Source organism: Phaseolus vulgaris, chromosome 11, assembly GCF_000499845.2.
Source record: "Phaseolus vulgaris cultivar G19833 chromosome 11, P. vulgaris v2.0, whole genome shotgun sequence".
NCBI lineage: Eukaryota > Viridiplantae > Streptophyta > Magnoliopsida > Fabales > Fabaceae > Phaseolus > Phaseolus vulgaris.
The window spans coordinates 19,716,204-19,787,711 of record NC_023749.2 but is presented as its reverse complement, the minus strand read 5'-3'; the positions used below and the strand labels follow the sequence as shown (position 1 = coordinate 19,787,711).

The 71,508-nt window shown below is 43.8% G+C and overlaps 3 protein-coding genes across 4 annotated transcripts; 1 reads left to right on the top strand and 2 right to left on the bottom strand.

Moving 5' to 3' along the window:
- Positions 1-31,561: 31,561 nt before the first annotated feature.
- On the bottom strand, positions 31,562-33,451 carry LOC137836449 (uncharacterized). Its single transcript, XM_068645162.1, has 2 exons — positions 33,152-33,451; positions 31,562-32,974 (listed from the first exon to the last, which is right to left on the bottom strand). The coding sequence occupies exons 1-2, from the start codon at positions 33,449-33,451 to the stop codon at positions 31,562-31,564; spliced, it is 1,713 nt and encodes a 570-aa protein (XP_068501263.1).
- A 2,491-nt stretch (positions 33,452-35,942) lies between these two features.
- On the top strand, positions 35,943-37,192 carry LOC137833405 (uncharacterized). The gene is made up of 2 exons (XM_068641759.1): positions 35,943-36,231; positions 36,311-37,192. The coding sequence occupies exons 1-2, from the start codon at positions 36,057-36,059 to the stop codon at positions 36,892-36,894; spliced, it is 759 nt and encodes a 252-aa protein (XP_068497860.1). The 5' UTR covers positions 35,943-36,056; the 3' UTR covers positions 36,895-37,192.
- Positions 37,193-37,565: 373 nt separating this feature from the next.
- On the bottom strand, positions 37,566-39,630 carry LOC137833399 (uncharacterized). Of its 2 annotated transcripts, XM_068641756.1 has the most exons (6): positions 39,612-39,630; positions 39,446-39,533; positions 39,144-39,358; positions 38,516-38,686; positions 38,193-38,428; positions 37,566-37,986 (listed from the first exon to the last, which is right to left on the bottom strand). In XM_068641756.1, exons 2-6 carry the CDS (start codon positions 39,516-39,518, stop codon positions 37,737-37,739), a joined length of 945 nt encoding a protein of 314 aa, XP_068497857.1. In that variant the 5' UTR covers positions 39,519-39,533; positions 39,612-39,630; the 3' UTR covers positions 37,566-37,736. The 2 variants fall into 2 exon arrangements, with proteins under 2 accessions (XP_068497857.1, XP_068497853.1); XM_068641752.1 differs by having other exon boundaries at positions 39,446-39,624.
- Between the last annotated feature and the right edge of the window lie 31,878 nt (positions 39,631-71,508).

Sequence of the window (71,508 nt, the reverse complement as noted above, 5' to 3'; positions counted from 1 at the left end):
TACTTTGTACATTCTGGTGTTGTAAAGCCAAGAAGGGTTGTGTGCTCTTAAGATTGTCAAGATCAACATTCTTGGTGTGTGTGTTGAGCCAAAGGAAGTGTGTTTCTTGAGGGGATCAAGGTCACTTCTTTGGTGGTGTGTGTATGTAATCTGGTTTTGATTACTTAGTGGATTCCCTAGTGGTTTCTGGGAAACTGGATGTAGCTCTTGGTTTAAGAGTGAACCAGTATAAACTGTTTGTGCACCTCTCCCTTCCTTAAACTCTTTAAATTCAGTTGTTGTTATTTTTACTGGTATAAACAACCGATTGTTTCTACGAAACAACTGATTGTTTTTTTGGTGCTTTACTATTTTGAGCTTTGTTTCTTGGCTAACTGAATTCCTAACCTGGTTTCTTGCAAAGAATTTCATTCTAGCTTAAAAAGTTTACGGAAACCCCCTTTAAACAATTCATTCCCCCTCTCGTTTAAGGCCATACATTCTAACAAACCCAACCTTGCCAAAAACACAGTTTTGAGAAGCAAAAACTGTTTCAAGATTGGATTGGCCTTTGGAAAACTTGTCCACAGTTTTTAAAAGATAATGCACTTTCTTTTGAAGAGATTCATAGTTTTCACAAAGCTAGAATCAACACACTCGCAAGAAGAGTTTTGATAAATTATTTCCAAAGTTTCAAAATCAGTTTTTGAATGGTTCAACGCTTATTCCAAAGTCTTGACTCAATTTTCCAACCAATTATTTAAGCCTTTCAACCGGTTGTTCAAAAGGGCCAACCTACTAGCTTCTTCATGAGTCTCTTTGAAGGCCTCAAGAAGTTGACTATAATTTTCAACATTAATGGATGAGCTTGAACTTACACTGCTTGATTCAAATTCTTCATTTGCCATGAAACAAAGATTGGCTTCCTCATCATCCTTTGATGAAGAAATTGAAGATAAATCATCATTGTATGCTATTCTTGCTTTGCCTTTCTTCTTATACTTCTTGTAACCCCATTTCTCTTTGCTAATATTGCTTGGACATTCAGCCTTGATATGTCCCTATTTTTCACATCCAAAACAGGTGTAATTTGTAGAATTAAATTCATTAAAATTCTTGCTATTACACTTATTTGCTGACCGGTTTTTGTCCTAGTTGTTCTTCACATCAATTATGCCTTCATGGGTAACCTCAAGGATGTCCCATATCTCTTTTGCATATGCACAATTTAAGACCCTGAAAAATTCATTAGAATTCAAAGCATAAGTGATGATGTTCTTGGCAATGCAATCATATTGAGCTCTTTTACTTTCAAACTCAGTCCATTGGGACCAAGGTTTTTCAGAAAAATCTTTATCTTTTTCAAGCATAGTAATAAAAGGACCATTTGTGATAGCATCCGAGATTCCTCTATCAATTGTTTCAACAAAAACTTTCATTCTAACCTTCCAGAATTGATAGTTCAACCCACAAAACAAAGGTGGTATGTATATAGAAGCACCCTCCCCAAAGGGTAATTTTTCAGCCATTTTTTTAAAAAAGATTTAGGATCGAAACTTGAGTAACTTTCAAGAATTCAGCTCTTGATGCCAATTGTTAGAATAATAGGCCTCAAACAAAAGGGGGTGAATTGTTTATGGAAGATTTTCGCAAACTTTGACGGTAGAGTGAAAGACAATGGAGAATTAATCAATTAGAAATTTTTTTAGCCAATTAGAAAACTATTTTTAATATGATTGCAGAAAATCAACCTGTTGTTTTTACGAAACAATCTTTTAATCTTTTTAAGAGGAGGGATTAAATAGCATAAAACTAGGCTTGTTTATGGTCCCTACGAGGAAGAAACCCTAGCATCTAGAAGGTCTCATATGTGTCGCCCCATACTCACACTTCCCACATTAAGCACATTCTTAAATGTGAAAAGCATGACCCTCCTGGATCCTCTTTTAATGGCACCTAATTAGGGACTTAAGCATGCTTATTTTGAATTTCCCTCCACTCACTAATATCACGACACCTTATGCTATAAATAAGTTCGCTTGGTTCTTGTAAATCACAACATATTTTGAGTAAAGAAATTTTGCTTGAGTGAATCTCTGAGTGCTTATTTTTCTTCGAGTCTTATTTTGGCAAGATGATTCAAGTGGTGACTCTCTTCATTACTTATCTTGGACTTCTCCTCTTCCAAGTAGCGTGAGATCCTCCATTCCTCCATCTCTATGAACAACTTCAACCATCGAAGTCTTCTTTTATTCTCCTCTAATTCCATGTCTTTCATTTTCGCTAATTCTACTCTAGATTGAGTTCTTTTCCGCTTGTATATTTTTCCTTTAAGTCTTTTTCCTTTACTCTTTGAAGAGAACTTTCAAAATCACTTAAACACTCAGTTAAGTTCATGTCCAATTGCAATCCTCATTGAGTCATCACCATATTTTGATAATCAAATTCTTAATCCAAGTGAAACCAACAAATTAATGTGTGCGTCTCCTAAATAAACTCATATCACGAGTGGTACTATTTTTTTGAAATCCATTGACACTAGTGATGTGATAAAACATGGAAAAAAATGTTTGAGTTGTTGGATATATAGTGGATGAAAATGGAGAAGAACATGTCCAAGTAGTTACAAACGATGTTTCTAACCTTGTGTCAACTGGAAGAATGTTAATGCAAAAGAGAACCAAATTATTTTGGTCTCTTTATGCAGCTCATTATCTTGATCTAATTCTTGAGGATATTTTTTATATTTTACAATACCATTGGAAATACAAAGAAAATCACCACTTACATATATAGGCACACATGGGTTCTTAATTTGTACAAAAAGCACTTTAATGGAAGGGAATTGGCAAGACAAGTTGTCACACATTTTGCTACTTCTTATCTTACATTAAATTGTATTAAGCAACAAAAAAATTTCTCTCAGATCAATGTTTTCTTCAAAGTAATGGACTAGTAGTCCACATGCTACTAAAAATTAGGCCAATCAAATGATGAATCTAGTTTAAGTGATGGTAGATTTTGGAGATCAATAACATATTGCCTTAAATGTGTGAATCTTCTTGTAAAAGTGTTGATGTTTGTAGATGGTGATGCAAAATCAGCCATGCCATATATTTATGAAGCAATGGATAGAGCTAAAGAGAAAATTGCTGAAAATTTCCAAAACCAAGAAACAAGGTATAAAAAAGTTTGGAAAATTATTGACACTAAGTGGAATTTACAACTACATAGGCTTTTCTATGCAGCAACGTATCATCTCAATTCCTGATAAGCTAAATTACTTCTAAATTTTTCCTACTAAGTAGAATTATATTCTTTGCTTTTATTTTTTATTGTGTTAGATATCACCATGAAAAAAAATTCAATCCAGATAGTGAGGTATTGGTTGGTTTATACGAAACATTTCAAAAAATGGTTTTGGATGCAAGAATAAGAGTTGCAATTGATCAACAACTTGAGAAGTTCAAGGGAGTTAAAGGGCTTTTTCAAATGGACATGACAATAGATACTAGAAATATGAAACAACCCGATAATTAAATTATTCATTACCATTCTTATATGATTTATAAAATTTTAATTACATTATAGTTGAATACATTTTTGTTTTAACAGTTCGTTGGTGGGAGAGTTATGGAGAAGAGTGTAAAGAGCTACAAAAGGTAGCCATGAAAGTTTTGAACCTCACATGTAGTGTAACATGGTGTGAAAAGAATTGGATCACATTTGACCAAGTGCATACTAAGAAAAGAAATAGATTGAAACTACAAAAGATTAAATGCTTTGTGTATGTGAAGTACAATCCTCAACTTTAGATGAGACAAAAGAGTAGAGAAGAAAAGGGAAAAACTTGTGATCCCATATGTTTGTCACGATTGAAGATAGTGGGTGCGAGAGTCATTATAGTCGTCGAAGACGTTGTAGTCATAGGAGGCGTTGGAGTCACCAAAGGCACGGAAGTACTTTTTTTTTTTTGCGGAGAAAGAACAAACAAGGGATATGTTTTTTTGTTGTCTTCATTTGTAAAGATGAGTAAATAAAAAAGAGAGTTTGATATTACTTGGAAGTATTGTGAAAGTCTTACTACAAATAGACTAAAAAGTAAATTGTAAATTTTGTTCTCATACTTGTTGGGTGGAATAGCAAGGATGAAGCATCATCTTGCTGGAACAAAGAAAGATGTTATTTGTAGTAATGTTTAAGATGAGGTGAAGGAAATATTTTTGAAGTTGCTAGAAGATAAAGGAAAAAAAGAAAAAGGAGTTGAACTTGGCTTATGGTGAAGTTATAAAGAGAAGTAGAAAAAGGAAAGAATGATCTCCACAAAATGACAATCAATGTATCTTATAAGAACAAAGATGTAATTCAAGATATTTTCAATTGTATTTGTTGAACAAGATGCTTTGATGTCTCCAAATTTGTGTAGAAAGCTTGAAGACCCTACTGATGTGTGTGTGTTGTCTAGTAGTTTTTAACTTGTTAATTCACTTTTTGAAATAATCCAAGCTCATTCGAATCTTTATCTCTTTCGAAAGAAATGTTTTTTTAAAAACTGAGAATTTTTTATTCAGTTTTTTTTTTCAAATCAATCAATTGAAAAAGCTGCTACTCAAGGGATTGAGGCTAAGGCAAGTTTTTCAACCTGTTGAATTATCGAAACAACCTGTTGTTTGACACTTAGTGGTTTTCAAAATGATTTTGGAAAAACTTTGCTTATTTTTTCTTTGTTGTCAAACAAAAACAATCGGTTATTTCAATAAAACAACTGGTTGTTTTTATGAAAACCTTAACAGAAAAATTATTTCAAGCGATTGTTTTGAAAAACAACTTGTTGTTTTATAACAAATTTTTGTTATGGGTTTTTAAATTGTTTTAAATTCTTCCAATTGTTTTTGGTTTTTGATCTAACAGCTTTGACCACTTGCTTGAGTCTATATAAATGTTGTTTGATATTCTTTTCAAAACTCAAAAGATAGATTATTAAAAAATGTTTTTCAAGAGGATCAAAAGCTTTGGATCATCACTTGTGTGTGGAATAGGATTGGGTGTTTGTGTACTTATGTACTATAGCTTTGTGAAGCCCATGTGTATTCTATTCTCTTCTCTTTGAACATTGTAGTTCTGTGTGTTTTTGTGTAACGCAGTTTCAGAAAAGGGTTTCTGAAAATTGTGGTGTTGCCAAGGAGTGGTGTGTTTTCTTGAGGAATTCAAGATTATCACTCTTGGTGTGTGTTTTGTAATCTAGGTTTGATTACATAGTGAATTCTCAGTGGTTAGTTGAGGACTGGATGTAACTCTTGGTTAAGAGTGAACTAGTATAAACCTTTTTGTGTGAATCTCTCTATCTCTTCTCTTATACACTTTTTTTAACATTGTTTTATATTCTACTAATTTAAACATGTTGTTTCGAGAACACAACTGCTTGATTTTCTATAAAGAACTATGAAATAGAAATTTTATTCAGTTGATTAGAAAATTAATTGGTAGATTTTTTAGAACTTTTCACTCTACTTCCAAACTTTGCAAAAATCTTGTGCAAACAATTCACCCCCTCTTTTTTAGGCCACTAATTTTAACAGTACTTACATTAATGCATTTCCGTTTAATCTTGTAAGGAGCCTTTTTTTCAAACAAATGCTAAAGGTTGTTGGAGAGTATGATATAGGTTTAAGGCCTCCTTCTTATCATGTGGTAAGGGTTTCCTATCTGAAAAAAAACTTGTGGATAAGGTATAAAAATATTTAGAGCTGTTCCCGCCAGTTGACCGGGATCGTCTTTGCGCGTGGCTTGTCCCTGCGAGCTAGGGCACCTTCGTCTTGCTCCGTCTGTGAGTACCTGAAAGAAGTGAACAAAGGGGCGCCCTCGCGGCCGTTTGCACTCCGACGATCAAGTCAGCTAGCGAGAAACATCAATAGGGGACACACCCTTGAGAGGTGGTCGAAGAAACTGTACTGAATGACTGAAACTGTGTAACTAGAACGGTGTTGCCCTAATTGCCTTGTGCTCACTGTAAGTGCGCCACGAAGACAACTAGGGTTTGCTCTGTGTATCTGTGTGTATTAGGTTAAAAATCTGATCCCCTTTCAAATGTCCCAAGGTTCCTTTTTATACACATCCATCATTTCAAGCGCGCTGAAGCGCATTAAAAGAGTATAAAAATGTCCCCTGAAACATTTGATACGTAATCTTAAATTAGCGCGTACCTTAGCAAACTTTCACTGAAACCTTTAATGGGCACGTGTGCATTGCCACCTGGCCTTCTGACTTGACCGTTTATTCTGTGCAGAGGGTCCCTCAGCGTTGCAACCCAACTTAAAGGTTATTCTATTGTGTGAGCTTCCCTTCGAAGTACTCTCTGGCACGTGGGCTGACTTTCCGGGTGCCAACCCACGCTTCCCAATCACTAGTCACTCACCCTGGGGGCGTATCTACCTTGCTCTCGTACCATGCACGTGGTTCTCCCCTGGTCATGGCCCTCTCATGGGTCCTATCTGTCCCAGGGTCTCCCAGCAGTGGCGTGGGTACTTCACGAGTCAGGTTACTCCCTACTGGTACTAGAACTTATGGCCTTGAAGCCACCTTTATCTTCTCCTTACTACTGTTCTGTATGGTCGAGGCTCGAAGCCTCTCTGGCGATGTCTTTACTCGGCGATGCCTCTCTCGGACGATGCCTCTTCTGGGCGATGCCTCTCTTGGACGACGCCTCACTTAGGCGACGCCTCAGCGAGGCGATGACTCGAGCGGTCAACCTGTTGACTTCTCTTCCTTGGGTCCCTTGAGGGGTCCCACCATGATGGAAGAGGGCCAAGCACAAGAGCCAAGTCAAGAGCGTCTAAGATCAAGCTAGGAGCGTCTAAGACCAAGCTAGGAGCATCTAAGACAAGCTAGGAGCGTCTAGGAAAAGCTAGGAGCGTCTAGGACAAAGAAGACTTGGATCAAGCTATGAATGGGAGAGTGGCATACTAGCACATATTCCGTGAAGGCCCATCAAGTGTAGTTTAGCTTTAATTAGGGTGTAAACAGCATAGCCATGTGGACAAATGTTTATTTTTCTGCACATTAGAATTAAGGAGGAGTTAACCTTGATTAGCTAAAGGTTTCTAGAAGCCTTCACTACTCAAGGGACGGTTTTGTGAAGCCATGTGCACCCATGTGCTCCATGTGCCATGTGCCTCCACATTTCCATTTCATTTTGCTTGCATTTCATCTTCACTTAGCTTAGCATTTACGGCCTCCTTAGCCTATAAAAGGAGAAGCCCATCACTTGTATTTTCAAGATTGAATAGAGTATTGTTATGCTGCCAATTTAGTGCCATACATTACTCCTTGCCTAGCTTCTAGGTTTTAATCTTCATTTCACCACCTTCAAAGGGGCTGGCCGAACCTCCCCATTTCCACACTCTTCATGCACCTTCAATGTCACCACACCTCTTAGGAGGACCTTGTTCATCCCTTCCATTAAGCTTCCGCACCATCTTCCACAAACATCCAAGAAGTGCTCATAGGAAATCCATCATTTGGTATCATGAGCATAGGTTCTTCAAGGATGAGTAGTTCTTGGTCATTTTCATTTTGAGTTCTTCTTATTTCCTTGTTGTTCATCTTTACATTCCATATTGTCTTTCTGTTTTTTAATTTTTGCTTTGAATTGGTGTGCAGTTTGGAAATTCCAATCGGTGCATCTTGTTCAATTGTTCTTGAGCAATCTTTGTGCAATTTTTTTGGTAGGATTCCATACACTTTGTGTTGCTGTTTTATTTTAGGTATTTGAGTCCTTATTGCAATTTTATTTGGTTCATTTTATGCTCTTTGAGTCTTTTAATTTCTGAATCTATATGTGTTTTGTCTAGTCATGTTTTTCCAAAATGTCATCAAATCATAGTAGTACTTTGTTTGGCTTATTTGTTTCTTGATTTTGGTCTAAATGTTTGTTTTGAATCTGTTGTGATTTTGATCCTTTGGTGCCTTTTATTTTTTAGCTTGAGTTCATATTTTTGTTTAGATCTACACAAATTCGTTTTTACCAATTCCATTGTGTTTTTCTTTTGGTATCTTGCTGTTTTTTTTCCAGATTTTACAGAATCCCCTGTTTGGCATAACTCTGTGCTGGCTGTTTTGCTTAAGAAAATTATTTTCCCACATAGGAAATTTCTGATTCTCTGGATTATGCAAGATTGAGGTGTTACAGAAAAGACAAAAAAAGAATCAGCTCAAAAGAGTCAATAGAAAAAAAAATGATAAATATTATAAAAACAGTGTGCAAATCTGGCGTACAGTTGGCGTAACTGAACACTGATTTTAGAAAATTTATTAAAACAAAATGGTTCATGCGTTTGGAGTGAAAAACACGCCAGAATGTAGTTAAGATATTGAATTATTGGCATATAAATTTTCAGAAGCAAATCTTTAAAGGACAGCTCAGCATAAATCGGGGAAAATCACGCTCTCTGACCCAAAACAATTTTTCAGTGGTGCTGTTTTTGATTTTGAAATCAATTCTAGTGCTATTCTTAGGATCCATTTTGTGTGCCTACCTTTCTTTGAGTACCTTTATTTGCTTGTCTAATATTTCTTTGGAACTCTTTCTAGTTGTCACATTTTAAATTCCATTTGTGTGGTACTGTTTTTCCAATTAATTTGTTTCTTGCTTTAATTCTTTGGCCTTTAAATTTGGTGCTGGATTGTTTCTCAATTGGTGCTTATTTGAGTGGAAATTTGACTTGAGTGAGGTCTAGTTTGCTTGATAGGTGCTGGATTGGAGAATTAATTCCCTAACTCTAAGAGGAACAAAGGCAAGGGCAGAAAACAAATACCTACCAAAAACACCACAAACATTGGAAGACCCAACCAAGAAAAGACAACCAAGGAAGTGCCAATAGCAAAAAAAAAGAAGAAAAGATCAACAAAGGGAGTTTTCTTTCTTCTTTGCAACTTAACTTTTGTTAACTACTTCTTTAATTATGTGATTAGACGGCGAGTGTGTCTTCAAGGGCTCCAAGTGTCCAAGAAGCCTCACTTAGGGCCGACTAATGTAGAATTATCTAGTTTAGCAATTGTTAATTGTTTTAATTGCATCTGTTTGCTTAATTAGTTACGTTTTTCAATTGTGTTGCTTTGTTTAAGCTTTGTTAATTCTTGCTTGGTTAATTAGCTAGTTTGCATTGTTTTCTTGCATTAAAATCTGATTTCTCCAACCTTAATTGTGTCTTAAGTGGTTTACTAAGAGAAAGCTTTGTGTGAAGACATTGAGGCATAGTTTTTGGCTAAGGCAAAGGCTTGGTATTTAAGTAGTCCACAGTGACTCACCTCCCTTACCTGGAAGACTACCTTCTTTGACTTCCCTAAATTTTCTCAATGTAAAATACTTCTACACACAAAGCTCTAGTCATGTCTTCTTCTTCTCATTCTGCAAAGTCTATTGAAAGTGAAGTAAATTCTTTGAAAACTCTTTTGAAAGAAGTTTCACAAGCTGTGCAATTGATTTCAATTAGACAATTGGAGAATGAGACTAAAATCAATGAGTTGACTAAAGCCAAGGAAGAGAAGTCTCAAAAATCAAAAAAATCTCATACTCATACATCCCATTCTAAAATAAATGAGTCTCTAGGGGAGGGTAGCCTTAGAATCAATGACTATTACCAACCACCCCCTAGAAGAAATAGGCAAAGGGAGGAAGAGAGCCCAAGGGAAGTAAGGGTAGACCTACCCCATTTCTATGGTAAGGAAGATGTAGAGGTATACCTAGATTGGGAGATGAAAGTAGAGCAACTCTTTGCTTGCCATAGGGTGAGTGAAGAAAGGAAGGTACCCTTAGCAACCCTTAGTTTCCAAAGCAATGCCATGTATTGGTGGACCTCTCTAGAGAGAGACCGACATCTTCATAGGGAGCCTCCCATAGAATATTGGAATGACCTTAGGGGAGCCCTAAGACGTCGCCACATACCTTCCTACTATCATAGGGAGTTAATGGACAAGCTCCAAAGACTCCAAGAAAAGAACATGAGTGTGGAAGAGTATAGGCAGAAAATGGAGCTCTACATGATGAGATCATCCATTAGAGAGGAAGAAACCACCACCATATCTAGGTTTGTAAGTGGGCTCAACCTTAAGATAAGAGATAGAGTAGAACTTCTACCCTACCAAGACTTGAATGACTTGGTTCAACTTTGCATTAAAGTTGAACAACAAAATTTGCGCAAAACTTCAAGTCAAAGGGTGGGTTCTTACTCCAACTAGAGAGAGACCGACATCTTCATAGGGAGCCTCCCATAGAATATTGGAATGACCTTAGGGGAGCCCTAAGACGTCGCCACATACCTTCCTACTATCATAGGGAGTTAATGGACAAGCTCCAAAGACTCCAACAAAAGAACATGAGTGTGGAAGAGTATAGGCAGAAAATGGAGCTCTACATGATGAGATCATCCATTAGAGAGGAAGAAACCACCACCATATCTAGGTTTGTAAGTGGGCTCAACCTTGAGATAAGAGATAGAGTAGAACTTCTACCCTACCAAGACTTGAATGACTTGGTTCAACTTTGCATTAAAGTTGAACAACAAAATTTGCGCAAAACTTCAAGTCAAAGGGTGGGTTCTTACTCCAACTTTTATCCCAAGAAAGACTTTAAAAGGGAGGGTAGGACATCTAGAGACGAACCCAAAGAAACTACCAAACCTTTAGTGAAAGATGCCTCCACCCCATCCATCCGTGCTAGGGACACCAAGTGTTTTAAGTGTTTTGGAAGAGGGCATGTGCAAGCGCAATGTCCAAACCAAAGGGTTTTGTTCTTAAAAGGAAAAGATGAGTACACTAGTGGTGAGGATGAACCTAGTACACAAGAAAAGGGGGAAGGAGAGACGATAAATCCTTTGGAGGGGGACTTATTGATGATTCAAAGAATCCTCCACAATCAACCTAGTGCATCCATCGAGACAAAACGAGAGAACATCTTTCATACTAGATGCAATGTTTTAGAAAATATATGCTCTCTTATTGTGGATGGTGGATCATGCTGCAATTGCTGTAGCACTAGATTGATTGAGAAACTAAATCTACAAGTAGTTCCTCGTCCAAAACCTTACAATTTACAATGGATAAATGAGAATGGAGAACTACGTGTAGACAAACAAGTGAAAATCAAGTTTTCTATAGGTAACTACAAAGACAATGTTTTATGTGATGTAGTACCTATGGAAGCTTGCCACATCTTATTAGGTAGACCATGGCAAGTTGATAAGAAAACCTTGCATGATGGTCTAACTAACGAGATTTCCTTCATCCACAAGCACAAAAAGTTTGTACTTAGCCCTTTACCACATTCCCAAGTGGGTAAAAGACCAAATACAAATGAAACATAAGAGGGATGAAGAGAAAATAGAAAAAGAGAAAACTTTTGGGAAACAAAAGGCGTGGGAGAAGAGTGTTCCTTCCCACAAGGTCATTCAACAAGACAAGCACATTGAAAATACCCTTGAAAACATGCTTCTTGTTGAACAACCTAGCCTTACCTCTTGTAAAGGAACACTTGCAAGCATAAGCGAAAAAGAAGAGTCTTTAAAAGAAGCTTGCATAGATAAAGACTATTTCTCAAATGTGCTAGGATATCCCCAAGAGAATGTCAAGTTATCTATAAGCATCTACAAAAACAAAGTTTTGTGTGAAGTAGTGCCTAGAGCAACTTGTCATGTCTTATTGAGACAACCATTGCAAAGTGTACAAATTTTCATAAACAATGGTTGTACCAACGAGACTATCTTTACACATGAGAGAAAAAGTCTATATGAAGGAGAACTCATGGGCCAAATTAGAGTTGATAAAACTCTAGAGCTTTTAAAAGGAAAACTTTTGTCACCCATGAGAAAAGAGGTTCAAAGACATTACTTTAGGTACAATTCTTGTTTTCAAACTACACCTAAGGCAAAGTCTCAAGAACTCTATACTCCTTCACCTTTTGTAAATGATCCTTGGGAAGACACACATTTCATATTAGAGCTTCCTAGGACAACAAAAGGTTTTGATTCCTTCTTCATGGATGTGGATAAACTCTTCCTAAGAAAAGTGACAAGTCTCCATGATTTATCTTCAAAAACAGTGATGGATAAAGCTCCGAAATTTGAAAACATAGCTCTTCCTTCTATGCTTCACGAAATCATGAGGGACACCCACAATTCTTGGGATAAGAATCCTTTTCCTAATGAGCATGCATACAATGGAGTAGTCTACAAGATTACTCATAGTTCTCCATTTGAAGTTGTATGTGAACATAGTCCTCTTGCCATTTTCAAGTTGTTACCACCTCCTAAAGGAATTATGCCTAAGGGAAAAGTAACTACTTTTGGAAGTTTTAGAAACCATAAGAGGATTAGAGGACACATACAACCATCACAAGGGAGATATTGTGAGAAGTTGCCAAAAACAAAAGAAAAAAAAAAATGGCAACTTCACACAATTAAATTTTCTCCAAATGCTCACACTAACTCCTTTGCTTTGTTTCAAGATTCCAATAGATTGACATTTGATCCAGGAGGACACACCTTGACGAAGCAAGAGGCTGCTATCCGAGATCAAGTCTGCAAATCTGAGGATAGATCTTCTCAAGAAGGAGGAGATGATGGACACCATCCAGCCACAACCATCCCCCTAAGAAGCAAAAGCATTGGATTTGAGGACAAATCCTTTTCAAGAGGGAGGGGATGATGGAAGGGGGCCAAGCACAACCTTCCATGAAAGGCAAGAGCCAAGTCAAGAGCGTCTAAGATCAAGCTAGGAGCGTCTAAGACCAAGCTAGGAGCATCTAAGACAAGCTAGGAGCGTCTAGGAAAAGCTAGGAGCGTCTAGGACAAAGAAGACTTGGATCAAGCTATGAATGGGAGAGTGGCATACTAGCACATATTCCGTGAAGGCCCATCAAGTGTAGTTTAGCTTTAATTAGGGTGTAAACAGCATAGCCATGTGGACAAATGTTTATTTTTCTGCACATTAGAATTAAGGAGGAGTTAACCTTGATTAGCTAAAGGTTTCTAGAAGCCTTCACTACTCAAGGGACGGTTTTGTGAAGCCATGTGCACCCATGTGCTCCATGTGCCATGTGCCTCCACATTTCCATTTCATTTTGCTTGCATTTCATCTTCACTTAGCTTAGCATTTACGGCCTCCTTAGCCTATAAAAGGAGAAGCCCATCACTTGTATTTTCAAGATTGAATAGAGTATTGTTATGCTGCCAATTTAGTGCCATACATTACTCCTTGCCTAGCTTCTAGGTTTTAATCTTCATTTCACCACCTTCAAAGGGGCTGGCCGAACCTCCCCATTTCCACACTCTTCATGCACCTTCAAGGTCACCACACTTCTTAGGAGGACCTTGTTCATCTCTTCCATTAAGCTTCCGCACCATCTTCCACAAACATCCAAGAAGAGCTCATAGGAAATCCATCACACCATGCGTTGGCTCTGACCTTTGGTCAACGCCCGGGGACGGGACGGTACACAAGCCCCCCAGTCTTGAGCTGATACTTGTTTCAGCGAAAAGACTAAGGCCTCGCCCCATTATCCACGTGGCATTCTTGCTGACGTGACATTCCTTTGTTCAGTTTGACTTGACACTCTCTGAACATTTGACGCGACGTTCTTTGCGCTTGCGGATGTGACGTTTTAAGTTATGCTCTAATCTCTTGACACGTGGCTTGATCGCACGGCTATCACTTAACGCTTCTCGCGCTCCTCAACTTAACGTTGCATCTTTCAAAAACGCGCGCTCCAAGTCACTGTTTCATTCACTCTTCGCATTCTCTCCACTGTTCATCTTCCCAAGATCTCTCTGCAACCCTTGCTTTCTCTCTCGCACTTTCGATCTTCGAATTCCCAGATACTAAAGAAAAGGTACGATCTTTCTCCTTCAATGGCTCGCCTTTTAACTCTCGTACTGATATAACTTCCTGGGACTACTCATTTCCTCGCATTCTTATATTTCGTTTCTCATTTCTCTGTTCCCCCCCCCCTTTTTGGACTTCTCGTGTGGGTAGGGGTTTTCGTAGGGTTTCTCTCCTCTTTTCTCCTTGTTTGCTGAACTCTCTTTTCTTCTCCGTTCTTCAATTTTCGTCAATGGCACGTACCAAAATGACGGCCAATCCCCCTCCCCTCAACATTAACTATAGAGACCTATACCCATGGGCTCCGGTCGAACTGCTCGACAAGTGCTCGAGCCTAGTGTCCACCAAAGCTTGGAGGGACCACATAGGGGAGCCAATTACTTACGACCATCGTGCCTTCGGGAAAAGGCACGATGATGACATTGCAGTGCTCCCTTGCACTCTAGGGGAGCCCGTATGCGGGGACGAGCAGGCCAACAACGGGGTCCCCTTCTTCTACTTCTACCAAGTCGTCTTCAAGCGTATTAGGATGCGCTTGCCTTTCTCCCGATTTGAGAGGGAGTTGTTGACAGAGATTAATATCGCCCCAGCCCAATTGCACCCCAATGGCTGGGCCTTCATCAAGGCTTTCGGTGTCTTGTACGGGTTCTTTGGATGCACGCCCTCTGTTGATGTCTTCCTGCACTTCTTTGAGGTGAAGAAGCAAGGGAAGAGTCTCTGGGTGAGCCTCAGCAATATCCCTGGAAGGGTCCTCCTATCTCTCTTCCAACAATCATTCAAGGGGTGGAGAGGCAAATTCTTTAAGGTTTGCTGCTCTGACTACGAGCCCTCTGCTCTCGATGGCTTTCCCCTATACTGGGTGAAAGAGGTTAAGACCATGAAGTCTAAATCGCTGGACGAACTGCCCTCGACCGATCGAGAGGCTTGTCAGATCTTGACCAGCGTGGGGGGCTTCGAAACCGCCACTCTGATAAATCTAAAGTTCAATGTCGACGCTCTAGCAAAATATATAAGTATGAATGTCCTTCCTTATAACTTTCTGGCCTTTGTTTTTGTTGGATTCTTGCTTGATGCATGATTGGTCTGCTCCTTTGTGCTTTAACTTTAGCCTGTGCTTAACTTCTGCTATATTTGTCTTCTTGGTGTAGATTCTAAGATGGATAGGCAACAACGGTTGCGACTGGCCCAGGTGCTGAAGTCCAAAGATGGGGCTTTGGCGTCTCCGCACCTCCATCTTCTCCTAACCCCCAACCTCAACCTACAACAACACCAACAACTCTAACAACCCAAGCTTCTCCCCATCCACTTCCAAGTTCACCACCTCCTATCGTAACCGCGCCTCTCGCGCTGGTCGAGGCGGGTGCTTCCTCAGCCCCCCTTGACAAGGGTAAGAGGGTGCTGGAGGTTGTTTCTGATGATGAGGACTCTGCTGAGGGGAAAGTCTTCAAGCGACAGAGAACCCAGCATGCCCCTCAGATGGTTACCTCTGCTACTTCCTCCTCTCATGGGGCTAAGTCCTTAAGGGAGGATCCACTGAGCGCCACTTCCCCTCCTCAATCAGTGCATCAGGAGAGAGGGTTTGAAGCTGAACCCGTAGGCGTTCTTCCACCCGTAGTCTAACATCTGACACTGGGGCCAGCTGTTCATACCTGAGGAGGGGGCGTCCCGAAGGAATCCCTTGGCCCCTGCTCAGGGGGCCAAGGGATTCCTCAGCCCCCCTTGACAAGGGTAAGAGGGTGCTGGAGGTTGTTTCTGATGATGAGGACTCTGCTGAGGGGAAAGTCTTCAAGCGACAGAGAACCCAGCATGCCCCTCAGATGGTTACCTCTGCTACTTCCTCCTCTCATGGGGCTGAGTCCTTAAGGGAGGATCCACTGAGCGCCACTTCCCCTCCTCAATCAGTGCATCAGGAGAGAGGGTTTGAAGCTGAACCCGTAGGCGTTCTTCCACCCTTAGTCTAACATCTGACACTGGGGCCAGCTGTTCATACCTGAGGAGGGGGCGTCCCGAAGGAATCCCTCGGCCCCTGCTCAAGGACTAGGCTTCCGGATTTTAATTCATACTGATATCTGGTAATGGGGCTAGTTGTTCATACTTGAGGAGGGGGTGTCCCGAAGGAATCCCTTAACCCCTGATCAAGGACTAGGCTCCCGGATTTTAACTTATACTAGACATACCTGTTATCTTGCTCTGAACTTGACTTCTGCTTGATTATCTGGTGGCGACGCCTTGTGCTGGCGACGCCCTGTTCTAGTAACACCTTATCTTTGCATTGCTATCTTGGCGACGCCTTGTCTTGGCGATGACTCATCTTGGCGACGACTCGTCTTGGCGACGACTCGTCTTGGCGACGACTCGTCTTGGCGACGACTCGTCTTGGCGACGACTCATCTTGGCGACGCCTTGTCTTGGCGACGACTCACCTTGGCGACGCCTTATCTTGGTGGCGCCTCAAGTTTTCGTCTTTGTTTCTTTAACCTTTGATCTTACATTCGTATGAGAGAAAAACTAGAGCAAAAATATTTTAACTTTTCTTTTCTTTATTTGGGTGACCTTGTTAAAAAACCCCCCGGGAGGGAAAAAGAGTGTCCCCTTTACAAACTTCAACTGGAATAACATCAACTGAAATAAAACTTTAAATTTGTCGCATTCCAGCTACGTGGGATGGGGCTCCCTTCTAAAGTCTGTAGCTTATACGAACCATTCCCTTTGGCTTTGGTTATTCTGAACGGTCCAGTCCACTTAGGAGACAACTTGTTTTCTAATTCGTAGGAGTGAGCCTTCCTCATGACCAGATCACCAATCTGGAATTGTCGCAACTTCACTTTGGAGCTGTACTAACGCTCCACTCTTCTCTTCACGGCCTCGGCCTTAATTTTCGCTTCTTCCCTAGCCTCGTCTATCAGGTCCAAGTTCACCCTCCTTTCTTCGTTGGATTCTTCCGCCACGAAACCAAGGAAACGGGGCGAGCTTTCGTGGATCTCTACTGGGATCATGGCGTCCGATCCATACACTAAGCTGAAGGGTGTCTCCACGATGGAGGTGATGGAAGAGGGCCAAGCACAACCTTCCATGAAAGGCAAGAGCCAAGTCAAGAGCGTCTAAGATCCAACTAGGAGCGTCTAAGACCAAGCTAGGAGCGTCTAAGACAAGCTAGGAGCGTCTAGGACAAGAAGACCAAGCTAGGAGCGTCTAGGACAAGCTAGGAGCGTCTAGGACAAGAAGACTTGGATCAAAGCTATGAATGGGAGAGTGGCATTCTAGCACATATTTCGTGAAGGCCCATTAAGTGTAGTTTAGCTTTAATTGGGGTGTAAATAGCATAGCCATGTGGACAAATGTTATTTTTCTGCACATTAGAATTAAGGAGGAGTTAACCTTGATTAGCTAAAGGTTTCTAGAAGCCTTCACTATTCTAGGGACGGTTTTGTGAAGCCATGTGCACCCATGTGCTCCATGTGGCCCATGTGCCTCCATGTGCCACTTCTTTACATTTCATTTGGCTTACATTTGTGTAGCATTTAGGTCATCAAATCTGGTCCTCTTTAGCCTATAAAAAGAGGAGCCTACACCTTGTATTTTCAAGATTAATGAGAGTAATGTTATGCTGCCCATATTGTGCCATACGTTGCCTTTGCCTAGTTTCTAGGTCCTAATCTTCTCTTCACCATTTACCAAGAGGGTTGGCCGAACCTCCCTGTTTCCATACATTTCATGCACCTTCAAGACCACCACAACTCCTAGGAGGATCTTGCCCACTTTCACCATAGCTTTCGCATCATATTCACATACATCCAAGAAGAGCTCCATGAGAATGCCATCATTTGGTATCAGAGCTAGTATCACTTAGAAACCTAGATATGGTGGTGGTTTCTTCCTCTCTAATGGATGCTCTCATCATGTAGAGCTCCATTTTCTGCCTATACTCTTCCACACTCATGTTCTTTTGTTGGAGTCTTTGGAGCTTGTCCATTAACTCCCTATGATAGTAGGAAGGTATGTGGCGACGTCTTAGGGCTCCCCTAAGGTCATTCCAATATTCTATGGGAGGCTCCCTATGAAGAAGTCGGTCTCTCTCTAGAGAGGTCCACCAATACATGGCATTGCTTTGGAAACTAAGGGTTGCTAAGGGTACCTTCCTTTCTTCACTCACCCTATGGCAAGCAAAGAGTTGCTCTACTTTCATCTCCCAATATAGGTATACCTCTACATCTTCCTTACCATAGAAATGGGGTAGGTCTACCCTTACTTCCCTTGGGCTCTCTTCCTCCCTTTGCCTATTTCTTCTATGGGGTGGTTGGTAATAGTCATTGATTCTAAGGCTACCCTCCCCTAGAGACTCATTTATTTTAGAATGGGATGTATGAGTATGAGATTTTTTTTATTTTTGAGATTTCTCTTCCTTGGCTTTAGTCAACTCATTGATTTTAGTCTCATTCTCCAATTGTCTAATTGAAATCAATTGCACATCTTGTGAAACTTCTTTCAAAAGAGTTTTTAAAGATTTTACTTCACTTTCAATAGACTTTGCAGAATGAGAAGAAGAAGACATGACTAGAGCTTTGTGTGTAGAAGTATTTTACCTTGAGAAAATTTAGGGAAGTCAAAGAAGGTAGTCTTCCAGGTAAGGGAGGTGAGTCACAATGGACTACTTAAATACCAAGAATTGCCTTAGCCAAAGACTATCCCTCAATGTCATCACACAAAGCTTTCTCTTAGTAAACCACTTAAAACACAATTAGGTCGGAGAAATCAGATTTTAATGCAAGAAAACAATGCAACTAGCTAATTAACCAAGCAAGAATTAACAAAGCTTAAACAAAGCAACACAATTGAAAAGCGTAACTAATTAAGCAAAGAGATGCAATTAAACAATTAACAATTGCTAACCTAGATAATTCTACACTATTCGGCCCTAGGTGAGGCTTCTTGGACACTTGGAGCCCTTGAAGACACACTCACCGTCTAATCACATAATTAAAGAAGTAATTAACAAAAGTTAAGTTGCAAAGAATAAAGAAAACTCCCTTGGTTGATTTTTTTTTTTGCTATTGGCACTTCCTTGGTTGTCTTTTCTTTGATGGACCTTCCAATGTTTGTGGTGTTTTTGGTATGTATTTGTTTTCTGCCCTTGCCTTTGTTCCTCTTAGAATTAGGGAATTAATTCTCCAATCCAGCACCTATGAAGCAAGCTAGACCTCACTCAAGTCAAATTTCCACTCAAATAAGCACCAATTGAGAAACAATCCGGCACCAAATTTAGAGGCCAAAGAATTAAAGCAAGAAACAAATTAATTGGAAAAACAGTACCACACAAATGGAATTAAATTGTGACAACTAGAAAGAGTTCCAAAGAAATATTAGACAAGCAAATAAAGGTACTCAAAGAAAGGTAGGCACACAAAATGGATCCTAAGAATAGCACTAGAATTGATTTCAAAATCAAAAACAGCATCACTGAAAAAATTGTTGTGGGCCAGAGAGCGTGATTTTCCCTGATTTATGCTGAGCTGTCCTTTTAAGATTTGCTTCTGAAAAATTATATGCCAATAATTCAAGATCTTAACTAAATTCTAGCGTTGGTTTCACTCCAAACGCATGAACCTTTTTGTTTTAATAAATTTTCTAAAATCAGTGTTCAGTTACGCCAACTGTAGCGCCAGATTTGCACACTGTTTTTTATGTGATTCCACTAGCCATATAGAGAATGATTCTTGACATTCTTAGGAATCCCCTTGAGCTGGACATTATTGAGGCACTTTTCTTAGAGTTGGATCATTGTTCTAAGACAAGAACTCACCAAAAACTAGTACCAAATCCCAAACTCATTTGGATGTTCCACATATTGTCAAATTGAACCAAAAGAGATGGAGGAAAGGCAAAAACACTAATTAACAACACAAAACAACAAGGTACCGAATCAAAATGCTGGAATTGAAGAAGAAAAGATGAAGAACAGCCAGGAACACAAATGAACCATAGTTACACAATAACAAGCTGAAATTGCCGAACCAAGACAACTAGAAAACAAACTAAGACAAGGAAATTAACAAGAGAAGAAAGGAAGGAGAAGAGAACGCTCATGAAGATGGAAGAATGGTTGGATGATCACGCCACTAGAAGTATGGATGCTCCTAGATGAGTGTGCAAGCCGCCACTTGAGGAAACCATGATCCTTCAAGATAAGACTAGAGAAGAAGGCTCAAAAGCTCTCCAATGCTCACTCCAATTTTGAGTATAGTTTCTTTAGATAAATTCAAATCTGAAAAAATACAAAGGGAGAACCTCTATTTATAGCCTAAGGTGCTGAAATGCAAGCTACACAAATTCAAAAACTCCCTCCTAAAAACTTCTAGAATTGGCGCCTAAAACAATGCATGAGGAAGGTGTGATCCCTTCTCTCACTTTGGCACCTCCTTATTTATTCCTACACCTATCTACTAACACACCCCCCCTAAGACTCCTAACTAAAGACTAAAAGATGCTTTAACAATAGAAGTTTCTAATGTTTCCCTCTAAGCACCTTCAACAATATTCTTTATTATTTACTACTTGGCCTTGCCCTTCATAGGATGGACTTGGGCTTGGGCTTGGGCTTTGGGCTTGGGCCTCTCTTTATTTTATGTCTTCTTTTAATTTTGAGAAGACTAGAAGGAAGAACTTCAAGTGTGATGGTGAATTGCCTCTTCCTTCATTAATAAAAACCTCCTTTACTTGACTCTCATCAGTTTTTATAATATTTATCATTTTTTTTCTATTGACTCTTTTGAGCTGATTCTTTTTTTGTCTTTTTTGTAACACCTCAATCTTGCATAATCTAGAGAATCAGAAATTTCCTATGTGGGAAAATAATTTTCTTAAGCAAAACAGCCAGCACAGAGTTATGCAAAACAGGGGATTCTGTAAAATCTGGAAAAAAACAGCAAGATACCAAAAGAAAAACACGATGGAATTGGTGAAAAGGAATTTGTGTAGATCTAAACACAAATATGAACTCAAGCTAAAAATAAAAGGCACCAAAGGATAAAAAACACAGCAGATTCAAAACAAATATTTAGACCAAAATCAAGAAACAAATAAGCCAAACAAAGTACTACTATGATTTGATGACATTTTGGAAAAACATGACTAGACAAAACACATATATATTCAGAAATTAAAAGACTCAAAGAGAATAAAATGAACCAAATAAAATTGCAATAAGGACTCAAATACCTAAAATAAAAAACAGCAACACAAAGTGTATGGAATCCTACCAAAAATTGCACAAGGATTGCTCAAGATCAATTGAACAAGATGCACCGATTGGAATTTCCAAACAGCACACCAATTCAAAGCAAAAATTAAAAAATAGCAAGACAATATGGAATGTAAAGAACAACAAGGAAATAAGAAGAACTCAAAATGAAAATGACCAAGAACTACTCATCTTTGAAGAACATATGCTCATGATACCAAATGATGGATTTCCTATGAGCTCTTCTTGGATGTTTGTTGAAGATGGTGCGGAAGCTTAATGGAAGAGATGAACAAGGTCCTCCTAAGAGGTGTGGTGACCTTGAAGGTGCATGAAGAGTGTGGAAATGGGGAGGTTCGGCCAACCCCTTTGAAGGTGGTGAAAGGTTTGAAGATTAAAAGCCTATTCCTAAGAGAGTTTAGGCAAGGAGTGAGAATGGCACAATTTTGGCAGCATTTCACTATTCAATTAATCTTGCAAATACATGAGCCAAGCCCTCTTATTTGTTGTGTTTAGAGGGCTGGAAATTCAAAAGAAAGTGGAGGGAAATTCAAATGAGAAGCATTTGAATTTGGAGCCAATTCCTAGTCACAAGGGAAGTGTGACTTGGTTTCTATTTTTGGCACCTCCTAAATCTATACCTACACCTTCTTTTTATGTCACATGGAAGGTGTGACTTAGCTTTATACATTTGCACCTCTTATATTTATATCTACACCTCCCTTTATGTTCTACTAAAAATACTCAAAAGTAATTACAAAAGAAATACATCCAATGATGCTTAGTTGGCCCATATCTTCTATTTGTTGGGCTTGAGTTGAAGCTTGAACTTGTATTTGGGCTTGGGCTTGGGCTTTTTCTATCATGGGCTTGGGCCTCTTCCATCATCTCTAGACGCTCTTAGGTTGGCTCTAGACGTTCCTTTGTGGTTGCCTTCATGCAAGGTTGTCCTATACGCTCCTTTGTGGTCCTAGACGCTCTTTTTGGGTTGCCTTCATGCAAGGTTGACCTAGACGCTCTTGTGGGTGCCCTTTATGAAAGGTGGTGTTGGGGCCTCTTCCATCATCCCCTCCCTCTTGAAAAGGATTTGCCCTCAAATCCAATGCTTTTTCTTCAACTAGGGGGATGGATGTGGCTGGATGGTGTCCATCATCTCCTCCTTCTTGAGAAGATCTATCCTCAGATCTACAGATTTGATCTCGGATAGCAGCCTCTTGTTTCGTCAAGGCTTGTCCTCCCAGATCAAACGTCCATCTAGGGGAATTATCAAATAAAGCAAATGAGTTAGATGAAGTAGTTGTATAAAAATCAACTTTATGAAGTTGCCCTTTTTGTTTTTCTTTTGTTTTTGGCAACTTTTGACAATATTTCTGTTTTGGTTGTATGTGAATATGGTGCGGAAGCTATGGTGAAAGTGGGCAAGATCCTCCTAGGAGTTGTGGTGATCTTGAAGGTGCATGAAATGTATGGAAAAAGGGAGGTTCGGCCAGCCCTCTTGGTAAATGGTGAAGATAAGATTAGGACCTAGAAACTAGGCAAAGGCAATGTATGGCACAATATGGGCAGCATAACATTACTCTCATTAATCTTGAAAATACAAGGTGTAGGCTCCTCTTTTTATAGGCTAAAGAGGACCAGATTTGATGACCTAAATGCTACACAAATGTAAGCCAAATGAAATGTAAAGAAGTGGCACATGGAGGCACATGGGTGCACATGGCTTCACAAAACCGTCCCTAGATTAGTGAAGGCTTGTAGAAACCTTTAGCTAATCAAGGTTAACTCCTCCTTAATTCTAATGTGCAGAAAAATAACATTTGTCCACATGGCTATGCTATTTACACCCCAATTAAAGCTAAACTACACTTGATGGGCCTTCACGGAATATGTGCTAGTATGCCACTCTCCCATTCATAGCTTTGAACCAAGTCTTCTTGTCCTAGACGCTCCTAGCTTGTCCTAGACGCTCCTAGCTTGGTCTTCTTGTCCTAGACGCTCTTAGCTTGTCTTGGACGCTCCTAGCTTGGTCTTAGATGCTCCTAGCTGGATCTTAGACGCTCTTGACTTGGCTCTTGCCTTTCATGGAAGGTTGTGCTTGGCCCTCTACCATCATGCCCTCCCTCTTGAAACGGATTTGTCCTCAAATCCAATGCTTTTGCTTCCTAGGGGGATGGTTGTGGCTGGATGGTGTCCATCATCTCCTCCTTCTTGAGAAGATCTATCCTGAGATCTTCAGACTTGATCTCGGATAGCAGCCTCTTGCTTTGAGAACTAGGATTGCCCTCCCGGGTCAAACGTGTACCTACGGAAATCATCAAATAAAGCAGAGGTGTTAGTTTGAAAATTAATTTCACTAAGTTGCGATTTTTGTTTTTCTTTTGTGTTTGGCAACTTTTTACAATATTTATTTTTTGATTGTTGTATTTGTTCTCTAATCATCTTATGCATTTTAAAATTTTCAATTGTGGTTACTTTCTCCTTAGGCACAAATCCTATAGGAGATGGTAACAACTCAAAAGAAGAAAGATGATTTAGCCCACATACAACCTCAAAGGTAGAAATATAAGTAGTTTTGTGAACTACTTTATGGTGTGCATGCTCATCTCTAGAGTTGTGTTTGTCTTTTATGATTACTCTAGGAATAGTAGAAAGAGCTAGATTTTCAAATGTATTTTGACCATGCCTTTGAGGATGATAAGAATTTAAAGTGTACAACTTAGTTGCAAGTTTTCCAAAGAGAATCCTCAAATCATGGTTTGCGAAATTTGGAGCTCTTTCCAACACTATGCTTGAGGATAAACCATGAAGATGTAGCAGTTCTCTAGAGAAGAGTTTATCCATGAAAATTGAATCAAAACCTTTTGTTGTCCTAGGAAGCTCTAAAATGAAATTTATGTCTTCCCAAGGATCATTTACAAAAGGTGAAGGAGTATAGAGTTCTTGAGATGTTGCCTTAGGTGTAGTTTGAAAACAAGAATTGTACCTAAAGTAATGTCTTTGAACTTCTTTTCTCATGGGGGACAAAAGTTTTCCTTTTAAAAGCTCTAGAGTTTTATCAACTCTAATTTGGCCCATGAGTTCTCCTTCATGTAGACTTTTTCTCTTACGTGTAAAGATAGTCTCGTTGTTACAACCATTGTTTATGAAAATTTGTACACTTTGCAATGGTTGTCTCAATAAGACATGACAAGTTTCTTTAGGCACTACTTCACATAAAAAATTGTTTTGGTAGATGCTTATAGATAACTTGACATTCACTTGGTGATATCCTAGCACATATGAGAAATAATCTTTATCTATGCAAGCTTCGTTTAAAAACTCTTCTTTTTTGCTTATTCTTGCAAGTGTTCCTTTACAAGAGGTAAGGCTAGGTTGTTCAACAAGAAGCATGTTTTCAAGGGTATTTTCAATGTGCTTGCCTTGTTGAATGACCTTGTGGGAAGGAACACTCTTCTCCCACGCCTTTTGTTTCACAAGGTTCTCTTGCTTTTCTATTTTTACATTTTCATCACTCTCACTAGCTTCTTTTTCTTGGCTACTATTCTCATCTTTGTCCCTTAAGATCATAGATCTTTCATTGGAACATTGAGATGCTAATTGATCATTGCCAAGGTATTCTAAAGATGGAATTTCACTAGCTTGAGTGTGAAAGATATGCTTGGTTAGGTTTTGGGAAAGTTCTAGAGATGGTTCTTGTATATGTTCTTCCCCTCTATGGAACTCATCCTTGTCATAAGATACATAGTATGAACTTTGTTTTTGACTTGATTGTTTTCTCAAAATTTGTTTTTCAACTTTAATGCTAAGTTGAATCAAGTCATTTAAATCTCTATAAGGTAAAAGTTCAACTTTGTTTCTTATCTCAATTTTAAGACCACTTAGAAACCTAGCTATGGTGGTATGGTTGTCCTCGTTAATCCTTGCCCTCTCAATATATGATATCATCTTTTGCCAATATTCTTCTACACTCATATCTTTTTGATGAAGTCTTTGGAGCTTGTCCATCAACTTCCTATTGTAATGTGAGGGAATATGGCGACATCTCAAGGCTCCCCTAAGGTCATTCCAAGATGTAATGGGAGGGTCCTTGTGGAGATGTCTCTCTCTTTTTAGGGCATTCCACCAATACATAGCATCACATTGAAAGCTTAAGGTAGCTAAGGTTACTTTCTTTTCTTCACTCACATGGTTGTAAGCAAACAAATGCTCTACCCTAATCTCCCAGTATAGATATGTTTCTACATCTTCTTTTCCATAGAAATGAGGTAGCTCTACCTTAACTTCCTTTAGGTTTTCTTGTCTCTCTTTTCTAGCTCTCCTAGGGGATGGTTGATGATATTCATTTGTCCTAAGACTTTCTTCCCCAAGATAGTCATGATGTTTAGAGCTAGATGCATGAGAATGTAATTTTTTTGAAAATATAGACTTCTCATCCTTTGCTTTAGTCAATTTATTAGTTTTGGCCTCATTCTCCAATTGTTTAGATGAAATCAATCGCACAGCTTGTGAAACTTCTTTCAAAAGAGTTTTTAAAGATTTTACTTCACTTTCAATAGACTTTGCAGAATGAGAAGAAGAAGACATGACTAGAGCTTTGTGTGTAGAAGTATTTTACTTTGAGAAAATTTAGGGAAGTCAAAGAAGGTAGTCTTCCAGGTAAGGGAGGTGAGTCACAGTGGACTACTTAAATAACAAAGCCTTTGCCTTAGCCAAAAACTATCCCTCAATGTCTTCATACAAAGCTTTCTCTTAGTAAACCACTTAAAACACAATTAAGTTGGAGAAATCAGATTTTAATGCAAGAAAGCAATGCAAACTACCTAATTCAACCAAACAGATTTAACAAAGCTTAAACAAGACAAAACAATTAAAAACGTAACTATCTAAAGCAAAGAGATGCAATTAAAACAATTAACAATTGCTAAACTAGATAGTTCTACACTAATCGGCCCTAGGTGAGGCTTCTTGGACACTTGGAGCCCTTGAAGACACACTCACCGTCTAATTACGTAATTAAAGAAGTAATTAACAAAAGTTAAGTTGCAAAGAAGAATAAATGAAACTCCCTTTGTTGATCCTTTTTTTTTTTGCTATTGACACTTCCTTGGTTGTCTTTTCTTTGTTGGGCCTTCCAATGTTTGTGGTGTTTTTGGTAGGTGTTTGTTTTCTGCCCTTGCCTTTGTTCCTCTTAGAATTAGGGAATTAATTCTTCAATCCAGCACCTATCAAGCAAACTAGACCTCACTCATGTCAAATTTCCACTCAATTAAGCACCAATTGTGAATCAATCCACCACCAAATTTAGAGGCCAAAGAATTAAAGCAAGAAACAAATTAATTGGAAAAACAGTACCACACAAATGGAATTAAAATTGTGACAACTAGAAAGAGTTCCAAAGAAATATTAGACAAGCAAATAAAGGTACTCAAAGAAAGGTAGGCACACAAAATGGATTCTAAGAATAGCACTAGAATTGATTTCAAAATCAAAAACAGCACGACTGAAAAATTGTTGTGGGCCAGAGAGCGTGATTTTCCCCGATTTATGCTGAGCTTTCCTTTTAAGATTTGCTTCTGAAAATTTATATGCCAATAATTCAAGATCTTAACTAAATTCTGGCGTTGGTTTCACTCCAAACGCCTGAACCATTTTGTTTTAATAAATTTTCTAAAATCAGTGTTCAGTTACGCCAACTATAGTGCCAGATTTGCACACTGTTTTTATAATATTTATCATTTTTTTTCTATTTACTCTTTTGAACTGATTCTTTGTTTGTCTTTTCTGTAACACCTCAATCTTGAATAATCCAGAGAATCAGAAATTTCCTATGTGGAAAAATAATTTTCTTAAGCAAAACAGCCAGCACAGAGTTATGCAAAACAGGGGATTCTGAAAAATCTGGAAAAAAAACAGCAAGATACCAAAAGAAGAACATAATGGAATTGGTGAAAAGGAATTTGTGTAGATCTAAACACAAATATGAACTCAAGCTAAAAATAAAAGGCACCAAAGGATAAAAAACACAGCAGATTCAAAACAAACATTTAGAGCAAAATCAAGAAACAAATAAGCCAAACAAAGTACTACTATGATTTGATGACATTTTGGATAAACATGACTAGACAAAACACATATAGATTCAGAAATTAAAAGACTCAAAGAGCATAAAATGAACCAAATAAAATTGCAATAAGGACTCAAATACCTAAAATAAAAACAGTAACACAAAGTTTATGGAATCCTACCAAAAATTGCACAAGGATTGCTCAAGATCAATTGAACAAGATGCACCGATTGGAATTTCCAAACAGCACACCAATTCAAAGCAAAAATTAAAAAATAGCAAGCCAATATGGAATGTAAAGAACAACAAGGAAATAAGAAGAACTCAAAATGAAAATGACCAAGAACTACTCATCTTTGAAGAACCTATGCTCATGATACCTAATGATGGCATTCTCATGGAGCTCTTCTTGGATGTTTGTGAATATGGTGTGGAAGCTATGGTGAAAGTGGGCAAGATCCTCCTAGGAGTTGTGGTGATCTTGAAGGTGCATGAAATGTATGGAAAAAGGGAGGTTCGGCCAGCCTTCTTGGTAAATGGTGAAGATAAGATTAGGACCTAGAAACTAGGCAAAGGCAATGTATGGCACAATATGGGCAACATAACATTACTCTCATTAATCTTGAAAATACAAGGTGTAGGCTCCTCTTTTTATAGGCTAAAGAGGACCAGATTTGATGACCTAAATGCTACACAAATGTAAGCCAAATGAAATGTAAAGAAGTGGCACATGGAGGCACATGGGCCACATGGAGCACATGAGTGCACATGGCTTCACAAAACCGTCCCTAGATTAGTGAAGGCTTGTAGAAACCTTTAGCTAATCAAGGTTAACTCCTCCTTAATTCTAATGTGCAGAAAAATAACATTTGTCCACGTGGCTATGCTATTTACACCCCAATTAAAGCTAAACTACACTTGATGGGCCTTCACGGAATATGTGCTAGTATGCCACTCTCCCATTCATAGCTTTGAACCAAGTCTTCTTGTCCTAGACGCACCTAGCTTGTCCTAGACGCTCCTAGCTTGGTCTTCTTGTCCTAGACGCTCCTAGCTTGTCCTAGATTCTCCTAGCTTGTCCTAGACGCTCCTAGCTTGTCCTAGACGCTCCTAGCTTGGGCTTCTTGTCTTAGACGCTCCTAGCTTGTCTTAGACGCTCCTAGCTTGGTCTTAAACGCTCCTAGCTGGATCTTAGACGCTCTTGACTTGGCTCTTGCTTTTCATGGAAGGTTGTGCTTGGCCCTCTTCCATCAGGAGGATTGAGGCGTGGTGTGGTAAGCCCATACGATCCTTGGTACTTCATCTGCCCACGCCCCTTTAGCCTTCTCTAGTCTGCGTTTCAAACCCCTCAACAAAACTCTGTTTGCTGACTCGACCTGCCCCTTTGTCTGGGGGTGTTGACTGATGCGAACACCTGCTTGATTCCTACTTCTGTACATAGCTTCTCCAACTGTTGGCTTGCGAACTGGGTGCCATTGTCTGAAATGAGACGCCTTGGTACTCCGAAACGACACACAATGTTCTTCCAAACAAAATGTTGTACCCTATGGGCGGTGATCTGTGCCACTGTTTCGGCTTCTATCCACTTGGTGAAGTACTCGATGGTAATGATCAAATACTTCATCTGCCTTATCGCCAATGGGAATGGACCTAGGATGTCAATTCCCCAAGTATGGAAAGGCCAGGGGCTGTATATGGATCTCAATTCCTCTGGCGGCGCCTTGTGCTAATCAGCGTGTTTCTGGCACTGCTTGCAATGCTGGGCGTATCGTACGCAATCCTCTCTTACCGTTGGCCAGAAGAAACCTGCACGTATCACCTTGGACGCCAAGGATCTTCCTCCCATGTGGCTCCCACAAATACCTTCGTGAAGTTCGGCCATTATCCTGGTGCACTCATCGCCGCTTACGCACGTCAAGATAGGGTGCGTAAACCCATGCCTGAACAATATCCCATCCACTAAGGTGTACCTGGCGACGTTCCTCTTGATCTTCTTGCCCTCCTTTGGCTCTGCTGGGAGGATTCCATCCGCTAGGTATTGCCTGTAAGGGGTCATCCAAGTGTCGCCTTCCTCCAAAGTGCATACCGGTACACCTCTTTTTCCATCTGGCGAGGCTGCGTAAGTACTAATGCAGGGTGCCCTCGCCGTGTCTTGACTCAGGGAGCGATGGTTACGTGGATTTCCTCTTGTTGTGCTAACGTGAAGGACATCTACCCTGTTGTCTGCAACGAACTTTTGCGGCGTTTTGGGGGTCTCTTGGATTACAGTCCTCTGCCTTCCCCCCTTGCCTGAGCTGGCCAGCTTGGCAAGCAGGTCAGCTCTAGCATTTTGCTCCCTGGGGACGTGCACTAGCTCAAACGCAGCGAAGGCCCTCTTCAACATCTCGACATAACTTAAGTACGCGGCCATCTGTGGATCCTTCGCTTGATATTCTCCCGTTACTTGCCCTGTGACCAATTGTGAGTCACTCTCTGAGCGCCATTTCTTTGGCCAAGAGCATCCCAGCAATCAACGCTTCGTACTCCGCCTGGTTGTTGCTCGCCTTGAAGGCGAAGCGTAAAGCCTGCTCGATCAATACTCCATTAGGCCCTTCCAAGATAATTCCTGCACCGCTCCATTGCTGGTTGGAAGACCCATCCACTGAGAGCATCCACTGTGCTCCTAACTCCACCTCTTCAGGGTCTCCTCCTGGTGAGAGTTCTGCCACGAAGTCGGCATAGACTTGCCCTTTGATGGACCCCCTGGGCTCATATTGGATATCGAACTCTGACAACTCGACTGCCATCGAACCATCCTCCCTGCCACATCTGGCTTCTGAAGTACCTTTTGGATAGGGAGGTTCGTCATTACTACCACTGTGAAGCTGTGGAAATAGTGGCGGAGCCTCCGTGCTGAGAATACTACCGCTAGCGCCGCTTTCTCCAGTGACTGGTACCTCAATTTTGGGCCTTGTAAGGCCTTGCTCACGAAGTAGATGGGCTTCTGCACCTGGTCTTGTTCCTGGACAAGTACAGAACTGATGGCCCACTCAGTCACCGCAAAGTACAAGCGGAGGGGGACGCCCACTTGTGGCTTGCAAAGCATAGGTGGTGTCGCCAAGTACTCTTTCAACTTGAGAAACGCTGCTTCACACTCGTCTGTCCATGCGAAACGGCTATTCCTTTTGAGGCACTGGAAGTAAGGGTGACCCTTCTCTCCTCCGGCTGATACGAATCTCGATAATGCTGCCATTCGCCCCGTTAGTTGTTGAACTTCTTTCACTGAGGTTGGGCTCCTCATGGCGATGATGGTTGCACACTTGTCAGGATTTGCTTCTATACCCCTCTCTGTGAGCATGAAACCTAAAAACTTTCCCGCCTCTACGCCAAAAACACACTTCTCTGGGTTTAACTTGAGGTGATACTTCGATATGGTAGCAAACAGCTCTTCCAGATCAGCTGCATGTTACCCTCTCTGGTGGGAAGTTACCACCATGTCATCTACGTAAGACTGCACGTTCCTTCCCAGCATGGGTGCAAGGACCTTGTCCATCAGCCTCTGGTAGGTGGCGCCTGCATTTTTCAAACCAAACAGCATCACCTTATAACAGTAACTGCATGTCTCTGTCATGAACACTGTCTTGCTCTCGTCTCTGGGATGCATCTTGATCTGATTGTAACCTGAGAATGCATCCAAGAAACTTAGCATCTTGCAACCTGAGGCGCTATCCACTAATGCATCGATGTTGGGTAATGGGTACGAGTCCTTGGGGCATGCCTTGTTCAGATCTGTGAAGTCAACGCACATCCTCCACTTTCCATTCGCCTTCTTCACTAGGACCATATTGGCTAACCACTCAGGATATTGTATCTCCCTGATGTGTCCGGCGCTGAGCAGCTTCTGTGTTTCTTCCTTCACGACGAGGCATCGTTCTTCGTTGAACTTTCTCCTTCTCTGTCGCACAGGGCGAACCTTGGGGTCCATGGTAAGATGGTGACACAAAAAATCTGGGTCGATGCTTGGCATGTCCGGCAGTCCACGCGAATGCATCTAGGTGGGGCGAGATCACTGCGGCTACTTCTTCTTGTTCTCCCTGGCTCAACAAGCGTCCTAATTTGAATACCTTACCCCCTATCTGCCTCTCCACCATGTTGTCTACCGGTTGGGGTTGCTCACTCTGCACGCTCTCTGCACGAGACTCATTCATGTGGTCCTCTTCTATAGGCATCGCCCTATCGGATGCATCGGACATCGCCTCCTCTGACTCTTCTTCCATGGGCGAGGACTCTCCGTATACTCCTTCCATTGGCGAGGCGTCACCGTATCTTCCTTCTGTGTGTGCATCTTCTGTAGGCGTCGCCCCCGCAGGTTTGGCCTCGACAGGCGTGGACTCCGCGGGCGTCGCCTCTTCCAATGGTTCTAACTCCATTCACGAATCTGAAACGGGTGGTCGTTCAATCACCATGACCACACCTCTCTTTGTCTTTAGGCTATTTTCATAGCACTTACGGGCTTCTTCTTGATCCGACTTGATCACAATTACCTTACCACTAAGATCTGGTAGTTTCATCTTCATGTGGCGCGTGGAGGACACCTCCCTCAATCTGTTCAAAGCAGGTCTGCCTAACAAAATGTTGTAGGCTGAGTTGGCGTTGACCACCAAGTACCGGATGTTCTCGGTGCGTGAGGTTGCTCCATGAGCGAACGTTGTCCTCAGCTCCAAGTAGCCTCGTACCTCTACTGGATTATCTGCAAACCCATACAAGCATCCAGTATAGGGTCTCAAAAGATCAGGGGACAACTGTAGGTTGTTGAAAGTTGACCAAAACATGACATCTGCGGAACTGCCCTGGTCGACGAGAACCCTATGCACCTTCCTTCCTGCCGTGACTACTGAAATGACCACTGGGTCATTGTCGTGTGGGACCACATCCCGCAGGTCAGCCCTTGTGAAAACGAGATCTGACTCCCATGGGTCGTCCGGAAATTCCTCTGCAACCGTACTCACTGACCTCACATATTTCTTCCGTTGAGAGACAGTGGGCCCTCCTCCAGAAAAGCCGCCAGAGATGGTGTGCACTTCTCCGTGAGTTGGGACTTCATGCGCTTGACCTTCCTCTGGCGTCGCCGGAACTGGGGTCGTGGTGGACCCAGCGAGATAATCTTTCAAGAAACCATTCTTCACAAGCTCGTCCAACTGATAGCCCAGCGCCAAGCAGTTATTAATATGGTGCCCAAACGCCTCGTGGAATTCGCACCATGATTCCTTGTGAGGCCCTAGTATTTTGTCAGACTTCACCGGTGGCCTCAACCTGTCAGCTATGTTGGGCACAACGATGAGGTCTTTGAGTTCCCCCACAAAGTTGTGCCTTAGTGGTCTATTTCCCTCTCTCCTTCCTTCGGCTCGACCCCTTGGTTGGGCCCTCCTTGTCTCGTAAGTGCGCTTCCTGTCTGAGTTCTTTTTCTCTGTGGCAGCTTCGTGGACCCTAGCAGGTTGTGTGCGTATCTGCGCCCTTGGTCGCGCAGGTGCAGCAATCGTGCACTTCTCGTATGCATCGCCCTCCGAGGCAATGTGCTCTACCGCCCGACGCCTCACTTCAGCAAAAGTTTTGGGGCGGCTGCGGTTGAGCGATTTGCTAAAAGATCCAGGACACACTCCCTTCCTAAATGTGTACACGATCATGGGCTCGTTTGTGGTACCCACCTTCACAACCTGTGCCCCGAAGCGGCTTATGTACTCCTTCAGTGTTTCCCCTTGGTATTGCTTTACGTCGAAAAGGTCATACAAAACTGGGGCTGGGGCCCTGTTGGCTAAATACTGCTCTCTGAATAGCCATGAGACCTATGCGAAAGACGTAATGTGACCCTCTGAGAGGCTGATGAACCAATCCATGGCCATCCTAGTCAAAGTGCTCATAAAGAGCTTGCATCTCACGGCATCAGAACCGCCAACCAACATCATCTGTGTGTGGAACGCAGTGAGGTGCGCCTCAGGATCCTCCATCCCCGTGAAGGTTACCTTGGGCCCTGTGAACGTGTTGGGGATTGCTGCCTCTGAGATTGCTTGTGAGAACGACGTTGTGAATTCTCTAGGTGGGGAGGCAGCCTCAGGCTCGTCTACGTCGCGCCATCCACGGCGCAACTCCTCGTTGGTACGGTGGAGCTCATCGTTTCTCACCTGAGAAGCTGCGAGATCCGCCTGCATGCGCTCCTGCTCCGCTTTCAACGCTGCCATTGCGTCCTGCAGCCCTTGCATCATGCCCATGAGTTGTTGCATGGTCATCTCTTCACTCCTGGCACGTGCAGGTCTGGTGGCCATGGTTTTCTTGGAAGTGCGCTGCGAAGACAACTAGGGTTTACTCTGTGTATTTGTGTGTATTAGGTTAAAAATCTGATCCCTTTTCAAATGTCCCAAGGTTCCTTTTTATACACATCCAACATTTAAAGCGCGCTGAAGCGCATTGAAAGCGTATAAAAATGTCCCCTGAAATATTTGATACGTAATCTTAAATTAGCGCGTACCTTAGCAAACTTTCACTGAAACCTTTAATGGGCATGTGTGCATTGCCATGTGGCCTTCTGACTTGACCGTTTATTCTGTGCAGAGGGTCCCTCAGCGCCGCAACCCAACTTAGGGTTATTCTATTGTGTGAGCTTCCCTTTGAAGTACTCTCTGGCACGTGGGCTGACTTTCCGGGTGCCAACCCACGCTTCCCAATCACTAGTCGCTCACCCTGGGGGGCGTATCTACCTTGCTCTCGTACCATGCACATGGTTCTCCCCTGGTCATGGCCCTCTCATGGGTCCTATCTGTCCCAGGGTCTCCCAGCAGTGGCGTGGGTACTTCACGAGTCAGGTTACCCCTTACTGGTACTAGAACTTATGGCCTTGAAGCCACCTTTCTCTTCTCCTTACTACTGTTCTGTATGGTCGAGGCTCGAAGCCTCTCTGGCGATGTCTTTACTCGGCGATGCCTCTCTCGGGCGATGCCTCTTTTGGGCGATGCCTCTCTTGGGCGACGCCTCACTTAGGCGACGCCTCAGCGAGGCGATGACTCGAGCGGGCAACCTGTTGACTTCTCTTCCTTGGGTCCCTTGAGAGATCCCACCATGTGTTGGCTCTGCCCTTTGGTCAATGTCCGGGGACAGGACGGTACAAGAGCAATATAGTTGTGATTGAGAGAAATCGGGATGCACATTGATGTGTGATGGTTGGACGGATGAGAAAGGAAGATCACTCCCTAACTTTTTTATTAACAGTCCAAGTGGTACTATTTTTTGAAATCATTGACACTAGTGATGTGTTAAAAGATGGAAAAAAAATGTATGAGTTGTTGGATACCATAGTTGATGAAATTGGAAAGAAGCATGTTGTCCAATTAGTTACAATGGTGCTTCCAACCTTGTGGTAGGTGGAAGAATGTTAATGGAAAGAGAACCAAATTTTTTATAGTTCTTTGGTGGGAGAGTTATGGAGGAGAAGGTTAAGAGCTACAAAAGGCATGAAAATTTTGAACCTTACATGTAGTGTAACATGGTGTGAAAGGAATTGGAGCATATTTGACCTAGTGCATACTAAAAAAAGAAATAGATTGAAACTACAAAAGATTAAATGCTCTTGTGTATGTGAAGTACAATCCTCAACTTCATATGAGACAAACGAGTATAGAAGAAAAGGGGAAAACTTGTGATCCCATATGTTTATCACGAATGAAAATACCTTTGCAAACTCCCAATCTTGAAGCCTCAAAGTCGCAATGCTCCTTCCTTCGCGAAACCTAACCTTTCAAACGCTCAATTTTTTAAATTTGTCACCTAAATATGTTGGACCCACAATCTAATTATTTATTGTTTCACCAGCCAACTCAGTCATTTGTATTTTGGCATAATGATATTGTAGTTGTCAAATAATCAGTATTGAAATAAAAAAAATGTATGGATTAACCAAAATAACTGACCCAATGACTTGATCGTCGGTTGACTCCAATGACCGATTCAGGCTCTGCCTGTCTCCTCTGGAATCTGCACTTCTCTTGGTTGTTAGGTGCTTCACCAGTAGAGACAAAGGGCGCCCTTATGGCCGATTGCAGTCCGACGCTCAAGTCAGTAAGGGCTTGTCCAAGAATAAGAAACAACTAGTTTCAGTATTCAAAAAGTGTATTCAGAATTGCGTACCTTCACCTGGGACCTTAAACCCCCTTTTATAGCGCATCATGTACCAACTATACTTTGAGACAAACAAATATTAACTGAAAATAAACACATTATCTTATATATACGCATACCTGGAGCCCAGCCACATGACATACAAGTGGTACCTATGTGTCGAGTTGACCTGCTTGAGGGAAATGTCGAGGTCTGGGTTCTACGAGCTCTGGTCGAGTATAATATTAAATTTGAAAAAAAAAATGTAATACTAAGGTGAAATAATGGATTCATCTTTATAAATGGTTAAAGTAGTGCTACAATGTGTGATGAGATGCAGAGGATTCTTAAGTGTTGGTAGCGCAACAATGGAAAATATGTGATGGGAAAGTATGGAATCGATGCTATAATGCTAGGACATAATCCAACTGCAACATAACATGACACATGTAAGCCGATAATGTTGCTCATGTTGGAATGATAAACAAATTAATTATGCTTATTTACCAATTAAAATCGACTTATATATGTCTAAACTTTTAATAATTTTTAAAATAAAAAAATGCAATATTTTTTTACATAATTTTTTTTCAATATTTAAAATCAAATTTTGACAGGCATATATTTGAATGTATTAAATCCGACGATATTAATTGCATTTAAATATTTAAAAAATAGTTGTGAAAGCCTGGAAAGAATTGCGTAGACTGGTAGTCAAACAAGAGAAACGTGAGAGAGAGTGGGAGAAGAAAATCAGAAAATCTTGAGAAGTAAAGAATAATGGGAGAAGTAGCGAAGAGCAGAGACGCTCGGCGACGAAGAAGAATCCTCGACCAAGGATCCGACCGTCTCGCCTTCATCACGGGTCAGATCCAAACTCTCCCTCCCACGCTTCCCGATTCCGCCGCTTCATCTCCCCTATCCCTCCACCCAAACACCACCCTTTCCCCTTCTGGTACGTACCTTCGCTTTTCTCCTTCAATTCCAATTCTCTTTCTCAAACTCTAATTCTAATCTCCCTTCTTTGCTTTCAGTTCACCAATCCGATTCCATTTCGCACAATCCCCAACCTTACAGCGACCACCACGCTCCCATCACCGCAATCCAAACACCTCCCAAAGACCAGCCTCAAAGAGACATTTTAACTGTCCCAACTTCTGAAATCCAACCTCAACAAGTCCAATTACAACCACCGCCGCCGACGCCGCCACCGTCCGCCGAAGAACCCAAACGTTTCGTCACGCCGACTGATATAACTCGTGCCATCAATTCCTCGAGGGGTACCCGTTTCTGTTGTTCCATTGTGGTGGCTCTTCTGGTGCTTTTATCTTTTCTGGGCACAAATGTTTTCAATACTGTGATCAGCTTTGGGCCACTCTACGTTGTTCTTGTGACCAATATAACGGTTGTGATTGCGAGACTCTTTTTCGGGGTACGGAGGGATTCTGGAAGAACGCGGAGAAGTGGTTCTTCTGGTGATGGTGGAGATGAATATTCGCAACTTGCCAAGATGATGGAGTTGTGTTTGGTGGCACAGAATGTGGCGGATGCTGTGTTCATGGATTGTGCTGTCTATTCAATTGTTCTCATTTGTGGCCTTTCTGTGATCAAAGAATGATGTGGAATTCTTGTGTTAGTTTGAACATTGAACTATTTGCTCCTTTTTTTGGTTTTGTTTTGTAGTTTGTATCTGATTTTTTTTATGATTCACTATTTTCCTTTGGTTCTGCTTTGACTTTAATGATCTCAAGTTACTCACACTGTTGATCGGCATTTGTCTCGTCTTCTAGATAAACTTTTGTAGAATGATGAAGGGGTCTTGTATCAATTATGTAAGCAACACTGTAATCTGAATAATAAGAGTCATTAGGCTATAATGCAGTGGAATAACATGATTTTTCCATGTAGTTAAGAAATGGATGTTCTTTTGGCGCTCCTAACATATTTCTTTGACTGATTTTTTATTTTTCATTTAGTCTCAATTCATGATTTTATAATCTCTGATAAATTTTACTTGATAATATAGATAGTGTGTTAGAAGGAAGGTAATAGAGTGTGGCATTTAGATGTCTAATTTTGTTGATTATTACATAGCAGAATTTGACTATTTCAGATGAGTGTTATATTGTGTACTATCGTACTATCAGATATGTGTTGTTTTCCACTATTTTTGAATTTTTTTTCATATTCAGTCTTTGGTGGTATTGGTAAGGTTTCGCAAGCACACTCAAGGGTTTGCAGGCTGGGCCTAAAACTGATAAATTTATTATCTCTTTATAACATCAACCATCACAAATTGCAGATTTTATTTGATATGAAGTTCCAGACTTTATTACAACGTATACCCCCTTCTTCATGAACTGGAGGTATCAGAGCCGGATATTACAGCGTGCGTTGGATTAAGCAGACTAGAAATTACAGAGATCTTAATGGAAACATGCTTTTAGCCGTAGAACAGAATCAGATCCTTTGTTTGTCAATGAACTCAATGATGAGCTGGTTCACCTTGTCTGGAATTTGTTCATGCACAAAATGGCTGCCTTCTGGAATATATGTGATTTCCAGGTCAGGCACAGCATTTTTCACTGCTCCACTTCGGATATAGTCCTCCATGCCTGGAAACTTGAAAACATAATCTTTCTCACCCATGATGAGAACTGCTGGAATTGTAACCTTCACGTCACTTAAGCCAGTTTCCACTTTGAGACTCCTGCATAAAATTGTCCAAATGCATGTTACTGAAATCTGTTATTTATAAATACCATTTTATGTTTTTAAGTAACTAGGAAAATGAAAGGTTTTGTAGATATAATTTTAGTTGAGAAAGATATCTGGAGTAGCATTTCAGTTTCCCTTTATAATGAATTCCACCTTTTCAGTTTTGAAAGAAGGAAAATGGGAATCTGTTCTGTTTACCTGTAAGGAACCTGCAATGCATATCTGAATCCAGATTTTTCATATAAAGATGCATAAGTTGCAAGGTCTTCCTCAGAGAACCATGGTGGTAGAGGAGTAGATGGGTTGAACAAATCCATGATTTCTTGATCATCAGCTGCTATTGGAATCTCACTTCTAGAGAAGAGAGTGTAGATGTTCCTTATCACTGATTTCACAGGAAAGCGGCCAAAATCCGCTTCTGCCCTTCCAGGCTCCTGTAAATCGAAATTAGTCAGTAACTGCTAACTAATATTTAAAGTTAGAAGGAAAATAAAAATTATGATACCAGATAGAATTCGTACCTGCCACCTAGTAATGTAGAAGCCTTTGGGGAGAAGGTGGTTTTGGACAGCAGAGGGACCAGGAAGCAAGAAAGGAACGCCTAAAGTTATTACAGCACCCACTCTTTCTGGGTGTACAGCTGCTGTAAGATATGCCGGGATTGCCCCAAAATCCTTGCCAACAAGGAAAGCCTGATATAAACAAACAATTGAACAGAGCATGCAATTAGTTCATTCATCTCAGCGACATGAAGTCATAAAAAGAAAGAGGTGCCGTTTCACTCCAAATAAACCAATATAGGAGATTAATTTGATTCTAAATAATAGAAATCCCATTAGTTACAAAAAGAAAATTGTAACCTTTTCAACTAAGGTGCTTTTTTTTTTCTATCCTCAGTCATCAGCCTTAGACCAAGTTAATGCGTTTTTTCAACAAGCCAAGTTATCAGAAGAAACAAACCATCTCCTAGTTTCTGTTTGCGCTGTTATTGTACTTCCTTGTCTATTTTGGGGCTGCGTGTTGAAGATCTAAACCGAAGTTCACAACTTGGAAATAGAAATTCTAGCCACACATTACAAATGGTTTATTTCACACACACGAAACTGATATATTCATAAAACATGTGCACTGTGGTACAGCTAGCCTTACCTTGGTGATGTTTAAAGCATCCAAAAGACCCACTATTTCATGAACTAGGTCATACATGGTTTCCTTTTCTGGCTCAGCTGGTTTCTGAGAGAGTCCATAGCCTCTGAAATCAAAGGCAATAGCCCTATAACCAGCGTTTGCCACAGCAATCATCTGGTGCCTCCATGTGTACCAGATCTCTGGGAATCCATGTAAGAATAGCACTGCCTTGGAGCCTTCACCAACACAAAAATGATTAATATGAAGTAGATGCAAATGACTGTTAGATGGTATTCCAAGAGGGTCTTGAAGGAATTAGTTACCAGTTCCAATCTCTGCCACGTGCAGCTTCAGTCCCTTCACTTCCACCTCACTGTGTTGGATCTTCTCCATCATACAAGCAGGGGCTTCCTGCAAGTCAACAACACTGTCTCAGAACACGGTGTAATGTAACATCAAAGGGAAGAGAAAAAAATATAAAATATCAACATCAAGTCAAGTGACAGAGTTGTTCACGAAATGTTTTAGTACTTTTTAAAATAAATTATGTTTCATACTAAAATAACAAAGCATTTTGAAGCAGCAAAACTCTGTCACGGACGTAATTTCGCTAGAAAGAACTGGATAAACTCCTACCCGATTGTAACATTTCCTGCACTCAAAAGGCCAATCTTATGTGTTCTATGTTAATATTTTTTTTTTATATTTCTATTATAAATTTTAAGAATTTAATTAATATTTTATTCAATAACTTTTAAATTTACAACATAAATAGGAAAAGACTCATTTCAAGGTTTTAATTACATATTAACAATTTTTTTTTTAATAAACACACCTAAAACTTACTAAAGGTTAAATATGTACTCAATTATCTTAATTTTAATTTTTATTGGATAATTTGCATGCGAACTTCCACCACTAATTGACTTCCATAGTTTTGTAATTTACTTTCATATTTTGTCTTCCATAGATACAAGTGTTTCAGCAAATGGTCGCAAGTCCCAAAGCAATTTTTTTTTTCTTTTAACCATTTGGACTATGTGTTTTTTTTTTTTTTTTTTTTTTTCTATTTTCTTACCATTTGGAGTATCTGTGTTTTCACTCACTTGAATTTCACATTCTTGTTTGCAAAAATACTCTACTCACATCTATTTTAAAGTTTTGAATTCTAAAATTTTGAGTGCATTCACTCTTTCTACTTCATTTATGCAATTGTCTAATTCTTCATTGGTGTGATCACATTCAATATCTTCTCCACTGACTTCATTAAAATTTGAAACCTCAAAAGATTAATGTCTATCGGTCTCATTATCATTTTCAGACTAGACTACTTATCGCAATTCTACACTTCATCAACCTCTTCTTCATTGTACATGTAATGAGATTCTTTGCTTGAATCACATCCTACACCCAAAATATAACTTTAAACCACCAAATTAATATTTAATTATTCATAAACCATAAACTCTGAAAATAAATTCTAATTATTCAAAAACCCTAATTACAAAGACATATTTCGAAATATTAAACAAGATAAACTAAACAAAAATTTTGGATCATTCTACCCTACAATATCAAACAAATTGCATCCAATTAGACTTGTTCCAAAACGAACAGCGAGAACAACACTCTCTACAAAAGGTACTTTTACCTCCTAGCAAATTTCTCTAGTTTCAACACAAATTTCTTCATGTGTTCTCGTTACCCTTTCTTGGGTAGTGAATATCTACATTTATTTTATCTCCAATGCAAATTTAGCAGTAGATCCCTCCAAGCCACAATAATAAGACATTAAAGATTTTAAATTTACAAAATCGACTTATTTCAAGGTTAATTAAATTTTTATTTTATTTTATTTTATTTTCTTTAATAAAGACATGTCCAATCACATCCTCAACCACTTCAATACTTAACTGAGTTAAAATAAAATTAACAATAAGTTTTTGTTTTTTTATTTTACTATAAACGAAACTATTTATCCAAATATTATATTTATATTTATATAATAATTACATATTATATTTTTTTTAAATAAAAAACATAGTCAAATTAAATAAAATTAAATAAATATTTAAGAAAACTGTGTAATATACTTTTAAAATTATACTAAAAATAGAATAATTTAAAATGAACTAATTTTAATATTAATCAATTTCATAAGTTTTTTTATGAAACGTTATATTTGTTGAATAAAAAATATAGTCAAATTAAATAAAATTATTAAATATTTAAAAATCGTGTTTATTAAATTAATATACTTTTAACATTTAACTAAACATAGAATATATTTTAAAGCGAGTTAATGTTAATATTGATCAATTTCATAAAAAAATATTAAATTTATTAAGTGTTATATTTGTTAAATAAAAAATATAGTCAAATTAAATAAAATTATTCAATATTTAAAAGAGTTGTGTTTGTTAAATTAATATACTTTTAGCATTTTACTAAACATGAAATATATTTAAAATAAATTAGTTTTAATATTGATCAATTTTCGTTATTTTTTTAAACGTTATACTTGTTAAATAAAATAATATAGTAAACTTAAATTAAATTATTAAATATTAGAAACAACTGTGTTTATTAAATTCATATTCTTTAAAAATTTTACTAAATAGAATATATTTAAAATTAATTAATTTTAATACTTATCAATTTCGTTAAAAAAATTAAATTTATTATATTTGTTGGATAAAAAATATATTCAAGTTAAATAAAATTATTAAATATTTAAAAGAGTCGTGTTTATTAAATTAATATACTTTTAAAATTTTACTAAACATATAATATATTTAAAATGAATTAATTTTAGTGTTCATCAATTTCGTTAAAAAGTTTAAATTTATTAAACGTTATATTTTTTTTAAAATAAAAATATAATAATAAGACACTTTAATTTTTTATTAAATTTGTACTGGTCAGACCTTAGAACTCGATTGACGAAGAGGTCAACATCAGACGTCGACATCGGACCTCGGTGGACCGACAGTAAAGTGGACCACGTAAGCTGGGCCACACAAATAGTATGAGTTAACGTGAGTTAACACCTAGATACTAGAAATACCTAAAATCACGAGAGGATCATGCATGGGGTGTGCATAGTACATTCGGGTACGACACAAGCAAGTGTTCCCTGGAGGCACTAAGGCCCATAAGGGTTAGGGTTTCCAGGGAAAGATTGTACGCATGGCACATGAATAATTAGGACACCCACAAAACAGATGGCGCCAAAGTGTTGGTACATGAGTTGGTACCCTGGTGGCCATGCTGTTAGAAAGATTGCAGTCCAGAAGAGGCAAGTCTTGTGTCGCGGCTGCGCTAAGCTTGTGCAATGCGTCAAAGGATGCCTCACCAGCGAACCCTAATTCCACTTAAGGAAAGATCCTTGAGGGATAGGGAGTTGACCTAATTACAACCTATATAAAGGGTGGTAAGAACCCTAGAAAAGGTACGTCGTTTCTAAGAATGAAACTACTTTACATAATCATTGTTTCTTAGCCCAGTACTGACTTGATCGTCGCAGTGCAATCAACAGGTAGGGCCCCCTCTGTTTCAACGGAGCCACTCTCAGCTACCCAGAGAGAGAGAGAGTGGAAACCACCAGAAGATAGGAGGAGCCACCATCTGCCTTTGAAGTCAACAACGGCTGAGTCAACCAGCGAGAACATTTGGCGCCCACTGTGGGTCCCAATAAAACTAGGTCCCATTCACAATCGTGTTGAGAGCCACCTAACAACATGAGAAACACGAGGAAAGGATCAACTACGACAGAAGGAAGGGACAACGTCACCATGCAACAACTGATGGAGACCATACATGCCCTTAGCAGGCGGTAGCAGCGTCGAGAGTCGATCAGGATCATTTGCAGGTCGACCTGGCCGCGTCATAAGCGAGCAATGAAGAGTTGCACATAATTAACGTGGAACTGCACAGGAATTTAAAGAATGTAGGAGAACGTATGGTGGAAGAGCGGGCCCCGCCCATGCCAATTAGGGCTCGCCCCATGTCGTTCTCTCAGGTGATCATGGACACTGTGATACCAGCCACATTCATGGGCCTAAAGGTCACCTTCACAGGTGTAGAGGACCCAAAGGCCCATATGACAGCTTTCCACACCCAGATGATATTTTTAGGAGGCTCCGATGCCGTGCACTGTAAGTTGTTCATGAGTACGCTATCAAGCACAGCGTTGGACTGGTTCGTCAGTCTTCCTGATGGACAGATTACTTCGTTCAATTCTCAACGCTGTTCAGAGAACAATACATTGTCAACCGGGCTCCCCCTCCAATCTCATACGATCTTTTTGATGTAAGCCAATACTAGGGAGAGTCATTGAAAGATTTCTTAAATAGTTTCGGGGCACAAGTGGTGAAGCTGCACACTAAGGACGAAGACATGATGGTGCATGCCTTCAAGAAGGGAGTCCTGCTAGGACCCTTCAGTGATTCACTGATAAGATGTCGCCCTAAGACATTTTGCGAGATCAGACGTCGAGCTATGGCCCATATCGTCGTAGAAGGAGAGGTCACAGAAAAGCGCGATAGCATTGACCCTGTCCGACCTCGAGGAACTGGTCGTCCTCAGCCTATGAGGGTGCATAAGGCCACGACGGAGAAGAAAACCCTGGGAGCACAACCATCGTACGAAGTGAGGAAGCCCCAAACCAGGGCACGCACGAGAGAAAACGCCCCCAACAGATACAATTTTTGGGTGGACATTAAAGAGCTGATTGCCATCCCCAACGTGGCTGACAGGTTGAAGTCTCCCCTGAAGACCGATAAGAGGCTAGGGCCCAGCATAAACGCTTGGTGCGAGTTCCACCAAACCTTTGACCACAGCTTGCGCAACTGTCTGGCATTGGGATTCCAGTTAGATGAACAGGTAAGGAGCGGTTTTTTAAAGGACTACTTGCAAGAGCCGAAGGGTGTCCTGACGACAGCGGCCCCAGTAGGAGATCAGGGGCACGAGGTGCCCATCCATGGAGAAATCAACACTATCGCTGGAGAATTCTCTGGAGGAGGGTGTACCGCTTCCTAGCGTAAGAAGTACACCAGATGAGTGATGACAGTGGAAGGGCAGAGGTCAGACCAGACGCCCGAGCCCGACCTCGTCTTCACTAGAACTGACTTGCAGAATGTGGTCCCACATGACAATGATCCCGTGGTGATCGTAGTGGTGACAGTAGGCAGAAAGGTGCACCACGTCCTCGTAGATCAGGGAAGCTCGGCCGACGTGATGTTTTGGTCGACCTTCAACAAGCTGTAGTTGTCTCCCGACCAGTTGATACCTTACGTTGGCTGCCTGTACGGTTTCGCAGGAGACCAAATAGAAGTGCGGGGGCACATAGAATTGAGGATGACCTTCACAGACGACACACAGTCCCGCACCGCCAACATCAGGTATCTTGTCGTTAACGCTCCTTCAGCCTATAACATTCTTTTTGGCAGACCTGCTTTGAACAGGATTGGAGCAGTGGCCTCGTTGAGGCATATGAAGATGAAGTTGCCTTCCCTTGAAGGAGTCATGATCACCATGAAATCTAATCAAAAGGAGGCCAAGAGGTGCTATGAGAATAGCCTCAAGACAAAGAGAGGAGTGTGATCAGTCACCACCCAACCTCCAAGGGAAGAAGGGGTCACCCGTCTCGAGATTGCCCGGGAGATACGACCCGAGCCTGCAGAGGAAGTGTTGGAGAGGGAGATCGGGGGTAAGAAGTTCAAGCTTGGAAAATCTTTGGGCCAAGAAGCACATGACCAGATTGTCGAGGTCATAGCACGACACATGGATGCTTTCGCATGGTCAGCCTGACATCGACCCCAATTTCCTGTGCCACCGCCTCACCATGGACCCAAAGGTCCGACCTGTCCGCCAGAGACGAAGAAATTTCAATGACGATAGGCGACAGGTCATCAGAGAAGAGACCCAGAAGCTGCTGAGCGTTGGCCACATCAGGGAGATACAATACCCAAAGTGGCTGGAGAATGTAGTGTTGGTCAAGAAGGCTAGCGGGAAGTGGAGGATGTGTGTGGACTTCACGGATCTTAATAAAGTCTGCCCTAAGGACTTCTACTTGCTGCCCAGCATCGACGCCTTGGTAGACAACGCCTCAGGGTGTAGAATCCTTAGTTTCCTGGATGCTTTCTCGGGGTACAACCAAATCTGCATGCATCCCAGGGACGAATGCAATATGGCATTCATGACGAAGCTCTCCTGCTACTGTTACAAAGTTATGCCCTTCGGGCTCAAGAATGAAGGGGCGACCTACCAGCAACTGATGGACAGAGTGCTTGCGCCTATTATAGGGCGAAATGTTCAGGCGTACGTGGACGACACGGTGTCACCTCTCAGGTGAAAGACCAACACGTCGTCGATTTGGAAGAGCTATTTACGAAGCTAGATACAAGTTGAAGCTGAACCCCGAAAAGTGTGTGTTTAGGGTGGAGGCAGGTATGTTCTTAGGGTTCCTACTCCCTGAGCGTGAAATAGAAGCGAACCCAGAGAAGTGCGCTGCAATCATAACTATGCGCAACCCGATCTCGGTGAAGGAAGTGCAGCAATTGACAGGGCGGATGGCTGCTCTGTCCAAATTCGTGTCAGCAGGGGGAGATAAGGGGCATCCCTATTTCCAATGCCTAAAGAGAAATAGCAGGTTCATATGGACCGAGGAGTGTGAGGAATCCTTCCTCAAATTGAAGGAGTACTTGGCCACCCCCAGTACTGTGCAAGCCACAACTCGGCACCCCGCTTCGGTTGTACTTCGCAGTCACAAATCGGGCGATTAGTTCGGTCCTGATCCAGGAGCAGGACCAGGTAGAAAGACCAATATACTTTGTGAGTAAAGTGCTCAAAGGGCCCGAGGTAAGTACTAGGCCATAGAGAAGGCAGCTTTGGCGGTAGTGTTTTCAACACGAAGACTTCGCCACTACTTCTAGAGCTTCATGGTGATCGTGATGACATACCTGCCATTCACAAGGTCTTACAAAAGCCTGATGTGGTAGGAAGAATGGTGCGTTGGGCAGTAGAACTATCATAGTTTGATGTGCAGTACAAACCTAGAGGACCTATCAAAGGTCAAATTTACGCTGACTTCGTGGTAGAGCTCTCCTGGCGACGCAGTGGAAGTCCAACACATAAGCACCTCGGAAGGTGTCAAGAGAAGTCATCGGTCGTTGGCACATACGCGTTACTAGGGGAAGAGTCAATGCAAGTTTTTCTGGTTGAAGGATGAGAGACTTGGATGACCCCCTACTAACGCTACTTGGCTGATGGGATACTCCCGCTGGAACCCACAGAGGCTAGAGTAGTCAAGAAGAATTCGAGAAGATACACCTTGATCGATGGGAATTTTTTTAGACATGGTTTCACTCACCCCACCTTGATATGTGTAAGTGGTGAGTAGTACACGCGCATTATGGCAGAATTTCACGAAGGGATATGCGGGAGTCACATCGGTGGCCGAGCTCTCTCGTTGAAGGCCGTTCGTGCAGGATATTACTGGTCAACCATGAGGGAAGACTGCACGAGGTATGCACAACGCTGCAAACAGTGCCAACAACATGCTAACTGGCACAAGGCGCCCCTGGAAGAGCTGAGGTCGATCTATAGCCCATGGTCGTTCCATACCTGGGGGAATTGACATTCTAGGGCCATTCCCTCTAGCAGTTCGACAGATGAAGTACCTCGTAGTTGCCATTGAGTACTTCCCAAAGTGGATAGAGGCTGAGCCAGTGGCGCAAATCACAGCCCACAAGGTCCAACACTTTGTGTGGAAGAATATAGTATGCCGCTTTGGAGTTCCGATAATGGCACCCAGTTTGCTAGGCAACAGTTGGGCAAGCTGTGCACAGAGCTGGGCATAAAGTAGGTGTTTGCATCAGTCGAACACCACTAAATGAATGGGCAGGTCGAGTTTGCCAATCAAGTTCTACTTAGAGGTATGAAGAGAAGGCTAGATAAAGCCAAAGGGACCTTGGCAGAAGAAGTTCCTAGAATTGTGTGGGCTTACCACACCACTCCCCAGTCCACAACCAAAGAGAGACCCTTTAGCTTGGTGTATGGTTCAGACGCGATGATTCCTGTAGAGGTCCAGGAGAGCTCACCACATTTCCATAACTTCGTGGCTGAAGAATCCAACGAAGAGAGAAAGGTGAACCTGGATCTATTGGATGAAGTCAGAGAAAATGCACGGATCAAGGTAGAAGCCTTGAAGAGAAAGGTGGAGTACAGGTATAGCTCCAAACTGAGACCTCGGCAGTTCCAGGTCGCCGACCTGGTGATGCGAAAAGCCCACCCATACCAGTTAGAAAACAAGTTGTCTCCCAAGTGGACTAGTCCTTTCCGTGTGACAGAGGCCCTTGGGAATGGAGCATACAAGCTCGAGACTTTAGAAGGTGGAGCAATCCCTCGTACGTGGAACACGACCAACCTTAAGTTTTATTTCAGTTAACATTATTACATTGTACACAGTTTTAGGGGACACTCTTTTTGCCTCATAAGGGTTTTTTAATGAGGTCACCCAATAAAATTCCAGTTATTCAGTTAAAGAGAAATATTTGGTACAGTGCAGTAATGAACCTCTCACTTGGCTTGATACGCCAAGACTAGGAATAATATGGTTCTTCGTGAGCCTCCCTCTTGTGTGAGTTCACCAAAAGCTGAGAACAGTATGGTTCACCAGATAAAATCCTCCCTTACCTTTGTACGGTGAGGGTGAGGTCAGAGAAATGAACCTCTCCCTTGGTTTGATACGCCAAGACTGAGAATAGTATGGTTCTTAGTGAGCATCCCTTTTGTGGGAGTCCACCAAGGCTGAGAACAGTATGGTTCGACAGTTGAAATCCTCCCTTACCTTTGTACAGTTAGGACGAGGTAAGAGAAACGAACCTATCCCTTAGTTTGATACACCAAGATCGGGAATAGTATGTGATCCTACCGGCTGACTTAGCGCCAAAGCGTTGCCTCGTCACGAACCTCCTCACCAGCTTGACTCCACGTGCCCTTCAAGTCCACACCACGAAAGCTTCTTCAGAGAACCTGAAAACACAAGGTGGCGCCTCTGCGGTCGGTGGCGCTCCGACGCTCAAGTCAGTAACAAGAACACCCAAAACTCAGAGAAAATATGCTCTGTAGGACCGTACTAAAGCACACAACCCTAGCAAATAAGCCGTAATGAAACGTACCTCTGCAGATTCTGTTAAGTTTACCTTTATAGCTAGGTTTCTTCTCTCTCCAGACCGTTATGCTTTTTGACGCGTGGCTCGCATCCAGCCTTGCACGTGTCGCCATCTGGGCTGGGATAGCAGGTAACGCCCAGCCCTACACGTATCATCAACTGAGCTAGGATAACTCGAGCGTCACCTATCTATTGCACCCAACCCTACACGTGTCATCATCTGGGTTGGAGTAACAGATAGCATCCAACCCTACACGTGACGTCATCTGGGTTGGGGCAACTTGAACGTTATTTCTGTGTAGTAACCAGCCGCACAACTAAGTCATCTACTCATGGAGCAAGCTAACACGCAATGTGCCTTAGAACACCACCTGACCAGGCGAGTATCGAGTGCAGCACAATGCACCATCTCTGTGATATCGCCTGTTGTTAATGGCACCCTCCTTATCACTGCGCCATGAATGTTCTTGGGCTGAGGAGACCTTGTCACCAACGAATGTCCACTCTGGGAATCCTGTCGCTGATAGGCAAGTTGTCCCTTTCAACCCACACGCCCTTCACGCCCTATGCTGGCGCAACAATCGCCTCACTGGAATTGTACACTTGAACTTACACTTCTGAGCCTTCATCAGCTCCAACTGAGCTTACCGGGAAATCTGGCGATGTGCTCCTCGCGGCAGCGTCAGACCACCTGATCTCCCATCGTCAACACGTCGACGTTATACGATCTCGGCGACAACCGGTCATGTACGTTGTAGCACGCCGCTTCCACAATCGGCGACTACACTAGCTTCTGAACCACTCGCCCTTCTTTAGCCACGTGCTCTGCTAAACCCGCCTCACGTGGTCACGTGCTAGACACGTCATCACACCCGATGACCTGGTCGGTACAGTATGGTTCTTAGTGAGCCTCCCAATTGTGTGAGTTCACCAAGACTGAGAACAATATGGTTCGATTGTTAAAATCCTCCCATACCTTTGTACAGTTAGGACGAGGTCAGAGAAACAAACCTCTCCCTTGGTTTGATACGCCAAGATTGGGAATAATATGGTTCATCATGAGCCTCCCTCTTGTCTGAGTTCACCAAAGCTGAGAATAGTATGGTTCACTAGAGAAAGTCTCTCTTGGCTTTACACGACAAGGACAAGGTTAGTAAAACGAGCCTCAGCTAGCATCCTCCTCTTCTCCGCGTTTAACATCATGTCTGCACAAGAGAACAACAAGGCGTAAGAGAGTAAACCAACACAGTGTGCAAGTAAGTAAAAGCAGAAACAGGAAAGCATACCAATATAGCCCTTGAAATGTTTGGGGTTGTACTCAAGCTTGATCAGTTTAGCAATATTAAACACCACTCCCAAGCTTGAAAGGAGGTGGCACACCTCGCGATCGGGCGGAGCTAAGTCCTCGAGACTCCTAGGCTTTTTGAGCCCCGTTTTCTCCACTCACCACGATCCTACGGCTGGGGACGAGTGTCGTTAGTGCTTTTCAAGTTAACGTTATAACTTTTCGAAAACGCGAACTCAAGGCACTGTTCCATCACTTTTCGCTTCTCTCTGCACTATTTATCTTCTTCTCCGAAACCTCGCGACTCTTACGTTCTTCCTCTTCACGAAAGCTCGCACCTTTGCAACTTCCAATCACAAAAGGTATGATTTTTCTACTCTGATCGCCCTTTGACTTTACTGTATTGCTATCACGACTACCTGGGACTGTTTATGTTTCTGCATTTCTGTGTTCTTCTCTTTTCCTTCACACTTCTTCGTTCTCCCCCTTTTGTGGATTTCTCGCGTGGGTAGGGTTTTTCTAGGGTTTCTTCCCATTTTCCTCTTCGAACTTTTCCTTGCTAAGCCTTTGCTCTTTCTTTCCTTCTTCGGATTTTTCTCCAATCCTATGGCGCGTACGAAAACAACCGCCAATCCACCACCCCCAAGAACCAACTACAAGGCCCTTTACACCTCGGATCCCGATGAGCTGCTCGAAGAGAGCTCCACCCTAACCTCCATGAAAGATTGGAGAGATCACATCGAAGGATCAGGGGTCTATCAACACCGTGCCTTCGCCAGGAGGCACGACGAAGATATTACTGTGCTCCCCTGCGTCCCAGGCGAGCCTGTGTGCGGAGATGAGAGGGCCAACAATGGGGTCCCTTTCTTCTTTTTCTACCAGGTGGTCTTCAAACGCATCGGATGCGCCTGCCCTTCTCGAGGTTCGAAAGGGAACTATTAACCGAAATTAATGTCGCCCCAGCCCAGCTACATCCCAACAGCTGGGCCTTTGTCAAAGCGTTCGACATTCTGTGCGGGTTCTTTGGACATGCCCCCTCCGTCTAAATCTTCCTTCATTTCTTCGAAGTGAAGAAGCAGGGGAAAAGCCTCTGGGTGAAGCAGCATATCTGGAAGGGTCCTCCTGACACTGTTTCAACAGTCCTTCAAGGGGTGGAAGGGCAAATTCTTCAGAGTATGCTTCTCTGACTACGACCACACTGCCCTTGACAGCTTCCCCTTGTACTGGGTGGAGAAAGTGAAACTCACAAAGCCCAAGTCCCTTGATGAGTTGCCCTCAACCGATCGAGAGGCTTGCCAAATTCTGGCCAGCGTGGGGGCCTTCAACACCTCTACCCTGATAAGCCTCGAGTACAATGCGGAGGCCCTCGCGAAATACATAAGTATAAGAACCACCCTTATAACCTCCTATTCACTGCTTTTGCTTGTTCTTACTTAGTGTATGACTTATCTGCCCTTCTTTGTATAATAACTTAACTTGTGCCTAACCCCTACTGCATTTATCTTCTTGGTGTAGATTCAAAGATGGACAAACAACGAAGGCTGAGGCTCGCCCAAATCTTGAAGTCCAAAGGCGAGACTTCGGCGAAAGGGGTTGGGGATTCCTTACCTCCAACCTCCGAGACTACCCTTACTCCTCTTAGCCTTCACCTTCAAAACCCACCTACAACATCGCGTCCTCCATCTGTATCCTCTCCAAACCACCCTCCACACTCACCACCCCCTATAGCTGCCATGCCTCTTGCGCTGGTTGAAGCTGCTGCCGCGCCAGCCCCCCTTGACAAGGGTAAAAGGGTGGTAGTGGTGCCTTCTGATGATGAGGAGGACTCTGCTGGAGGGCAGGTCTTCTAAAGAAGAAGGACCACCCAAGCTGCTCCTCAGGCTGCAACCTCCGCCATTTCCTCTTCCTCCGGAGCTGAATCTCTTAGGGAACACCCTCCGAGCGCCAACTCACCCCCTCAACCTTCGGCCTTGGAGGGTGGGAAAGCCACGTGTGAAAACCCAGGGATCAACACCTCCAACTGTGACCCCGGCAACCACATCGTCGACGGGAAAGTGGTGCCTCTCGACCTTGGGCAATGACTCAGCACTTAATATATTCCCCTCTTTCTTGTAAATTTGTACTTACAATATCTGAACTTGTCTGTAACTCTGACTCTTAATCTTATTTATTTAAATGCCATTTGGATGCTACCTTTAAATTCTTGTGCGATCTTAACTCTTCTTGCACCTTTATCTGCTTCTGCTTTCTTTACTATATCAAAGGTGTTACCTCTGATGCATCTCTTCATCGCGTTTGACTTTAACTCTTTAGGTAGCACGTGACCTTCTCTCTTACTCTTCCCTTCTGAGTCGCGATGCATACCCTTCTCCTGGTCTTTTCACTTAGAACTTCACTTGGCCTTCGTACTGCGAGGAATCTTCCTCATGAAGGCGTCGCCTGCCTTGTCATTGCCCAAAGGCAAAGGAGGATTTAACTTCGCGTATTTTTCTTGTCTCTGATGACTCGTGTTTTTAATTCTTCTTGCTCTTCGAATTTCTCTTGCTTTCTGAACTTAGAAAAGTTTTCAACTTGCTCTTTGCTTACTTGTCTTGAGTTCCCAGGCACTTACTGCCAAAGGCATTGCTGGCTTTATCATCGCTTAAGATGAAAAAGGGGTCTCATCTCTTTTCTGGCCTCGACATCGCCCAAGGGCGAGGGAGAACATGATCTCTTCTATGGCCTCAACATCGCTCAAAGGCGAGGAGGACTAATCTGTTCTTATGGGGCCTCGACAGCGCTCGAGGGCGAGGGAGGACTTATCTGTTCTTTTGGGTCCTCGACGTCGCTCGAAGGCGAGGAGGGCTTATCTTATCTGTACTGGGTGTCCACGCTCGAGGAGAGACCTGCTGAACACGAGGTCGTATCATCCTCAGCGTGTCTAAACACTTGGGATAAAGTCACGCTTCTGGTGCCCACGCCCGTGGAGAGGCCTATTATAGCAGAGCCGTTTCGTCCACGGGGTGTCTAAACACCTAAGCAACTTTGCCCTTATCTCTGCGCGCTTGGTGCATACGCCTGAGGAGAGGCCTGCCCGGGGGTAGTGCCATTTCGTCCTCAGGGTGTCTGAAAACACCAAGACAATCAGTGTTCTGGGTGCCCACGCCCAGGGAGAGGCGTGTGGGAAACATCGTCGTATCGTCCCTGGTGTGTCTAAACACCAAGATGACCAGGGATTTTGGTGATTATGCCTAGGGAGAAGGTTTCCCGAAGGATGACGCTTCTCCTCAAGTGCGTGTATCTGCACCAAGTGACCTGGTTCTCCACTGCTCCGAAACTTCTTACTGTTTGATGCCCACGCTCGAAGGAAACGCCCCCCGCCACTTCCTTGTGAGGTGTCTAAACATCAAACACCGGGGCTAGCTATTCCTACCTGAGGAGGGGGCGTCCCAAAGGAATCCCTTAATCCCTACTCAGGGACTAGACGCCCGGATTTTAACTTTATTGTACGTACCTTGCTAATGTGATAATCTCTGCACACGAGCATGTGCTCCCTTTACTTGCTTTGATTTTGACGCTCGTTCTCCTATCTGGCGATGTCTTAACTTGGCGACGCCTACACCTGGCGACGCCTTGAGTCTCTGTTTTGTTTCTTAATCTTTGCCCTTACATCGTGTGGGAGGGGAATACTGAGATAAAGTCTTCTTGAACTTCTTTTGTACTTGGGTGACCTCATTAAACAACCCCCGAGAGGGAAAAAGAGTGTCCCCTTTACAACCGTGCACTTGATAATTTTCAACTGAAATAAAACTTTAAATTGGCCCCATCCCACGCCTATCTCGCGTGTTCTCTGCACGAGACTCATTTCTGCGATCTTCTTCTATAGGCGTCGCCCTATCGGGTGCTTCGGGCGTCGCCTCCTCTGACGCTTCTTCCATGGGCGCATCTTCCTTAGGCGTCGCCTCCGCGTGTGAGGCCTCAACAGGCGTCGGCTCCGCAGGCGTTGCCTCTTCCAAGGGCTCTACCTCCATTGGCGTACCCGAAACGGGCGATCGTTCAAGTACCACGAACACGCCTCTCTTTGTTTTCAAGCTATTCTCATAGCACTTCCGGGCCTCCTCTTGATCAGATTTGATCTCAATTACCTTGCCATTAAGATTTGCCAGCTTCATCTTCATGTGGTGTGTGGAGGCGACTGCTCTCAGCCTATTCAGCGCTGGTCTTCCCAACAAGATGTTGTAGGCTGAATTGGCATTCACGACTAGATACCGGATGCTTTCGGTACGCGACGTCGTTCCATCGGTAAACGTCGTTCTTAACTCCGGGTAGCCACGCACCTCAACTTGGTCCACTGTGAACCCGTACAAGCATCCAATGTAAGGCCTCAGCAAGTCAGGGGACAACTACAACTTATTGAACGTCAACCAAAACATAACATCTACAGAACTACCCTGGTTGACGAGAACCCTATGCACCTTCCTCCCAGCTGTGACGACTGAAATGACCACAGGGTCATTGTCATGTGGGACAACATCTTGTAGGTCAGCCCTTGTGAACACCAGGTCTGACTCCCACTGGTTATCCGAACCCTCCTCAGCAACTGAATTCACTGCCCTCCCATACCTCTTGCGCTGAGAGGCAATGGGCCCTCCTCCAGAAAAGCCACCAGAAATGGTGTGCACTTCTCCATGGATTGGCATTTCATGCGCCTGATCCACCTCCGGCACCGCTAGGGCTGTGGTTGTGGCAGGCCCAGCAAGATAATCCTTGAGGAAACCATTCTTCACGAGCTCATCCAGCTGATGGCCCAACGCCAAGCAGTTGTTGATATGGTGCCCAAACGCTTCGTGGAACTCGCACCATGAGTCTTTACGAGGCCCCAACACCTTGTCAGACTTCACTGGTGGCCTCAACCTGTCAGCTATGTTGGGAACAACAATGAGATCCTTCAGCTCCATCACGAAATTGTGCCTTAACGATCTATTTCTGTTCCTCATCTGTCTGTCTCCCTCTGTTGTCCCCCTTGCCTGAGGCCTTCCCGCCTAGTATAGGCGCTTCTTGTCTTGGTTCTTCCTTCCCGTCGTGGCCTCGTTGACCCTGGCGGGTTGCGCACGCGACTGCGCTCTTGGACGCGCGGGTGCTACACTTGTGCGCTTATCGTACACCTCACCCTCAGAGGCAATGTCTTCCATCACGCGATGCCTTATCTCAGCAAAAGTTTTGGGGCGGTTGCGGATGATTGACTCGCAGAAAGGCCCAGGGCACACCCCCTTTCTGAATGTGTATACGATCATGGGCTCTTTTGTGTTGCCAACCTTCACCACTTGCGCCCCAAAACAATTTATGTATTCCTTCAAGGTCTCGCCTTGATACTGCTTCACGTCAAACAGGTGGTATGAAACTGGCGGTGGAGCCCTGTTTGCTAGATACTGCTCCCTGAACAGCTGTGAGAGCTGCGCGAAGGAGGTGATATGGCCATTTGGAAGACTAATGAACCAGTCCATGGCCATCCCAGTCAAAGTGCTCATGAAGAGCTTGCACTTTACGACGTCAGAGCCGCCTACCAGCATCATTTGCGTGTGGAACGCAGTGAGATGCGCTTCGGGGTCCTCCATCCCTGTGAAGGTCACCTTGGGCCCCACGAATGTGTTGGGGATCACCGTCTCTAGAATCGGCTGCGAGAACGGCGTAGAGAACTCCCTTGGTGGGGAGGAACCCTCGAGCTTGTCCCCATCGCGTAGCCCTGTGTGGTTGCGCCACCCGCGGCGCAACTCCTCATTCATGCGATAAAGCTCCTCATTTCTCACTTGAGACGCCGCGAGATCCGCCTGCATGCGCTCTTGCTCGGCCTTCGACACTGCCATTGCTTCTTGCAATCCCTGCATCATACCCATGACCTGTTGCATGGTCATATCTTCACTCTCAGCACGCGTCGTTCCTTGCCTCGTGGACCTCATGATCTGCGGTTTCTGGAACTTCTTCTAGCTATCGGGCAACTCCAAGGGATACAGAAAGTGTTGGGAACTCGAACTCGAACAAACACGATCACACAGCGACTCAACCAAAAGCAATCAGTGAAAACTGCACCAATTTCTCACTGAACAATGGCTCTTGGTAAAATCTCGAGGGAACTGGGTTGGAAACTGCAACTGGAAACTGAATTCTTGCGGTGGGACTGAAGTTTTAGATCGGCCCCACGGTGGGCGCCAAATGTTCCCGCCGGTTGACCGGGTGCGTCTTCGTGCGTGGCTTAAACTCGCGAGCTAGGGCACCTTCATCTTCAACCTAGATTCCCGTCTTTGTGAATACCTGAAAAGAAGTGAACAAAGGGGCGCCCTCGCGGCCGTTTGCACTCCGACGATCAAGTCAGCAAGCGAGAAACATCAAAGGTGACACACCTCCGTATCGGAACACCGTGAATGGATGCTCTAAAGGTGGTCAAATAACTTAGTAACTGGTTCTCTCCCTAATTGCCTGTGCGTACAGTGGGTTCGCGAGCAAACAACTAGGATGTGTGTGTAAACTGAAAACTGGATTAGATCATGTCTCAAACGTCTAAGACTTCTTTTAAACGTCTAACGCATTCAAAGCGTCTTAAAGTGCATTTTAAGGCGCTAAAAAAGTTCAACGCATTTAAAACGTTCAAAGCATTTAAAGCGTTTAAAGTGCTTTAAAGTGTTTGAAACGTAAACTGAATAAACGCGTACCTTAGCAAACTTTCAGGGAATGTGTACACCCTGATTGATGGATTTCCTATGAGCTCTTCTTGGATGTTTGTGGAAGATGGTGCGGAAGCTTAATGGAAGAGATGAACAAGGTCCTCCTAAGAGGTGTGGTGACCTTGAAGGTGCATGAAGAGTGTGGAAATGGGGAGGTTTGGCCAGCCCCTTTGAAGGTGGTGAAATGAAGATTAAAACCTAGAAGCTAGGCAAGGAGTAATGTATGGCACTAAATTGGCAGCATAACAATACTCTATTCAATCTTTAAAATACAAGGTGTAGGCTCCTCCTTTTATAGGCTAAGGAGGACCATAATGCAACCCTAATGCTAATCAAAATGAAATGCAAATTTACATCACATGGAGCACATGGCCATGTGGAGAATCCTTCTAGAAAGTGACCAAATCTTTAGCAAATCTAGGTCAACTCTCATGGAATGAAGTTTATGCTATGTACACCACAACTAATACTAAGCTATCCTTAATGGGCCTTCATGTAGCATATACAAGTTGCTTCTTCTCCCATCCATAGCTTGGCCCAAGTCTCACATCCGTATCTTGGTCATGGACCTAGTAATAGGTTCTAGATGATCTACCCTTCCTTCTAGATGCTCTCCCTTTAGACATTCTCCACCTTGTGCTAGACGCTCTTCACTTTGGCCTAGACGCTCCTTCCTTTGGCCTAGACGCTCTTGGTTTGGCTTTGGATGCTCACGTCTTGGCTCTTGTCTTTTTATATGAGGTTGTGCTTGGCCCTCTTCCATCATCCCCTCCCTCTTTTAAAGGATTTGTCATCAAATCCAACGCTTTTTCTTCAACTAGGGGAATGGATGTGGCTGGATGGTGTCCATCATCTCCTCCTTCTTGAGAAGATCTATCCTCAGATCTACAGACTTGATCTCGAATAGCAGCCTCTTGTTTCGCCAAAGCTTGTCCTTCTGGATCAAACGTCCACCTATAGAAATCATCAAATAAAGCATAGGTGTTAGTTTGAAAATCAATTTTACTATGTTGCCATCTTTGTTTTTCTTTTGGTTTTGGCAACTTTGAACAATGTTTCTCTTTTGATTGTTGTATGTGTTCTCTAATCATCTTATGCATTTTGAAATGTTCATTTGTGGTTACTTTCTCTTTAGGCATAAATCCTATAGGAGATGGTAACAACTTAAAAGGAGAAAGATGATTTAGCCCACATATAACCTCAAAAGTAGAAATACAAGTAGTTTTGTGAACTACTTTATGGTGTGTATGCTCATCTCTGGAGTTGTGTTTGTCCTTTATGATTATTCTAGGCTTAGAAGAAAGAGCTAGATTTTCAAATGTATTTTGACCATGCCTTTGAGGATGATAAGAATTTAAAGTGTACAACTTAGTTGCAAGTTTTCCAAAGAGAATCCTCAAATCATGGTTTGTGAAATTTGGATCTCTATCCAACACTATGCTTGAGGATAAACCATGAAGATGTAGCACTTCTCTAGAGAAGAGTTTATCCATGAAAATCGAATCAAAACCTTTTGTTGTCCTAGGAAGCTCTAATATGAAATTTGTGTCTTCCCAAGGATCATTTGCAAAAGGTGAAGGAGCATAGAGTTCTTGAGACATTGCCTTAGGTGTAGTTTGAAAACAAGAATTGTACCTAAGGTAATGTCTTTGAACTTCTTTTCTCATGGGGGAAAAAAGTTTTCCTTTTAAAAGCTCTAGAGTTTTATCAACTCTAATTTGGCCCATGAGTTCTCCTTCATGAAGACTTTTTCTCTTATGTGTAAAGATAGTCTCGTTGTTACAACCATTGTTTATGAGAATTTGTACACTTTGCAATGGTTGTCTCAATAAGACATGACAAGTTTCTTTAGGCACTACTTCACATAACAATTTGTTTTTGTAGATGCTTATAGATAACTTGACATTCACTTGGTGATATCCTAGCACATATGAGAAATAATCTACTTTATCTTTATCTATGCAAGCTTCTTTTAAAGACTCTTCTTTTTTGCTCATGCTTGCAAGTGTTCCTTGACAAGAGGTAAGGCTAGGTTGTTCAACAAGAAGCATGTTTTCAAGGGTATTTTCAATGTGCTTGCCTTGTTGAATGACCTTGTGGGAAGGAACACTCTTCTCCCACGCCTTTTGTTTCACAAAGTTCTCTTTCTTTTCTATTTTGACATTTTCATCACTCTCACTAGCTTCTTTTTCTTGGTTACTATTCTCATCTTTGTCCCTTAAGATCATCTTTCATTGGAACATTGAGATGCTAATTGATCATTGCCAAGGTATTCTAAACAAGGAATTTCTCTAGCTTGAGTGTGAGAGATATGCTTGGTTAGGTTTTGGGAAAGTTCTAGAGATGGTTCTTGTATATGTTCTTCCCCTTTATGGAACTCATCCTTGTCATAAGATACATAGTATGAACTTTGTTTTTGACTTGATTGTTTTCTCAAAATTTGTTTTTCAACTTTAATGCTAAGTTGAATCAAGTCATTTAAATCTCTATAAGGTAAAAGTTCAACTTTGTTTCTTATCTCAAGTTTGAGACCACTTAGAAACCTAGCTATGGTGGTATGGTTGTCCTCGTTAATCCTTGCCCTCTCAATATATGACATCATCTTTTGCCAATATTCTTCTACACTCATATCTTTTTGATGAAGTCTTTGGAGCTTGTCCATCAACTTCCTATTGTAATGTGAGGGAATATGGCGACATCTCAAGGCTCCCTTAAGGTCATTCCAAGATGTAATGGGAGGGTCCTTGTGGAGATGTCTCTCTCTTTTTAGAGCATTCCACCAATACATAGTGATCCTGCCTGTTGACCAGAACGTTGAAGCTTGCCTCGTCAAACTTGGATCGACGTGTGCACCGCGTCAACCTTCATCCTTCGCCGCGATCCACCTCAAGAACCTGCAAAAGAACAGAGCGGTGCCGCTGCGGCCGATCGCACTCCAACGCCCAAGTCAGTGACTGAACCACCAAATACTAAGAGAGTAACACTCAAGAACTCTCAAGGAACCGTGCAATGTTCTCTCTCACAGTATACTCAAGAACTCGCAAGCGTAAAGAAAACAATCTGAACGTGCGTACCTCAGAAGTTCGTTGGGAAACCCTTATATACCTGGGCACTTTCTCTCTCCTGGCAGTTACACACCTGGACACGTGGCTCGCATCCAGCCGTACACGTGCCATCATCTGGAGCCTCCTTGACTTGGGCGCTGCTTCTGACTCTCCTTTGGCTAAGTTACTTATGCATGATACTACTCAGTGCATAGCTGTCCTGGAGTGCGATCTCTACTGAACTGGCGAGCTAGGGTGCCTTCGTACACACCTTCCCTGTGGTCTCGCCGGCCGCCTTCATAATCTTCACCGCCTTCATCTTCGGCGATGTGCTTGCTCCGACGATCTCTAATCACTTGGTCGCCTGAGTTTACATCTGGCGACTTCATCTTTAACCCGGTGACCGCCGGTTCTGGTGTGCTGGAGATCGGAGCACGCCAACTTAATAACTGGCGACTTCACGAGCCCCCCGACTTCCTTCCCTTCTGCCAACCTGGCGTCTCGTCAACACGCCTATACTGTAGCTTGATGCCACGTCATCACTTCCGACTACCAGGGCGGTACACAAGCCCCCCCAGTCTTAAGCGAAGACTTGTCCAGCGAAAAGACTAAAGGAGTCACGTCAACACCGATCTACGTGGCACTGGCGCAGAATTCCAAGCGGTTGTACTTTCTGCTTTCCTCACGCTCCACCAAACACTCCTCCCATCGCTCGACACGTGGCTTCATCAACGGTTACCTTCAATTGACGTTTGCGCTTCCCAAACCCATTTCGAAAAAACCCTTAAACCCATTTCTCTTCACTGTTCCATCACTTCTTCGTTTTCTCAGACTCTTCAACTTTCTTCTGCAAAAGCTCTCAACGTTCTTCAACCTCCTGAATCACCAACTTCCTTCATCACTCTTCCGATCACAAAAAGGTACTTCCTTTACTTCTTCTGCTGGTTTTTCCTGCATTTTAACCGATTCGCATCATCCTTTAACTGTCTGGTGCATACGTTGTGGGTTGTTTTTTTCTATTTCTCCTTTCTCGTAACTTAGGGCTTCGTCTTCGTTACAACGAACCTTCGTTCGTTCGTTCTTCACCCCTCTTTCACGATCGAGTCAGCCTCTGCGAACCCTGATCACCTTTTCTTTTCTTCTTCCTTTGCAGATGGTTCGTTCAAAGATCACCCCAAATCCTCCTCCCTCGTCACGAAACCCCTCATCTCAAGCACACAACCAACCGCGAGCACCTGGTGCTTCTTCTTCCCAGGCTGAGAGGCCTGCACCCTCCCGCTCTAACCTGGCTCAGGCCACTCCCCCTGTCGCCGGAGGAGCCTCTGTTCCCTCCCCAGACTTCAAAAAATTGTACCCATGGGCCACCTCGACTTTGTTGAAGGAAACATCTTCTGTAAACTCCGCTGGGGCAGTTCTTCGTTTGAAGAAAGGGGACGAGCCTCACCTATCGTTCCACAAGGAGCACGACGAGAAGATGATGGTGCTACCTTGCCCCCCCGACTTGCCAGTGTGTGTCGACGACAAAGGGAACACCGGCGGGTTGTTCTGCTTCATATACACCACCTTGTTCAAGAAGGTGAAACTTAGGTTTCCCTTCACCCGCTTTGAAAGAGAGCTACTTACCGAGCTCGACATCGCCGCCGCCCAGCTCCATCCCAACAGCTGGGCGTTCGTGCGGGCGTTCCAGATTATGTGCGACCACTTGGGGCTGCCAGCGTCAGTGGACGTCTTTCTTTTCCTCTTCGAAGCCAAACACCCAGGAGATCGCCTGTGGGCGAGCCTTAATGGGATTGCTGGGAGGTCAATCCTCTCTATCTTCCAGCAATCTTACAAAGACTGGAAGGGCAAGTTCGTCCAGGTGCGCCCCAATGACAAGGACGCTTCTCTGCTCGACGGTTTCCCCTTGTATTGGGTAAACAAGGGGAACAAAGAGTCCAAAGGCAGCTTCAGGAGGCCAAGGAGCCCTGATAGCATGGGTGCTTTGGACAAGGACCTATGCTTCTTCTGGAAGAGTGTGGCAGACGCCAACATTACCTTCCTCACCACCACGCTCATCTCCTACGAGTTCTTCGAAGATCAACTCGAAGTTCGCATAGGTTAGAACTCACTTCAACGTTTAAGTCTTTACTCTGACATTATCTCTGTTAACTGTTTCTGGGCGTCTTGTGCGTTGTACACAAGACTTTGGTTTTATTTTCTGCACCACTGATCTGCTTTCTGCTGCATACTGACTTATGCGTTTATTTTTCTCTCTGAGCTAACCCATGCATCTTTGCTTTATGCAGATCGTATGTTGGGCCAGGGCAAACTCGCTGAACTGAGGGCGCTCGCCCGAGCCCACGGGTTGGCATCGGGCTCCCAGACCGTGCCAAACTCTGTGGTGGAGATCGCCGCTGCACAGGGCAGATCGCCACCCAGAGGCCCAACTTCCTCCTAGGCCCAGCCCGCCAACCAGCGCAAGAAACTTATCCTCAGGAAACCAAAGAGGAAAGCCCCTCAAGTGGTTCATGAGGAGGAAGAAGAAGACGACGAGGCGACTGAAGATGGCCTCGTCACCAAGAGGAAGAGGGTGGCGCCTTCTTCACCATCAGCTCCACCTCCACTTCCAACATCAACACCGCCATCCACACCAGCCCCGCCTCCAACATTGCTTCCTCCACCAGCTCCCGCCTCGCCAGTCCAAGCGATTCCATTGGCGTCTGCACCTCCTGTGGCTGAGGCCGCCGAAGCCAACTTCTTGGAGAACCCCCCGAGCGCCTCCACGCCTTATGTATCAGCGGGAGGGGATCCTCCTTCAAACGCTTCAACCGCAGGGGCTGCCCCAGTCGGGGATGAGGGTGCTCACAACTCTCCAATCCTCATCACCGAATCCCCGACGTCGCCACCACGCCAATAAGCACTTGCTGAGCAACCAACTCAAGAAGGTGGCGGCGAAAACCAACAACAAGCCCCCCCGGTGCCTCCACCAGCAAACCTCTCTCTTGAGGTCAAAAGGGTATGGGAGCCCTTTTCAGCAAAACTGAAGATGATGGCGGAGGATTTCCCCTCCATCATCTCTAAAGCTGTGGAGAGTTCTACCAGGAAGCTCCAGGATGACCTCTTCGCACTCCGAACCGAGAACAGCACCATAAGGATTGAGGCGGAGAGGTTATCCTGCAATCTTACACTCGCCGAGATCGAGCACTCCCGAGTAGAAGATGCCATGAGCACCGAGCTCCGGGTGGCGCGCAAGGAGGCCACCGATCTACGCCATAAGGTGCAGCTTTTGGCTCAAGAGAAGATTGAGCTGGAGAGCAAGCTAGTGCCTTATCGCGTCAAAGTGGCTGACTTGGAGGCATTGATCAAAGCCGACGCCGCCAAGGTGAAGAACCTCGAGAAAAGGTCAGCCGATCGGGAGGTCTTCTTGGGGAAGGTGGAGAAAGAAAGGGACGACACCATGGCCAAGCTCGCTGAAGCCAACAACGAAAACGGGAAGATCGCCGCTGAACTGGGCCAGGTGCAGGCAGAATCCAAGAAGGTTGCTGAAGACCTTCTTCAAGCTCAGGAAACCATTGAAGAACTCAAGAAGCAAGCTGAAGAGCTGAAGCAGCAGAACGAGGGGCTAAAGAAACAGATCGAAGAACTTGACCTGAGCTCTGCCCAGATTCTTGCTGCTGGATTCGAGGCCGCCCGGGAACAGTTCGCCTGCCTGTTCCCCGATCTAGATCTTACCATGGTGTCTCTCAACAACGAGGTGGTGGATGGGAAGGTTGTTCCCGCTGAAGACTGATTGATTCCCTCCATCCACTACCTTTATGCTTTCTCCTTACATATGATTGTAATAAACTTTCTATTTTCCTGTACATGTGCCTTGAACTGATATTTACTTTATGATAAGGTCTTTGTATTCTTCTTGTAACTTCTCTGTCTGCTTTATCTTTGCTTGCACAATTTTCTTCAAGAAATTAACTTAGCGATTTCGTAAGCGCGATTACATACTTAACTGCTTCGAACCACTGACTTTCGAATAATAATTACTCTAACAACTTGTAATCTCAAGGTAATGAACCTTAGCGTAGAATCGCTCTTCAAATAACAAACTTCAACTCAACTAATGGCTTAAGACATCGCTCACCCGATCTGCCTTATCAAAACGGGTCTTAACTTTCTCGCCATTGCTTGAACTTTTCCGGGTCGCCAAAGACTCTTGGCGATATCAGCTTCTTCCTGCCTTCACAACTTGGCCATTGTTCCTTCATCTTGGGGTAGAGGCGCCTTTCGGATCCTTCTCTACCTCCTTGAGCTTCAGAACAAGAGACCGGGTGGCTAGGCGTTCTCTTCGAACCTACCTTAGCCACCCTCCAAACTTCTTCCACCCTTTACACCATACCTGAACTCGTTCGAGACGAGAAGGATTTTATCTTGCCTGAGCTCGCTCATCGGCGAGAAGGTCTTTAACTCGCCTGAACTCGCTCATCGGCGAGAAGGTCTTTAACTTGCCTGAACTCGCTCATAGGCGAGAAGGTCTTTAACTCGCCTGAACTCGCTCATAGGCGAGAAGGTCTTTAACTCGTGCCTCTACATTGCCCCAGGGGTTACATCTCCTCTCCCCCTGAAGCACTGAGGACTTTTTGCTGGTGCCTCTACATTGCCCCAGGGGTTACATCTTCTCGCCCCCAGAAACACTGAGGACTTTTCACTGGTGCCTCTACATTGCCCCAGGGGTTACATCTTCTCGCCCCCAGAAACACTGAGGACTTTTCACTGGTGCCTCTACATTGCCCCAGGGGTTACATCTTCTCGCCCCCAGAAACACTGAGGACTTTTTACTCTTCCTCGCCTGCACTCACTCGACGGCGAGGAGGTCTTTATCTCGCCTCAGAACGCGCGAGGGCATTGAGGTCTTTTAACTGGTGCCTCCGATCGCCGAAAGACGATGAGGACTTTACTTTTTTAGAAAGCATGCAATATATCTTTAACTTGCCTTAAATCACATATAAGTGACAAGGTCTTTCTTCAAAACTTTGGAAAACAGCAAGCATGCAATCTAAAACACTTCAAACTTCGAAAACTCTTCTTTATTGGGTGGCCTCATTAAAAACCCTCCTTAGGGAAAAGAGTGCCCCCTTCAAACTGTTTTAACAAAAACATTGTAATATAACTTCGTGTTTGCCTTTACTTACAAAGTTCTTAACTGTAATATAACTTGAGGTGCGTGGCGTTCCAAGTGCGAGGAATCGCCCCTCCTTCCAATGTCTCTAAGCGGTAGGCGCCGTTCCCGAGCGCCTCGGTTATTCTGAACGGTCCCGTCCACTTGGGCGATAGTTTATTCTCCATCTCGTACTGGTGGGCTTTCCTCATCACCAGGTCGCCTTCTCTGAACTGTCTCGGCATCACCTTCGAGTTATATCTTCGTTCAATCCTTCTCTTCACCGCCTCAGCTTTCAATCTCGCCTCTTCCCTGACCTCATCCAGTAAATCCAGGTTCAACCTTCTCTCCTCATTTGAGTCTTCCTCCACGAAGTTCTGGAATCTCGGCGAGCTCTCCTGGATCTGCACTGGAATCATTGCGTCACACCCATAGACCAAGCTGAACGGGGTCTCGTGGGTTCCTGATTGCTCGGTGGTGTGGTACGCCCAGACTATACGGGGTACCTCCTCAGCCCAGCTTCCTTTGGCTTTCTCTAGCCTTCTCTTCAACCCTCTCAGCAACACCCGATTGGCGGATTCTACTTGGCCATTCGTCTGAGGGTGCTCGACGGATGCAAACACTTGTTGAATTCCCACCCCCTCGCACAGCTTCTTCAACAGGTGACTTGCGAACTGAGTCCCATTGTCCGAGACCAGGCGCTTTGGCACACCAAACCGACACACAATATTCTTCCACACGAAACCTTCGATCTTGTGTGCGGTGATCTGGGCCACTGGCTCTGCTTCGATCCACTTGGTGAAATATTCGATTGCCACCACCAAGTACTTCATCTGCCTGATCGCCAGCGGGAATGGTCCTAGGATGTCGATTCCCCATGTATGAAACGGCCAAGGGCTATAGATTGACTTCAACTCCTCGGGAGGCGCCTTGTGCCAATCAGCGTGCTGTTGGCATTGTTTGCAGCACTGCGCATACTTCTTACAATCTTCTCTCATCGTTGGCCAGTAGTAACCTGCGTGGAGGGTCCTTGCGGCCAGAGCTCGACCCCCGGCGTGGCTTCCGCATACCCCTTCATGGAGCTCTGCCATAATTCTCGTACATTTCTCGCCATGCACACATTCCAGGAGTGGGTGAGTGAACCCAAACCTGTACAACTCACCATCAATCAATGTGAACTTGCTAGAATTCTTCTTTATCTTCCTAGCCTCTGTCAGATCCAGCGGGAGAAGGCCATCCGCCAAGCAGCGTTTGTACTGCGTCACCCAGGTGTCTGGCTCGTGCGTAGCGCAGACCTGTGTCATGTTCACCCTCTCCCCCCGACATGCTCTTATCCTCGGCGATCTCAAGGTCTCTTGAGTCAGGGATCTGTGACTCCTCGCCGCTTTCTCCGTCGACTTGCTTATCTGAAGAACCAGGTGATCTGCCACGAATGCTCTCGGCGTCTTCAGAGTTTCTTGAATCACCGTCCTCTGCCTACCCCCCTTGCCTGAACTGGCGAGCTTAGCTAGCAAGTCAGCTCGGGCATTCTGCTCTCTGGGCACATGCACCACTTCAAAGGAGGCAAAGGAACTCTTCAACTCCTGTACATACTCCAGGTAAGCCGCCATTTGTGGATCTTTAGCCTGGAACTCGCCTGTTACTTGCCCCGTGACTAGCAGCGAGTCACTCTTAGCCATCAGGGCCCTTGCTCCCATCTCTTTAGCCAGCAAGATACCGGCGATCAGCGCCTCATATTCTGCTTGATTGTTGCTGGCCTTGAAGGCAAACCTTAAAGATTGTTCGATCAGCACGCCGTTGGGTCCCTCCAAGATGACTCCAGCACCGCTACCCTGCTGGTTGGACGATCCATCCACTGAAAGCACCCAACGAAAGTCGTCCCCTTCAACTCGTGTCGCCTCAGATGAGAGCTCGACCACGAAATCTGCGAAGATTTGCCCCTTGATCGGGCCTCGGGGCTCATACTTAATATCAAACTCCGACAGCTCCACTGCCCACTTCACCATCCTTCCCGCAACGTCGGGCTTCTTCAAGACCTTCTGGATGGGCAGGTCGGTCATCACCAGTATCGTGAAGCTATGGAAATAGTGGCGCAACCTCCTCGCCGAAAATACCACAGCCAGCGCAGCCTTCTCCAGGGCCTGATATCTCGTTTCTGGGCCCTGCAGCACCTTACTAACAAAATAAACAGGCTTTTGAGCCTGATGTTGATCCTGGGTGAGCACCGCACTCACCGCCCTCTCAGTTACAGCAAAATACAACCTGAGAGGGGTTCCCACCTGCGGTTTGCACAAAACCGGCGGGCTCGCCAGATATTCCTTAAGCTTGACGAAGGCTTCCTCACACTCCTTCGTCCAGGCAAACTTGTTATTGCGCCTTAAACACTGGAAATATGGGTGGCCCTTCTCCCCGCTAGCTGAGACGAAGCGAGATAGGGCGGCCATCCGACCTGTGAGCTGCTGTACTTCCTTCACAGTGGCCGGGCTCCTCATCGCCAAGATGGCGGCACACTTATCCGGGTTGGCCTTTATTCCTGTTTCAGTTAAGAGAAATCCCAGGAACTTTCCATCCTCTACGCCAAAGATGCATTTCTCAGGATTCAGCTTCAACCTAAACTTGGCGATCGTCGTGAACAACTCCTCCAAGTCCGCAACGTGCTTGCTTTTCTCTGGCGAGGTCACGACCATGTCATCTACGTACGCTTGCACGTTCCTTCCCAACATCGGTGCAAGTACTCGATCCATCAACCTCTGGTACGTGGCCCCCGCGTTCTTCAGCCCAAACGGCATCACCTTGTAGCAGTAGCACGATCTCTCGGTCATGAAGGCAGTCTTCTCTTCATCCATGGGATGCATCTTGATCTGGTTATACCCCGAGAAGGCGTCCAGGAAGCTCAACAACTTACACCCTGCAGCACTATCCACCAGGGCGTCTATGCTTGGTAAAGGATATGAGTCCTTTGGGCAAGCCTTATTCAGATCAGTGAAATCGACGCACATGCGCCATTTCCCGTTACTCTTCTTCACCAGCACGACATTTGCTAACCAGTCAGGGTACTGGACTTCCCTGATGTGGCCTGCAGCGAGGAGCTTCTGGGTTTCATCTCTAATCGCCTGCCTCCTCTCCTCGTTGAACTTTCTTCTCCTCTGCCGCACTGGTCTCACCAAGCTGTCCATCGCCAAATGATGGCACAAGAAGTCGGGATCGATCCCGGGCATGTCTGAAGCGGACCATGCAAATGCATCCAGATGCCGTTCTATCACCTTGGCGATCTGGTCCTGGAGCTCGACCTCCAGGGATCTTCCCAGCTTGAAGATCTTTCCCCCGATCTCTCTCTCGAGCCACTGCTCGACGGGTTTTGGCCTGGTCTCTCTGGCGATCACCGCCCTGGCGATTCCCAACTCTCTCGCTTCCTCAGGGCGATTCCTCGCCTCTTCTTCCTCCAGACCGGCGTTCCCCTCTCCCAACTCAGCATCCACCATCTCCACGTCTCTTCCGGCGGTCTCTTCCATCACCGTCGATCTGGGCTTCACACCAGGAGGCGGGGTGGTTGTCACGTAACTCACAGACCTTTTGTTTTTCAGGCTATTCTCATAGCACTTCTTCGCTTCTTTCTGGTCGGATTTGATGGTGATCACCACCCCCTCCATAGACGGCAACTTCACCTTCATGTGCCGGGTCGACGGTATGGCGCCTATCCTGTTGAGCGTGGGCCTTCCCAACAGAATGTTGTATGCTAAAGGAGCGTTCACGACAAGGTACTTGATTTTTTCTGTTCTCGAACCCGCCTCATCTGTAAACGTAGTCCTCAACTCAATGTACCCCCTGACCTCCACCTGGTCACCAACGAAACCATACAAACACCCTCCATAGGGCCTCAACTGATCAAGGGGCAGCTCCAACTGCGTGAAAGTCGGCCAGAACATCACGTCTGCCGAGCTTCCTTGGTCCACCAGAACCCTGTGGACCTTTCTTCCTGCCGTGATCAACGAGATGACTATGGGATCGTTGTCATGAGGCACAACGTCCCGAAGGTCTTGCTTGGTGAACGTAATGTCCACATCCGGCGAGTGGTCTTCAAACATATCCACCGTCATCACAGACCTCGCGTACCTCTTCCTCTGTGATGCGGTGCATCCACCCCCTGAGAAACCCCTTGCAATGGTGTGGATTTCCCCGTGCGTAGGCATCTCGTGCTGCTGAGCCTCTCCACCTGCTGGTTGGGAGCTCGACGCGCCCCCCGTCCTTCTATCCAACAAATAGTCATTTAGGAACCCGCTCTTAACCAGATCGTCGAGCTGGTATCCTAAAGCCAAGCACGAATCCACGGTGTGGCCAAAGCCCTGGTGAAACTCACACCAGGCGTCTGGCTTTGGTCCCAGCACCTTATCGCCTACCTTCTCGGGCGCCTTCAACCTAGCTGATATGTTGGGAATGGCAATCAGGTCCGCCAATCCCATGACAAACTTGTGCTTAGGCGGGCGATTGTATTCCCGGCGTGCTGGTTGCGGGCGTCCTTGGCCCCTGCCCTTGTTCTTCCTTGGATCATAAGGATGGCGAGTCCTCTGATCCCTTCTGGCCGCCGCTGTCTCCAGCACCCTCTGTGGCTAGATCCTGGTCTGGGCGCGTGGCCTAGCGGGAGCCACGCTTCCTCTCTTCTCGGCGGCTTCACTCTCGTCGGCGATGTGGGCCACCGCAAGTCGCCTAACCTCAGCAAACGTGGCGGGGTGAGCCCTGATCAATGCCTCGTAGAATGGTCCCGGCAGCACGCCCTTCTTAAATGCGTAGACCAGCATTTCTTCATCTTTAGCCGGCGATCTGACCATCTGCGCCCCAAAACGATTCAGGTAGTCCTTGAGGGACTCTCCCTGATACTGCCTGATATCGAATAGATCATAAGACACCCTCGGCGGTGCCTTGTTCACGATGTACTGCTCGACGAAAATTTTCGAGAACTGTTGCAAGTTGGTTATGTGACCTGTAGGCAAGCTCACAAACCATTCCAGCGCCGTTCCCTGGAGTGTGCTCACGAACATCTTGCAGTATACGACGTCTGATCCTCCTGACAGCATCATCTGCGTATGGAACGTGGTGAGATGAGCTTCAGGGTCCTCCATGCCGGTGAAAACAGCCTTAACAGGTACCACACTCGCAGGAATAGGCGTGTCAGTAATCGCCTGAGCGAAAGGCATAGGAAAAACGCGAGGCGGCGTTGACGGCGCGACCTCTTCAGCAATAGGACGCCCTCGCTGCTTCTGAAGAGCTTGATGCAGCTCTTCAGTCACTTTGCTAAGCTCATCATTCCTGGCCCGAGAGGCGACCAGGTCCTCATGCATTCTCGCCTGTTCTATGCGCGAGGCTTCCACATTCGCCTGCAACGAACGCATAATCTCCACCATGGTCATGGCGCCGGCGCCTTCAGCAGAAACGGGCGCAACTGGACTTGAACGGTTGCTTCTCATTTTTCTCATGAAACTTGACGAATCACAGAATGCAACGAACAACACTTCCTTCAGCGACGATCGATTCAGCGATCAATCGGTCAGAACTTCGCAAAACTTCGCAAGAAAACTCAAGAACACAAAAAACCTCCACAGAAACCTGCAACTCCACCAGAAACCAACGCTTCTTCCACGAAAAACCAAACAAACCGAAGAACTCAGATCTTCACCGAATAAATCTCGCGTAAGCAGCAGAAAACTTCACCTGACCGAACAAAAATCCAAACGAACGGTGGAAAACGTGAAATCACCGAACAAATCTCAGACGAACAGCGAACAATGGTTGCACCAGCACACAACCACGCAGAAAAGTACGAAAACCTCCAAGAACTCACGTTGTGGATGGGAACAGGTTTTACACGGCCCCACGGTGGGCGCCTGATGATCCTGCCTGTTGACCAGAAAGTTGAAGCTTGCCTCGTCAAACTTGGATCGACGTGTGCACCGCGTCAACCTCCGTCCTTCGCCGCGATCCACCTCAAGAACCTGCAAAAGAACAGAGCGGCGCCGCTGCGGCCGATCGCACTCCAACGCCCAAGTCAGTGACTGAACCACCAAATACTAAGAGAGTAACACTCAAGAACTCTCAAGGAACCGTGCAATGTTCTCTCTCACAGTATACTCAAGAACTCGCAAGCGTAAAGAAAACAATCTGAACGTGCGTACCTCAGAAGTTCGTTGGGAAATCCTTATATACCTGGGCACTTTCTCTCTCCTGGCAGTTACACACCTGGACACGTGGCTCGCATCCAGCCGTACACGTGCCATCATCTGGAGCCTCCTTGACTTGGGCGCTGCTTCTGACTCTCCTTTGGCTAAGTTACTTATGCATGATACTACTCAGTGCATAGCTGTCCTGGAGTGCGATCTCCACTGATTGGCGAGCTAGGGTGCCTTCGTACACACCTTCCCTGTGGTCTCGCCGGCTGCCTTCATAATCTGCACCGCCTTCATAATCTGCACCGCCTTCATAATCTGCACCGCCTTCATCTTCGGCGATGTGCTTGCTCCGACGATCTCTAATCACTTGGTCGCCTGAGTTTACATCTGGCGACTTCATCTTTAACCCGGTGACCGCCGGTTCTGGTGTGCTGGAGATCGGACCACGCCAACTTAATAACTGGCGACTTCACGAGCCCCCCGACTTCCTTCCCTTCTGCCAACCTGGCGTCTCGTTAACACGCCTATACTGTAGCTTGATGCCACGTCATCACTTCCGACTACCAGGGCGGTACACATAGCATCACATTGAAAACTTAAGGTAGCTAAGGGTACTTTCTTTTCTTCACTCACATGGTTGTAAGCAAACAATTGCTCTACCCTCATCTCCCAATATAGATATGTTTCTACATCTTCTTTTCCATAGAAATAAGGTAGCTCTACCTTAACAGGTCTTCTTGTCTCTCTTTTCTAGCTCTCCTAGGGGGTGGTTCATTTATCCCAAGACTTTCTTCCCCAAAAGAATCATAAACTTGAGAGCTATATGCATGAGAATATAATTTTTTTGAAATTTGAGACTTCTCATCCTTTTCTTTAGTCAATTTATTAGTTTTGG

Coding starts and splice junctions, on each gene's coding strand:
- LOC137836449 (XM_068645162.1), bottom strand. CDS start 33,451: ATGGCCACCAGACCTGCACGTGCCAGGAGTGAAGAGATGACCATGCAA. Junction 32,975..33,151: donor ACACGTTCACAGGGCCCAAG/GTAACCTTCACG, acceptor TCTTTCGCATAG/GTCTCATGGCTATTCAGAGA.
- LOC137833405 (XM_068641759.1), top strand. CDS start 36,057: ATGGGAGAAGTAGCGAAGAGCAGAGACGCTCGGCGACGAAGAAGAATC. Junction 36,232..36,310: donor CACCACCCTTTCCCCTTCTG/GTACGTACCTTC, acceptor CTTTGCTTTCAG/TTCACCAATCCGATTCCATT.
- LOC137833399 (XM_068641756.1), bottom strand. CDS start 39,518: ATGATGGAGAAGATCCAACACAGTGAGGTGGAAGTGAAGGGACTGAAG. Junction 38,687..39,143: donor ATGCTTTAAACATCACCAAG/GTAAGGCTAGCT, acceptor TGTTTATATCAG/GCTTTCCTTGTTGGCAAGGA. Junction 38,429..38,515: donor TCTACATTACTAGGTGGCAG/GTACGAATTCTA, acceptor TTCGATTTACAG/GAGCCTGGAAGGGCAGAAGC.